The sequence below is a fragment of the Brachyistius frenatus genome, unplaced genomic scaffold, assembly GCF_029030835.1.
Source record: "Brachyistius frenatus isolate BFR_SWC_R1_liver_20210118 unplaced genomic scaffold, ASM2903083v1 Contig_283, whole genome shotgun sequence".
Taxonomy (NCBI): Eukaryota; Metazoa; Chordata; class Actinopteri; family Embiotocidae; genus Brachyistius; species Brachyistius frenatus.
The window spans coordinates 1-62,500 of record NW_027210882.1 but is presented as its reverse complement, the minus strand read 5'-3'; the positions used below and the strand labels follow the sequence as shown (position 1 = coordinate 62,500).

Here is a 62,500-nt window from a genome sequence, read left to right as displayed (position 1 = left end):
ACTTCAGTCTTGGTTCTTCTTCCGGGTATTTTGTTTTCACCACGACAGACGATTGTGCGCTGACCAACATCTACAGGTGACAAACACGTCTCTGTGTGTGAACGAACGGAGAGTGAAGGTCAAAGGTTGTTCAGAGAGTTATCCGCCGTCGTGGTCAAATAATTGATCAGCTTGACCCATTAAATTCTGTTTGTTACAGATGCAATTTTCATTAAAGTATGTTTAACACAGCAGGTTGATGCACACTGGCTCCAAGTGAAACATCTTGTTTTGGAACATTTTCATGGTATGATGTGTGAAGCAGATGCAGATTCCCATGTGAAGACTTTGGGGAATCAAAGGAAACCACTTTTTTTTTCTGTAAGGGCGTGATCGAGACTCTTCCTATATTTCACTAACCGTCAATATATTAATTAGGAATTGACATTACTCATGCAAATTAAATACATTAAAGTAACCTTTTGCTTTTAAAGCAGTCCTGCCTTTGTTGTTAAAGCTCATGTGGCGTAACAAATTTCCACTCGTCATACTGAGCAACTTAAGTTTCTGAAATATGGTTCCAGTCGGCGTTTTAATAATAATTTTTAAGTGCTCAGTCAGAAGAGGAGACGAGTCAATGCACCAGACCAGACATGTGAGGAGTATAGTACACTATATTTAGGATTTTATAGTGCGCTATATAGTGAATACGATTCACACCAAACACCAAAATGGCTGATTCACTGTAAAGTGGACAATCTGATCTCTTTATTAATAGTTATATAAACATCTTATTCATGTCAAAAGATCACTAGGACTAAATACTATTTATTGTATCTGAAACTAACTAACTAACTAACCAGTGTTGAAAAAAACAAACAAAAAAAAACTGATCAATGTTCTCATAATAACATGAGTACATCAGAGCCTCCTGACAGATGGGTCTCTGCGGTCCGACAGGGTGCTGAGGTTTGGCTCGGCTGATTATAATGTCAGCTCCTTCGGCACAAACACATGACCGCACACTTCAAACAGGAAGCTGATTGATCACAAACATCGGGCCATCGATCGTTGTTTATAGACCGTAATGTCATTGCAACTACAGCATGACAGCGGCCCTGTGGACTAATGTATTCCTGCTGGACCGGGGACGAGTGAGACCGCTGCGAGAGACACTCTTACATGTTGTTACAGCCGGGATTCAACATAGAGGAAGAAAACAAGACGATATTTCTATGAATCCTGATGAACAACCCTGTTGGAGGTGATTTTTCTTGCCGTCGGAAAATGTTCAAATATATAACCACAGACAGTCTGATGGTTGCACATGGATGTCTGCTCATGATAAATTGAAAATGTAATGTGAAATATGGGCTCACATCATTACTGAGTGAAACTACATTTCCAGTTTCAGTATTCTCATGGACAAAGCCTTTCCTCACGCAAGGAGCTTTTTAATGAGTACCAATTACACATGTTAATTTAGGCAATGATATATCTGCATTTATGAGGTCACGGCCCACACTGCGGTGTGTGTGTGTGTGTGTGTGTGTGTGTGTGTGTGTGTGTGTGTGTGTGTGTGTGTGTGTGTGTGTGTGTGTGTGTGTGTGTGTGTGTGTGTGTGTGTGTGTGCTCTCATTTGTTCAGGTGGACCTCATTGTAGAATGAAGAGTTTCTACTCCAGGGAGCTGGAAAAGGTAATTACAAATTAAAATCACCTAGTTAGGGCAGTGTGTGTGTGTGTGTGTGTGTGTGTGTGTGTGTGTGTGTGTGTGTGTGTGTGTGTGTGTGTGTGTGTGTGTGTGTGTGTGTGTGTGTGTGTGTGTGTTCGTGTCTTGTTATTTTCATTTGTATGCCAGCAGTCATGTGCAAACACATACAGACACAATCTCAGCTGGAAATGAAATACTATGACTCGCTCTGCTCAGAAGCTGCTTCACACACTGCAGTGGTGTGTGTTTGTGTGTGTGTGTTTGTGTGTTTGTGAGTCAAGCACATGTGCAATTTGTTCTCTCATCTCTCTGAGTTTGGCAGAAAAACTTGATTTTGAGGCGTCAGCTGTCAATCCTCCTTGTTGTATCTGCTTATACAGTCTGCGTTTGCATAAGAGTGTGTGTGTGTGTGTGTGTGTGTGTGTGTGTGTGTGTGTGTGTGTGTGTGTGTGTGTGTGTGTGTGTGTGTGTGTGTGTGTGTGTGTGTGTGTGTGTGTGTGTGTGTGTGTGTGTGAATCCTGGCCGCCCTCGCCGTGTGTTCGCAGCACAAAGTTAATGAGTGAGTGTGATGTTTCCGATGTTGTTCATCCACATAACAACAACAACAACAACAACACGACAGAAAATCTGACACAATGTTTGGAGTCAGAGCCGTTTAGCGCCGCACATGTTTTGACCGGACTAAATGCTGCTGACTTCCCGGCTCTCCTTGGGGTGATGGGCTCTGATTTGTTTATATGAGATGTGACATGAGGAAATGTTTGCTTGGACTCCATTTTGTTTGCCTGGAGAATAATTTAAATCTCTCCCTCGGTTGCTGTCTGCTTCCTCATGCATTAACGCCACACAGAACATGTAAGGTCACACGTCGTCTGCTGCTTTGATGGGAGAACCTGAGGTGACACGCTGCGGCATGTCTGTGCACACCTCTGTGAAAGGTGCTCACTGTTGAGTCCCTGCTCTTAAATTTATTGTGCATCTTTTACTTTTTGTAGTGAGTTTCACCTCCAGAGTTCACTTTTTGGGTTTGCTGTACCTCATACTTCATTCTTGTTAACTTCGACCAGTCGCCCTCACCAGTGGACACTTTTTTTTTTTTTTTGGTTTCTAGTGGCAGCGAAAACCACAATTTACTCATCGGGATAAAGACAGGAGGGCGACAATCTGTAAAAAAAAAAAAAATACGCTCTTTGGCCGAGACTGAGATAGAAGTGTTAAAACCCTGACCAAACTTTATGGTTGAAACATTGTAAATTAATAACGTTTGTAGCTTAATATACAATACAATTAATTTGACAACTTTAGAAATAGTAACTATTAGGAAGTTTGAGGACATTGGGACTTTCTGCCCAATAGTAAAGTAACGTAGCTTCTGTTAAGATTTAGGAAGAAACCAAAGGTTTGCAAGAGTACCAACAGTTCTTTCGTGTATTACACGTTAATCTACATCATTTTCAGGGCACGGAAAAAAAGAACGATTTATAGAGTTACAAAACACTGAAGGAATCACAAGGCTTTTAGATGTGTTGCATAGTTTTCACTTTTGTTTTTGCACAGCCACATTTAGGCTTTGAAAAAAAAACAGTTTTAGACTTTGTTACACACTTGTGACTGGATTGTTTTATATAGTAAAATAAACCCATTATCCCATATGAGGACATTATTTATTTCAAAAAACGACTTCATGTTCAGATAATGCTTAGTTATTATGTGGTCCAATTGTTCCCAAATAACTCGAAGACATTACAAATGCATACAAAATTAAAGCTCGGGTCTTAGGAGGCTAAGGTGCAGTCACATTCATTTTGAGACAGAGACATGGAAAGAAACGTCTCATTCATAGTTGAGAATATATTGTTTTTGAGTACACGTGTAACTTTAATCCCTCACCTCTCTCACCACTGCAGATTATATTACACTTTATTCAGGTGTTTACAAAAGTACAAAAACAGTAAGGTCTTTGCACAGGAAAAGCAATATTTTTTCCTTTTTATATTTTGGGTTTTTCTTTGGAATGAAACATCACAGACCTGCAAACACACACACACACACACACACACACACACACACACACACACACACACACACACACACACACACACACACACACACACACACACACACACACACACACACACACACACACACACACTCACACTCCTGATGTTTTGCTTTATGATTTCTGCCAACTGAATCAGGATTAAAAGTTGAGCCATAAATAACAAGAGAGAGAAGTTCCTGTAAAATGTCCAGAACACAAACAAGCCTCTCAGCACTTGTAAAAATGTCCAAAAAGTTTTGTTTTTGGCTGCCACGGTGCAAAGTTGGTGCGGCTTTAACAAAGTAAACTGCAGACAAATTATGAAAGATATCCTTAAAAGTGGTAATAGTGTGTTAGACGTTTATCAAACAAAAATCGTTCAATTACCTTGTTAATAATTCTTTAAATTACATTTACTCCATCTGGTAGTTGAAAGATGGTTATTAGTAGAAATAGTAGTTTTAAACTATACTGGACACAAGAGTCCTCCTTCGCTGTCTATTCTCAGTGTTTGGAGGCTTTCCGAGTTTTCCACATCACACTTGTGTGCGTTGGGATCAGAACAGATGAATGTGAACTGTGCACATACGTCAATCTGTGATGTAACATTAAGTGAAAGACACATTTTTGAGTGGATCAGCAGCTTGTCATTTTGAATTGATTATGGAGCCAAAGTGCAGCAGTAATTCAGTCTGTGTTTATTACGTCATTATCAGATTTTTAGACATCAATCGGTTCAGAATAACCTTTAAACTTGGGCTCTGTATCGATCACCGACCGGTTTGTATGTCTGTGACTTAATCAGCTGAACCCCCATTGGTTAATAAGTCAATCAGCAGAATGGCTGCACACAATCCATAAAACAGCAGTGACGTTGATTATTTTTGCTGAATACATTTACCCTGGTATTGAAGGTGGTGCATGTAGACTGTATCCTGTTCAGACTGCCATGACCTCGTATTGTATGTTCAGAAACCTCATAAAGAGACCAGTCTTACCAGCTACTGGTGTTTTTCCTCTGATGAATAAAACCAAAGTGAACTATAGGAAAGCATCTAAAATACACAGCATGTGTGCAAAGATGTTTCACTAAACGAGGGATTTTTTTCCGAATAACATGTAACAGTTACAAATGGAGCTCAGTGTAAATTCAATCAGGAGGACTATACTTATACCTCATTCCCTTTTAACTCTCTCTTCCTGATTTTCTATCAGCTGACTACAGTCAGAAACCAATCATATTTTGCCATGATCTTAATCAGCCAATCATGGCATACATGTCTAACTTTAAATCTGCTCTCCTTTCTCTGAGTCTAATGTAATCTCAGCCATAACCTCACTGCATCACAGACCTGTCAATCAAACAGACACCCCCCCCCCAAAATACAGACCTGTGGTGCCTGTCAATCAAACATACACATCCCAAATATTACTGCATATTTGAAGTACTTGTAATTAAGTAAAGTATTAAAATGTAAATGTACTTTATGCCACCACTGTTGATTAGGTAGAGCACATCATAGATGAAAATCCACTAATGCTTGTGATTCTGTAAGTCAATACTGGTTTATTTTGAAATTTCTACACGGAGAAAGGAGTTGAGCTCACCTCACACGGTCACATCTGTTCTTTGCCAAGTGAAGCCCACTATTCAGTAAGAAACAGATATGGATATTATGGGAGGTTGTTACAATCCGATCACAATACAAACTACTTTCATACGCCATCAAAAGCCAGCCTGAAGCGATTTGAAAGAAAAGCCATTGATTTTCCACAAGTCTTTTTCAACAAAACTGCCTCCAGAAATCTTCTCCAACGTGGAAAACACGGCGCTCCCAAGGCTCCCCGAAAGACAGGAGAAGGTGTCGAATGAAGGACGATGACAAGGAGGGTCAGACGAGTTATTAGAGTCACTTAGGTGAATGATTAGTGACGTTCCTCTGACTGTTTGGCTGCACTCAGTCGGCCAATTAGAAAAGCAAAGACAAAGAGGGCAGCAGAGCCCAGAGGGCCTGAATCAGAGCGCTGGACGACTACCTCCCACAACATCCCCTGACAAACACACAAACACACACACGAATGTCATTAATTCCAGTCAGGCATTGTAAACCTACTTTGTGGTTTCCCCTCCCAAAACAGAGTAACAACATGCTGTAAAGACAACCAGCAGCGCAAGTCTTTGTTTTTACCAGAATTAGGTGAAGAGTTAAATTAAGAGAATTTTATTGTTATATGCAAAGTATAAAAAAGGCGATTACACCGTACAATGAAATTCTTAATTTGCTGGTCCTCCCTAACCTAAACAAGAAAATATATCAAAAAATGTACAAAATATTTAAAAAAAAATAACAGAAATATCAGAGAATAAAAATATAAATAGTTAAATAGAATATAAATGTAAGAAATGCTTTTTTTTTTTACAGTATTGATCAAGAAGCAGCAGAGAGCAGCAATCTGGTGTGTTTGACTGTTGGTCATAAAGTGCACTATGCATTATTGCACGTAACAGTGTATTATTATTTCATTTTGATTTATTTTGTTTCATGATCGGCAAACTTGAAAAAGTTAAAACAAAGATTTGGCCAGATTCTCGTGATTTTAGGAATAGTTTAGAGAACAAAGTAGGAAATAAATGCCAAGTGAACAATGGAGCAGCAAATTCACAGAAGGAAGGACAGAAGACTTGGTGGTAAATAAAGCCTAAATAAGGAGTAATATATGGGTGAGCGCAGCCAGTTAAAGACACTGTATGCTATTTGAAGAGAAAAAGAAAGAAATGCCGAGTCTCGGTTTGGATGATTTCAACACGAGGCAGCGCCAGCAAAGAGTGGAAGAGTATTGTTTCCAATCAGGCTCGGTCCCCTTCGGACCTCCCTGTCAGCGGTGACCTTTACCAAATCAAAGGAGATGCAAATACCCGGCTTCATTTGGGGCCATTACAACTCACACCGAGACTTCCAGAGGTGAATGGGCTCCGTGCAGACGCCCGGTGAGAATAGCTGTCAGTCTTCACTTTGATTAGCAATTTGAAGGGCCTCGGCCCCCCGGCTCCCCTCAACAGATACAAATCAGCCCTGACGCTGCCTCGTCCATTACTGGCATCATTTCTGGACAGAATTGTAATGAATCTCATTTCCCCACAGTCTTTGTGCCTCCCTGTCCCGCTCCTTTCTCCTCTCATACAGCTTCAACACACAAATATTGAAAAATTTTGACTTAAAAATAACAAACACTTAAAAACAGACCTGATTACTGTGCACACTGTAATAGATGAATCTGTGTAATTTAAAGTCATTTTAATGTTAGTCATTTTAAATAATTATCCTGTCTACTGTAAACAGGGTAATAGTCTCCTTTTTTAAAGGTAAAATAATATTCTACGTAACTGGGATGTTTTATGAATTGTACTGCCCCCCAGCCTCGTGTATCCTTGAAAAGGAGGAAGTGAATAATGAGTGTACCAATTGACTTAACAGCTGTCCTAATGATGAGCCCATGAAAACAAAAGCATTTTTCAAACATAAAAGGTGAAATGTGAAGAAAAAAAAAAAATCAAGGTTTATGATAATAATATTGATATTAGTAATTAATAATACCAGTGACGAGCAGTAACAAAGAAAACAAGTCCAGAAAAAAAAAATCAAGGTTTATGCTGTTAAATTACATAAATAACTACTACTGACACCTTGAATGGTGGCTCTGCTCCTCCTCTCGATATAAAAAGCCTCAGTGATGTATTATTTATTGGACAAAAAAGCTGGAAAAAGAAGCGTGAGCTGGGAACCGGATTTGAACTCCAGCTGGGACTGTATGTGTTTGTAGTTTTATCTCTGCTCTATATCACAAAGTGAAGAAAAGAGTGTAAAACTGTAACATATAGAAAACAAGTAAAGCAAGAGATGGCCTGGTCATGTACAATAAAATGAGTGTAGTGTTGGCCGTGATGATGTCAGCTGGTGAAATTGTTCATAGTGCTGTTTATGTCACGGCAGGACGCCTGCCAAACACCGCGGGGGTAGAGTGTGCTTTCTGAGGGTTAAGACGTGATTCTAGTTTTGCAGTTAATTAGGTTCAGGTTTGGAGAATTGACTCCTGAGGTTTAGATTCCTCGTCTGCTTCTTCGCACAGCCGACAGGGAAGAGCAGGCCTCCTCATTTCCCTTTGCTGCAATAAATACATATGATCCACACACTATTTATCAAAGATTATACTCGCAGAAGGATGCATCAGTCCAAGTCAAATTTGTTTAAACCCACCAGGTGGCATTTCTGTAGGAACCCGACTCAATCTGGTCAGCAGCACCCTTTAAGTCTGAAGGTCCTGGAGGGGAAACCATACCGCTGACCTAACTAAGGAAAAGTTCTGATTCATTCTGAGAAGTTTTACACTCCAGCGAAAAGAAGGGGTGTGAGGTGGTGAGGTTAATCATCATAAGTGCTGTCATGCAGGCAAAATCAAGATTAAATAAATACAGATATTAATGTTAGGCATTTAGTTGGTTTACATTAGGGTAAGAGGCTAAGGAATACAATCTCTAAAAAAATCTTCAGGAGGGTAGTAAAAAAAAAAAAAAAGTGTGTGTGTGTGCGTGTGTGTGTGTGTGTGTGTGTGTGTGTGTGTGTGTGCGTGCGTGTGTGTGTGTGTGTGCGAGACAGAGAGATAGGTGTAAGGCTGAGATGAGCTAAGACCAAATAGAGCAGGACACCTACTGTGAAAGCTGAATGTGTAGATCGGTGAGGAGAGGAAGACATAATATGTCTGTTTGTTTTCTCAGCTTACACCAGATCCATAACTAATTTGCTGATGTCCTAAAACACCAGTTTGCACCCCAGCTCATTTATTCTCTTTATATTTTACTTTTCATAAGTATTTATTGGACTTTCTTGTTATTTCTTATGAAATAGGCACTACCTAAACAGTTTCCCCACAAAGATCTAAATTTTGAAGGTCGGGGAGGAAGAAGTTGAACAACTCAGTGTTACAACATGAGACATCAAATCCGTTGATGAAGTCAAGCCATCGATTTTTCTGATCTGTTGCTGTAAAAGGTCAAGGTGTCAATGCTTCCCATTACATCGGCCAATCACAGAGCTGCTTTTTGTCAATGTTCTTTTTTTGTTTTTGTTGGTCCCGACAGCACTGACGTGTTAGTCTGTTGGAGGTTGACACAGTTTTCCGTTGTTTGAGCTGATTTGAACTCGAACAGGTTTTTTACGTACTGCTACTTCAGCGGGGGAAACTTCATGGGGATATCAGGGGTTAATCTTCACTGCACGCCTCATCCAAACCACGCCACACTCCTCCTTTGGGAGATCTTAAATTAAATCGGGTTCTCACAAGAATAGAAGTGGAAGCAGCGTAAACACACAGGACTGACTGAATGTGGCTCGTGGGAGGAAGATGAGGAAATCAGTGTATGACAGGAAAATATAGCAGAAGAATGAGGGGTGGCTTAGTGGATGAGTGCAAAGCTTTGATATCTGTGACAGAGCACATTGTGACGAGCAGCGAAATAGTGAAGAAGCAGGAACCTTAAAACCTGCAGAAACTCCAGCAGAGATATGCAGCTTCTGTCTAAAACTCCCAAACAAAACCTGGGCAGAAATATTCTCGCGCTGTGTGTGTTGTGTGTGAGACGGTCGCAGAGCCTCACGGTGTTAATTATGTTTGAATGTTCAGGGGATATCGGGCACCAAAAAACCTCTGGCTCCGTAGACTGCCACTCAAAAAGGGTCAACTTCTCATGAAATACACACTCAATAAATTATAGTGTCATGAGTAAAGTCACTCCTTCGGATCAGTGTTCGGTGGTCAATCTGAAAATACTTCCATAATTAAGTAGATATTGTACCTAAAAGAACGGCATATTTGGGGGCGTGTCTGTTTGATTGACAGGCCTGTGGTGCAGTCAGGTTTCTGATATAGGCGGGCGGTCCTGGTGTCCTCGGGTTCTCCGTCAGATCGAGTCAGATCCATCGCTGTAGCTCCTCCCAAGCTTAACCCAATATGGTGACTTCTGGCTCTAAGAAAGCAAAATGACGACGGCCAAAATGACAACATCAAAACAGCAGTAGCTTCACAAACCAACGGATGATGTCGGGGTTTCGTTGCTCGTTGAAATTTACCCATAAAACCAAAGCTGCAGTAACTCGCTGCACTTAGAAGCAATAAAATTGCTGTAAAATGACACCAATCAACGGTACACTTTAAGTACGCAGATAGTGCACTCAGCGTGAAACCCAACGCTACTCTGTCGACATGAAAGTACGACAGAAGTAAGTGTACCAACATGTAAGAGTGCAGTATGTTTTTGAGCTGGCTGTCCTTCCGTCTGTCCGTCATGTGCAGGAACTCAGACACCCCTTAATTAGGGAATTTCTTCTGATTACGTACAAATGTTCACGTGCACTCAAGGATGAACTCATTCGATTTTGGGGGTCAGAGGTCACGGTGACCTCACAAATCATGTTTGTGGCCATAACGCAAGAATTCAGGCACCAACCAACCTTTTATATCCAACGGGTCAACAGTCAACTTCACTTTGACATCTTTCTTCATTCCTCGACTTTTACTGTGAGTGTCTCTGAATGACTTGTGCTGATCTCTATGAGACCAGAGTTTAAAGTTAAAGTTGGTGCTTGTGTTTTTTAATAATAAAGAGGATATTCCAATAAACAATGTTACTTCACAGATTGTTCTTTACCCAACGTGGTTGTTCTGTTGAATTCCTCTATTAAACCTGTGATCTAGCTGCTGTCACCTCTGCTTCAGGAGAACAGGACCGGCTTTCTGTTTTGTGCCGTAAAGCAACCCAGCAGATTTTCCTCCAAATCAAACCTGAAGTTTGGTGACGTGAAATGCAGCTTAAACGGCAATAAAAGTTGAACTGAAATGTTCTCCTTTTCTCACTGAGGACCCAAATGACTCCTGATTAACTTAGCGACAGATCAGTGTTAATATTCTAAAGATTTCATTCGCCGTCTCACTGGTTCAGGCTCAAACTCTTCCTGACTGAGAATCAGGCTTCCTATAGACGCTGTACTGTGCCATCTTATCGTGTGCATTTGCAATGCTAAACAGCAGCCAGGTGAGTGGCAGTCACAGTAGTTGATTTTAATAGGGAGCAGCTATTTCGGTAAGTCCTCCAGCAGGCTCCTTCCTCTGGAGTTAATCACACCGAACAACAGCGCTGCAGCTCCTCTTTCCTCTCTGGGGTCTCCACTGGCTCTCCTCTTATTTTATTTTTTCTGGCTTTGTCTGATTTTCATTCTCTCTGCTGCTCCTTGTTTTTATTTATATCTATACCTGTATCCCCCTCCCCTCCCCTCCCCTCCCCTCCCTCTCGACTCGTTTACATCTCTCACTACTGTCTGCTTTTTCCACTTTTCTCAGGTAATCACTCAGAGTCTATCTGGGCTAGAGGTTGAGTGCCATTATATTGTCTGCATGTTCATCATAATAATAATAATAATAATATTAAGAACCATTATAATCTGTTATCATTGCTTGTGATCTAAACTTTTCCTGAGAGACAAAATGCTCTCCAGGTCTGAATGAAGATTTTAGTCAAAAGAATCAAACATTTATTGCTGTAAGAGATTTTCACTCCTGAAAATGTTAATGAATGCGGCAAAATAATTCAAATTAGAGGATAATTTCATTTTGCCAAACACTTCTATCGGTTATATTGTTTTGCAATGTTGCTTCAGTAAAGCCACACAGGAAACAAATATGACAGTCGAACTGTAAACAAGCTGACAAGATCATCTAGATCTGGCTCCGTCCAATCCATCTATTTAGAGATAACACCAGAAGTGAGTGCACCGATTATGTTTGTAATAGAACCTCATTACACAAGAATACTACAGCAAGTCGGGTATGATACAAGTTGACACTGTTTTGGATGTTTGTGTAAACATTTGTCACTTCACTTTTGACTTCATTTTAGCAACGATGCTGCAAATATTAGAGGCCTTACAGAAAAAACAAAACTATCCTGATGATCAAAAAAATAAATAAATAAATAAACTTTCCCCAAAAAACTAAACATTTTACTTTTAGATGATGCAGAATCTGAGTAGAGAAAGTACATGATAAATGAGCACAAATATTAAAGATATCTTTTTAGAATTTTCTTTTGCAAGTACAGTGTTATTAAAAAAAAAGTATTTAAATCTTTGACACTACAATGAGAAACACAGACAGTACGGAGGGTTAAACATCAACAGAAACTCCAGTTGTCTGAGCTCAGACGTCACAGACTCCTCAGTTTGACTGACAGGAGATTTTATAAATCATCTTACCCTCCCCGTGCTCTCACAGCTGTACGAGACATATAAACATCCCTAGAAGATATAATCTCTACTGTACCCTACATCCCACTAATGTCAGCGTATGCATTAATGTGACTGACTCGCGGTACAATCGGTCTGACTAGCTCTCTGTACTCTCGCTCTGATCAGGCGTCTAAACCAACGCTTCCTTCCAATCAGACCGAGAGCTCCGGGCTGTTTGGGCTGAACCGGTCAATTCATTGATGCTTTCGTTGTGATGAACCTACTTTCATATTCTGTCCTCATCATGTCCATTCTGCATTACGCACTCTTCCCATGATCAGACGCAGCTTTGAGATATAAAATATCGACTTCCACAGCTGTTTATTATATTAAACTGAAAAATGGATGAGTAAGAAATACGCCACACTAAGTTGTGAAGTTTTTGTTGTGTGTGTGTGAAGCTTCTTTGTTTCTCACAATCTGATCAAACCTCTGAGATCTCTCGTATGCAAATGAAGATCCATTGACGTAGAATAGATCTGACACAGCGGGCGATTGTGTCGAACTTGACATTCATGCTTCAGTGTTTATAGTAAAACGTTTTTGTTTTTTTTTCCTCACGAACTTCCTCTGCAGCTGCACGACTCACCTGAACTACAATACTGCACTGTTTTTTTTTTTTTTTCTTAAACCAGTAAATTAACATCTGTGGAGTTCAAAACAAAATCCTCCAAACCAGGCCAACACGGGAGCATTACATAACTCTCCCGTCAGTTTAGCTGTCCCAAGGTTATGTTAAAAGACACAGGCCTCGATCACATAATGACTAGTCAACCGTGAGCGCAGGCGTCCCTCCCAGAGCCCGCTCAGATCCCACCCAATTTGTCATGTCGGATGAATCCAGTTGTCTTTTTTGCTTTTCCGTTTCATTTCCAATAAATAAAACCAATTTGAATTTAAAAGGTTTGTTTGGAAAAACATCAAACAGGCAGTTGTTTTTCCTTCGTCAGAGCTGTTCTTACACCCAATTTCATTGCAATCTTTTGGCCCCGGGGCAACAAGCCAGCACACGGACACACAACATGGAGACAATGTTGGTGCTCTGACCTTTTTATGTCAATCAAGCAGCATGTAGGATGTTTTTGAAAACTTTTTTCTTGTGCTTGACATCGTCAATTGTTCCAGTTTGACGTTAGTGAAGGAATTCATTTTACAGCCAAAGTCCTCACAAAGATTGTGTCTGTAGCCGTGTTTCAATGTTTCTTTTGTTAAAACAAATGAGTTTAGTGCAGTTCAATTTGGTGAGTTTCAGTTTAAATAAGATAAGATAGATTTAGTTAAGTTACTTTTGTAAAGTTAAGATACGTTAACTTTAGTTCAAATAAGTTAAATTTGAAGTTGAGTTACAAGTTAATTTGGATCACTTTTTAGCAAACTTTTTTTTACATATCCAACAGATATTAGCTTTCACTTAAGTTGTGTTTCTGATCACTTGGTAAGTCTAGATCAAAAATTGTCCTTGATTTTTTTCTGTGTTTTTGTGTTCACCAAGTCTTGTCAGTTTTTTCTCTGAACATTAAATGCTCCACTATGTTTGCCAGCCAAGTTACTAAATCTGCGTAACTTAGTTTTCACAATGGTAACTGTCTTTGGTTTGGTAGTGAGAACCGTCCAGTAGGTTTATCGAGGCTTCTTTGGTGGAAGCAGCTTCCTCCTGTGGCTGAAAAAGGTGCTGATGAGAGCGAGTGAGACTGAACCAAGACAGTAAAGAACATAACACCAAAACAGTGAGCTTTAAGATGCAAAAATACTCCAAAGAGTTAAAGTGGACTGCAGAGCTGGGTGATAATCACCCGTGGGTTTGTCACAGTGAGCGACCCCTTGAAGACGACGGTCATTTATTCCAATTAAAAGGTGTAAAAAATATTGCTGAGTGCAGGAAAAACGGCATTATCTCAAATATTGAACGATCTATCAATCATTCTGCTTTATGTTCCATCTTTATCGAGCTCCATTTTCAATATTTGTCGAGACTTTCTCAAAGACTTGATTTAACTGCAGATTTGAAGCTGTAATTTGTTTGGTTCTATCGTATTGAAGCTGTTAATGTGGACTGCGGTTAGCTAACGAAGGACGAGTCAGCGGGTTTCTGCTTTAAGGTTGCGGCTTCAAAGAAACTGTGTTGTCTGCACTGTTTGCACTCTCTGCTGCTTTGTCGCTCTTTTGTCTTTTTCTCCTGTACTCCCGGTTTCTTTCAAACAAACAGGTGTTGAACAAATCCTCCCTGCTATTCCCTCAACACCCTCCCACCGCCCACTTCCTTCCCCTGATCCCCTCTCCCCATGCAAATGTCAGCCTTCACCTCCTCTGCTATCAAAGGCTCCGTCGCCGCAGCAGGATCCACCCGAACCTGACTGCTCCTCTCACATCTTACAGCTTCACATGAAAAAGGAGACGGAGGCTCGATGAGAAACATTTGCTCTTCCTGGAACCCAGAACAGTTCGGTTGAACAAACACGCACACACACACACACACACACACACACACACACACACACACACACACACACACACACACACACACACACACACACACACACACACACCGACTTACCGATAGGCCGTCTACAGGATCTGACAAACAGAGAAGGAGAAATTGTATTTTGGGAAATGTAGGATCAAGTGGCAACCTACAGTGACATCACTCATCGGTTTCTGAACTGCCGCTGCGAGGCATCGACTTCGAGTTTTGTCCGTCGCCATCTTGCTAGTTCGGAGCAGTTTGGAGCCGGAAGTGACCATATTTGGGCGAGCGGTGGATCCGACTCGATCTGATTAGAAACCCGGCGATGCCAACGTCCCGACCGCCGATAGCAGAAACCTGACTGCACCTCAGGCACGCCCACAAAAACACATCTTTCTGAGGCCTATTTTCTAATTAATAACGGGATTATTTTCAGATGGACGGCCGGAAAAATGAATATGAAGGAGTGGCTTCAGCTAACAGCACCCTAAGAGCTTGTGGAAAAAAATGTATTGACTTTGTATTTCACGAGAAAAGTTGAATGGGAGTCTGTGGAGCGGTTTGAGTGGGATTGCAGTTCACGGCACTTCTGCATCAGCCTCACTTTTCAGACCCGGAAATTACGTCCACTTTAAATCCACTTGAAAGTCTGAGCGATTTTAAAGGTTAAACTCTACCAGTGGAGGAAAAAAAAAAATCCAGTTTCCTTTGACACCAACTACATGACGAAGAGGATGGATTTATTTCTTCAGAAAAATGCCATTTCTCTTTCATTTCTCCAACATTTACATTTGGATGATAAAAGCTTTTCTGAGCATGTGTGATTAAAAGTGCTGCATGGCTGCAGGCTCCTGTCAGAGGGATGTGGACATCTTTAGCCCTCGCGGTGCCGCAGCCCTTTGGAGCTCTCTGTGGTTAATTACTGGCATGGCCTCGGGACTTTTATCTGCTCTGTGTAGGGCCGAGAGAAAGACACTACTGACGCTGCACTGTGTGGAGGGAATTTGAAAGAGCACACTGAGCTGGTCGCGTGGTTGTGTGCCGTGCATTGAATATTTGCATGTGTTGCGGTGTGTGTGTGTGTGTGTGTGTGTGTGTGTGTGTGTGTGTGTGTGTGTGTGTGTGTGTGTGTGTGTGTGTGTGTGTTGTTGGAGAGCTACTGAGGGCTCACCATGGTCTTAGAGAGACGACGAGGGCCCTCAAAGGAAGACGTGAGCGAGTCAAACTTGAACTTGATTCAGTCCGTGTTGGAGACGAGGAGGAGATGATGAAGAGGTCACTTTACTCTCACTGTTCGAGACAAGAGCTCCCTAATTACCGGTCATTTAAATGACTTCTCCCGTTAATAATGGTCTGTTGAGACTTCTGCGGGTAAAGAAATTGGCCTCTTTTTAATGAGGAATTTCTCTCTGTAGTCCTACGCCTGTTGTTTGATTCCAACTTTGCAATTTATCTGTGAAACCTTTTGTTCTGCTATCAAAGTATGAAGCTTTATGATGTGGAAACACACACAAAAAAAAAAAAAAAAAAAATCTGGACAGCATTATGGACAGATATTTTGAAATGCTAAAAAAAAAAAAAAAAAAGAGAATAAAAACATACCAAAAAAAACCTACTAATAGACTATTTGTAGTGTTTCACAAGAGCAGAAGTGCCCAAATGTTTTCCGATGAAGGTCAAAATATTAATCTGGATGGACGGCCATGGGCTCATCATTACAGAGTATAAATGAGGTCATTAGCAGTGAACAACCACTGAGCAGTAAACACACAAAGAGAAGGTTTATGTTAAAGACTAAACTGACCTGACTTTACAGTTCTTACATAAAAATGTGCACCAAAAAAAACAAAACATGTAAAATGTTGTGTGGGAGTCTTTGAGCCTGGACTGTTGTTGTGATGAACTGCATTATAATGAAAGATGTGATCAATAAGTTGTGCCAATGTGTCTTGAAAACTCACCAACTCCACACAAATGAGCTTTCTCCATCTGTTTTCTCCAACAGGTCCAGCTGGGAGGATAGAAACAGAAGTTGAACAGATAATCAGGATTCACACTAATAGTTTCAAAATGTTTCAAATATAAAAAAAAAACTTTTTTTTTTTTTTTTTAGAGGAAATACAGTTTTCCTGGACAGCTGGACAAAAATTTTATTGCAAGCGACCTATGTCATCTGTCTACAATAAAGGTTTGTGCACAATAATCAAAGTAGCTGATTCCTTTACAATGGCGCCCTCTTGTGGCGTTTTACTTTGTCACTGGGATCACGTAAAACCAGGGGTGGGCAATTCATTTTCCCAAAGGGCCTCATGAGAAACTGGGAGTGTTGTGGAGGGCCAACTCAATTCTGCTCAATATTAATTTGATCTCTTTATAAAAAGCAGTAAATTGTATGTTTTTTTATTAGCTGCTACAGGTAGTAGTAGATGTTACAATTAGGCTATTAAAATGTGGTGCAAGCACTGTAAAAAGGTCAACATTATATCACTATTCAATCAACATTCACGAAAAAGATTTTGAAAATTAGCCTATTTTTGCAGTATTTCAAAGACCAGCATTAAATTAACTTTTTACAAAAATGTAATAAGTGCTATTGATATTTTGTTTGTCGTGTAATGACCTCATTTGCTGTTTTTCAGTTATTTGTGTTTGTTCAGTGAGGGAAGGCTTACCGGTAGGTATTTTCGGTTGTTTGCTTGAATCCCAAAAAACTCAGATCTCAGAAAACAAAGGACAAATAAAATTGGATCCTTTAAGGTCCTCTGATTTTGTTCCTACCGCCCATTGACAGGTCTATTTCAAACAATACACTTTTACAACATTTACAGTAACTTAAAAAAAATTCAACACACACACACACACACACACACACACACACACACACACACACACACACACACACACACACACACACACACACACACAGTCATGTGCTTCCCTCACATGAGATAAGAGCTCTGCTACGGGCAACCGCCAGGACGTTCAGACCACGAGCTCCAGTGGTGAGATGTTTAGGGAACATCTGTAAATTGGGGTACTGAACATTACCTGGGTTACACATGCATGATGTACTTATTTACGTCTGATTCCTAATTTACCATTGACCTCACGCCGGGCCGGTCAGGGACAGCCAAAGGGCCGGATGTGGCCCGGGGGCCGTACAATGCCCTGGTCTGAAGTAAACCATAAAGTATGAGTGACTAGAGATGTTGTAAAAATAATTATAAATCAATAAAATAGATTGTGATGTTTTGTCTTACTTTTATTATGAAAACTGTTAAGTTTTAATTAGGAAACTACTTAAATAATAATTTAATTGTTAATTATTATTATTATTTGACATACAGAACATGGAACATTTTACGCGTTGTAAAATTGCAAAAGAAAACAGACAAATCTTTTGAGTTCTTTATAGTATGTTTATTTTTTTAACTTTTTTTCTTTAAAAAATGTCAAGGTCCAAATATTTTTGGAGGCCCCGCCCTCACCCTATGATCCCCAGCCGGCTCGCTCGACTCTAAAGCAACCAGCAAAGAAAAATAGTCATATGGACAATTGATAATATACACCCCATATACAGCAATACATAGTGGTCTACCATAATGTTACCAATAATACGCAACCTTCAATGAGGCTTCAATTCAAACCGTTGCCACTGATGTGGTTCGTTTCAATAGCAACTGTCAACCAATGACGGTTGTTTCTTTTTGACTAGTGTGGGCGGGGTTCAGGTCGCCGTGTTGAGGCCACCAACAGCTGCCTTTTGTTTACACGCCATCAACGGCTAAGATCGATCGGGCTGTTGACCTGAACGCCCCCTTTAAACCAATCAGATTCAGCATAAGTGCAAAGTTTAGGAGGCACTGACACACGCTGCTGACTCGAGGAGCCGACAAAGTGTTTATCGAAGGTTGAAACGGGTTGAAGTGACCTCCGGATTCAGACTGGTTTCACTTCAACCCGGTTAAAATGCAGGTCAGGAAACTGTGTTTTTGAACCTGCTGTATGGATCCCCGTAGAACTCTAATTGAAAAAGTCCAGTTCAGTTCAAGTTCAAGTCCAAGTCCTGTCTATGGATTTATCTTCTATGTTTCTTGCTGGTTTCACCCTGCGTGCAGTAAACAGCCAGTGAAAGACAGGGCGAACCGTGTGTGTGTGTGTGTGTGTGTGTGTGTGTGTGTGTGTGTGTGTGTGTGTGTGTGTGTGTGTGTGTGTGTGTGTGTGTGTGTGTGTGTGTGTGTGTGTGTGTGTGTGTGTGCGTGTTAGCATGTGCCAGTGACCCCCGCAGTGGTAGACAGCATAGAGAAAGTATCTGTATGTGCATGAAATAAAGACGGAGCCTGTACACAGTGTGAGCGACCGCATGTCCATCCGTGTGCGTACGAGGCGGCTACAGACACGACTCCCAGTGCAGCTGCAGGTCCGTGCTGTCCAGAAAATCGGCCGAGAAGACGCTCGGCGGAGTGTGCGGCGCCAGCGGGGCTAAACTCGTCCCCCCCTCGCCTTCGCCAGCCTCTCCCCCTCCTCCTCTTCCTCGCCCCTCGCTCCCTCCGCTCGCGCTCCCCACCATGGAGATATCCAGCCAGTCCATGCTGTCCAGAGTGGGGTCACCGAAGTCCAGCCCCGCGGAGTGAGGCGAGAAGCCCAGGTCGGACGTGTCCATGGGCGAGGGGGGGTGGTCCAGGATGCTGGGCGCGCTCAGGATCTGGCTGTGCAGGTCGTCCATCAGCGCCAGGCCGCCGCCGGGCTCCATGCCCAGCAGCGGGGCCCCCGTGGTGCTCTCCAGGAAGTCCTCCAGGTGCCCGCTGCCCGTGCAGGGCTCTCCCACAGACGGCTGAGGGGAGATGAGGGGCTCCGTCGGGGTGGGAGGGGACAGGTGGAGCGGGGACGGGGCCGTGGAGGGGGAGGGGGGGTCGGAGTGGAGGGGGGCGAGGGACGGGTCCGGATTGGTCTTGAAGCCCGGGATTTCTGAAGGAGGACAGAGAGGTGAATGTTGTCAATACGGCCCGACAGACTCGTGATGCAGCGCTCAGTCTGGCTCTGCTTTAAATATAGATTCAAAGTTTCCTTTTGATGCAGCTCATAGTTGGAGCTGGCTCAGGTGACTCCGAACCATTCTGTAAAGTTCCCCAGGATGACTTCCCGTTGCGATTTGGTACTATATAAATATACAAATGAAAATAAATTGAATTGAATTCTGCAGCAGAGTAAATTACCGCCACTCTTGAGCAGGATGTCAAACAGGTCGTCCATCTGCTGGCTGTTCACACCGTTCTCCTGCTGACAGAGAGCAACATGTTCATCAGCCACCATCATTACACGTGCAGACGCAGCACTGCTGGAAACACCGAAACACACTCCAGCTGAAAACTCAATAGTTAGAAGGCTTCTGGTGTCTGAAGTAGAAAAGTCTGGATGATGTGATTTCACTGTAAAATGTAAAACAACTGGGGAGTAATAGAACTAAACTGAAAGATTGAATACAGAACATGCATTTGGTTTCTGTTGTTTGACTTTTGTGCTCTTTAATAACATTTAGGTTAGGTAGTTACTTTATGAATCCCCGAGGCGAAAACATTTTTTAGACAACAACAGGTTTCAGTATGAGTCCTAAAACGAGAACTTCTCACTTTCTAAAGACTGGAAACACTTGACTGACCACCGAGTTGCTATTTTCAATCCGGTACATTTTTAACATCGAAAAAACAACACGTTTGCAACAATTACCAAAAGCATTGTGGGAAAGTAGACAGTAGCTAAATGAAATAGAAGAACAGCTGGCAAAGATACAAGCGGAATAGCTGAGACTACAGGCAGCAGCAGAGGACGTGAGGCGTCAAACACACATCAAAAAAGATCAGTTCAGTCTCAAAGGAGATCAGAGTGAGTCGATGGAAAATGGAGGAACAGACAAGACAAACGATCAATACTGTGGGAGGGATGGAGAGCAAAACATGCTGGAGGACATACTTTGGAGCGCTGAGAAGGGAGGGAGGAGTTGGGTTTGGGAGAGGGAGGGGTGAACAATGTGTGCCGGTCGTAAGGCGGACACACCTCCTCTCTCTGCCCGGGTGGTGTGACCGAGCGATGGAGTGAGAGAAGAGAAGAGAAGAGAAGAAACAGGGAGAGAAAAAAGTCAAATGAAGAGAGGCTGAGCAGTACAGATGACATGCTGATGGGAAGTCCGGTGGCCGGAGGAGGGGCTCGTGTTACCTTGAGAGACGACAGTAAGCTGCTTTGGCTCTCGCTGTCGGACATGTCGTCGAAGAAAGGCTGCAGGTTGGGCGGAGCGGTGACGGACAGGCCGGCCTGCGGGGCGCCATTAGTGTCCAAGTGCAGCGCGGCCTTCTGTCCCTGAGGGGACACAGCGGTGAAGACTCATTAAACACTGGATAACGGCTCTCGTCAATGTACTGAATACTCAGCTGTGATTGGCCGGTGGAGTCCTGAATAACAGGCTGTTTTTTTTTTTTTAACATGTCGTCAGTTCAGAGTCTGTTTGAGTTCAACCGTTTTAAACTGTGTCGGCGGCGACACCTTGTGGCACGATCATGTTACTGCATGGATGTTGCGGACGGTTCTGCCGCATTAGTGACAGTGATGCATTAAATCCTTTTGCTTTTGTCCAAGACAGCTTTTCATGTTTATAAAGGCTCTACAAAATATATTTCCAGAACTGGACTCCTCGATACAAGTTTAGAATCTACAACAGCTCCAATCTGAAATGAGGAACTGGGTGAAAAGTCAAGAAAAAAGTTAATTAACATGAAAAAAAAAACCGAACTTTATCTACATTACATTAGATTGTGTTACATTATAATTAATCTCTATATTTTCACTATAATTTGTATTATTATTACATACACTGTATTATTGCATGACTATACTTCTAGTCTATTACATTGATTATGACCCATTGCAATTGCACACCGTTATATAATATGACATATTGCATTACCTTGCATTATTATAACTGTTACTATAACACTAATACTCTCCAGATTGTACACCGACTGCCACTGCACTATGCCCCTTTTGTTTTACTGCATGTCACTGGTTCCTATCCAGTATTTAGTACCACCTTATAAATATAACCGTACCAGCTCACTATATGAGGGGTGATCAAAATGTTTGGAGATTGTTCCTGTTGTCTGCAAATGTCTTGCTATGCTTAAAGCAATGAACGGTGACGTTCATGGTTCGAGAGACCCCCCCGCCCCGCCCCACCTTCACCTTGTGGATTTGGCTCCCTGCGACTTCTTTCGGTTCCCCAAAAATGTAACAGGCTTTATTGTGCGTTCTCTGCTCGAGTTTCAGATCCATGCATTTTGTTGTGCTATATATCTCAGTATCAATATCATGAAAAAAACAAACTTAATGGAATTACATGCATGTACAATTTAAACTAGTAATTAAGAAGCATTTGTCATGAAGAAACTATTCAGAGTCCTTGTTGTACCTTTTTGCTTGGTTGGCTCACAGGTTCGGTCTCTGGCGCCTCTTTTGATTGGCTGTCAGTGCTGGGCAGTTTACTTGGGGACGACTGCAATCTCTAAAAAAAAAAAAGTAAAAAAAAAAAGACAACAAGTAGAGAAACGTTACCGATAAATATTTGGTCATATATTATTATTATTATTATTATTATTATTAACCTCGTTCAGTCCGCCACAGAACACCAGATTCTCTTTACCTGCAGTGTGATTCGTCCGTTAGCTTTGGCCAATGAGGACACTCCGTTCTGTCCGTCTGTGGCGTGACTGCTGAGGGCGATCAGGTAGTGGTTGCCGTTGCTGTCGGTGACCAGCGTGGGTGTGCCGTTGGCCTTGAGGAGGTCTAATGAAATGGCCTGAGTCTGGAGCGGAGTACCGTTCTGTTGGTTGATGACAACTGGAGTCACCTGCACACAGAAAACAAATGTTTCTTTATGTCACTGATGTTCAAGGGCTTATTTTCTTAATTCATTTAAACATAAGTTTATTAGATGCTTGTGTGGTTTCTTAAATACACTAAATTCCAGTTATGTTGCAGGATTTGAAGCACATTACCTGTTGTGTGGTGACAGCTGCCGTCTGCTGTTTCTGCTGCTGCCTCTGATGAGCCTTCAGCTGCTTCCTCTGCTGGGTTTGGTTCATCGCTGGCTTCTGGCCGGTTGCCGTCTGGTTTTGGATCTGAACCTGAACCTGCTTCAGATGAAGCTGGTTCTTCTGCTGAGCTTCGACCGGCCCTTGGCTTAGCTTGAGCTGGTTTTGTTGCACCAGCTTGTGTTGGCTAAGTTTTTTCTGGGCCAGTTTCTGCTGTGCTAACTTCTGCTGGGCCTGTAGCTGCTTCTGTTGGGTTTGCTGTATGATGAGCTGCTGCAGCTGCTGCTGCTGCTGGAGCAGGATTTGAGCTTCTTTCTTTTGCTGTTGCTGTATTTGAGGGTTCAATTTAGCCTCTGCTGCTTTCTGCAGCTGCATCAGACTCTGCTGCAGCTTCGGCTGCTGTTTCTGTTGTTCGGCTTGTTGGACCTGCAGCCGATTAATCTGCTGCAGCCTGAGCAGCGTCTCCTGAGAGCACGGCTGGGTCGACTTCTTCGCCTGAGCCTCCTCTGTTACTCCCTCCATCCCTTCCTCCGGCTCCACCTCCCTCTTCACCTTCACCACGACGCCGTTAGGGAGCGTTGGGGGCTGGATGGCTGAGGCTTTTATCAGAGTTTGGAGTTTAACCTCTGGGGATGTTCTGCTCTTCTCACTTCCTTCCTTCTTCACCACGATTCCGCCTGTCATCTTGCCGTGCTCCAGCTGGGACCGGAGGGTCTCCACCAGCCGCTGCTTCTGCCTCAGCATCCTGGTGAGCTCCTCGATCTGTTTGTCCTTCTCCTGGAGCATCTGGTCTTTGTCCACACACGACGTCTCCATGGCTACTCCAGGTAGGGGCTCTGGAGGCTGGACAGAAGCAGGTGAAGACTTGGATCGGCTGCAGGAGCTCTGGATCTCCTCTTTGACAACGGAGAGAGGCTGTGAGAGCGGGGAGATGTTTGATGGGTGCTGAGGAGAGGGGTGGAGGGTGAGCTGGGTCAGTGGAGAGCTCACCATCTCTCCGAACATGTCTCCGTTACAGCTCGTCTCATCCGGACTCATTCCAGCCAACGACCTCTCAGAGGGCGTGGGCGACACCGGAGGGCTGGAGCTGGTGCTGCCAAATCGCATGACCCGCCCTGGAACCGCCTGAGCCAGTGAGGACAAAGAAAACTTGAAGCCACCCTCTGCTGCCTGGTCGAGGGTGGAGGTTGTGGTTGGAGAAGACATGGTGGTGGTGCTGGCAGCGAAGGGGACGCCCTGCTGGCTGCACTGCGATATGCCATTTTTCAAAACCGATGCAGCGCCGCCATTTTGCTCCTGGTAGTTACGCAGCCTCTCGAGGAGGTCATTCTTGGTGCCGGACACGGTCAGACCACGCAACTTCAGTTCTTGTTTCAACTCAGCAACCTGGAGGATAAGAAAGCAGACTGGCACTCATATAACAAGTATTGAGTCAAACTGAAAACACACAACAACAACAAAACGTTCAGTTCAGAGAAACTTTCTTGGCTGGACTTTTAAAGGGAAGTTGGGTGCTGAAAATACTGGTTAAAAACATGCTTTATGACCAAATCAGTAATAATGAGTTGACAATACGAAAAAAATGGCCTCAGTTAGGAGATGGTGTTTGTTGATTTTCTGCTGCACTTTATTAGTCAACAAGACCGTTGTAAATTCCTGGACATGATCAGCTGAATAAACCTGTTTTCTGACTCTGGGTAAAGTTGTCTGTTTAAATTACTTTGAACTCGTCCAGGTTGGCAGGCAGATTGGCTGGTTTGGCTCCTCCCACTGCAGTTTGGCTCTGACGGGCAGTCCCAGTCTGAGTTGAGGGGGCCGTGGTGGTCGTCGAGTGAATGCTGCGGGAGGGCGAAGGGCCAGAGTTGGTTGTGGGCGGCTGCTCGGTTTGTGGCCTGACGGGCGACAGAAAACAGGAAATTTATTTAAAAGATATATTCGTAGATATTTCTCCTTCTTCTCTGATGGAGCAGAGAACGCTGTGATATAGGCAGGATCTCTGAGAAATACAAATATAATACTGGTAAATGCACAAATTAATATCATTGACTGCCTGTTGTGTTGAATTTCAGACAATAAAGCTCCCACATTTAAATATTTTTCAGTGTTTTATCCAGAGTCTTGATATCCAGAAGATATATTTGTGGTTTTAAATACCAAATCCATCTCGAATATAGTTTTGCATGTCTTCTCTTTAGCTTCTCTCTGGAGCGATACCAAGAGTCATGAGTTCAGTCACGTATCTGACTGTCTGCACGACAGAATGACTTCTAAGCATAAAAAGTTGGACAGTGTGGGCAGTGACAGATGCATGAGCTTGTGACATCACAAACGCAGACGTCCGAACGGCTCGTCCAAATGACACAGTTGCAGAGGACAAGGCTTTGCGTATTTATTTTGACGTTTTTACAGCATTTATAGCACAAAGGCCTGCTATATATTAAAGAATAAATGGAAATCTGAACTTGTACTATATGGACCTTGACATATCTAAACTTTAAATATCTCAGGTACTTTTGATATTTTAAGTAATTAATGACAAAATTCTAAAATTGCACCAGTTGCACCGAAATTCACAAATGACTGTTTTAGACTTGACTCCTGCTTCAGGCACCAGATTCTAGAGACTCACCCTAAAAAAAAAATAAACTGATGTTGAATGAAGAAGCCACAGCAAGAAAAGTCTGGAGAAGACAGGAAGTCAGAACAATAACCGTCTGCAGGCCGTGCTGCAGAAATGTTCTTCTTATACTGTAACCACTGGTTTAATATGAGGAAGAAAGATTAGGTGCGTCGAACCTGAACACCCCCCCCTCCCCACACCCACACACGCTGCCATGCTCGACACTCACTTGGGAGGGGCGGGCAGGATGGTGTGGTAGTTGTAGTGCTGCTGTTGCTGACTGAGAATCTGCAGCTGCAGGAAGAGCTGCTGCTGATGGAGGAGCTTCGCGTAGGACGAATCCATCTGAGGCGGACGCTCCTTGTCTGCCTTCTGGTCTGGAGGGATGTACTGATGGTACTTCAGCTTCTTCACCTGCACGCACAGGGAAAAAAAAAAAAGAGGTTATGAGACAACTAAGGATAACAATGTGTGGAGTTCATCCTGTCTTGGTTTAGAGAAGTTCATTTTTAGTTCAAAAGTTCTTGTGGGTGTTTTTTGAAACCTTTAAACAAAACTTTAGAGTGTGAAGTGTGTGTGCGCATTTAGTACATGTATGTGGGAAGATTGATACTAATAACATAACTACAGAAAAAGATCAAGAACTTCCACAAAATGAGCCCATATTGTGACGTACTGAGGATACTTTGGTTGCAGAAAATAGCTCTACGTGTTCCTCTTCTACTGTAAAGCTCTCCTTGTATGATTGTTAAATGTCAGTACATAACCTCGAGGTTCAAGAGAAGTCCCTGTTCCTCCACTTTTAAAGGAACAGACACCGAAATCACAAAGAGCCCTTTAACTCGCTTTTCCACATCTGAGGAGGCAATATTTCTCACTCTGTTTTGAGAGCAACTTGATGGACCAGATGAATCCGATAAACACAATCAAAGTTCTTAAAAGTCAAGTTGCGTTATAAAGTAGCCTAAAAATGAAAAATGAAACAGACCTTGCTGACCTTAGGCTTGTTGTCCTTTGGTTTTTTAGGTCTGTGCGGAGGACGGTCTGAACTCATCTTAGCCTGAGATTGCAAGACAGGAGACCGTGAGAAATAGGGTTGGGGGAGGAGGAAGTGAGGAAATGAAGAGATGAGGAAGGGTTAGCCAGTTATAGCAGCTCCACAAATAAAGAGATTAAGGACACAATTATTCATAACTCATGAAATCCACAGGATGTTCAACAACAAAAAAAAACAAGCCGGTGTTCAAAGTTTGCTTCCCTGAAAGAAAGACCAGCTCACCTTGACCTGTCCAGTAGAGGGGCGGCAAGACGCTGCAGTCACCGATGTTCCGTTTGTCATTTTTGGGAAAGGGGAGGAGTCTGACCCGTTCACCTGGGGAGGAGGTGGCGGAGGAGGAGGCGGAGGAGTAGGGGGCTGTGTGAGAAACTGATTTAAAGACATGAGGTTAGTTAACTGTGTCATCATGATTTTAAGTTCATGTGATCTTTATGATTCGATTCATACCTGTGTGGGGGAAATGTCCCCGTTCTGGGGGAGCATTTCGGAAGGGGACAGCTGAGGGACGGCGCTCAGGGGAGAGTCGTGATTGGTCAGCTGGTCTGGTGACAACGCATCACTGCTGTCTTCATCCAAAGACGAGCTCTCTCCTCCGGCTCCTTTTGGAGAGTCTGAGACAGAGCAGACATTTTTCCAGATTTAGTTCTCTGTGACATCTCAGTGGTCGGTTTTAATACTTCTGTGGCCATTAACACTGAACGTTTGGGGATTTTGCCAACAGCAGTAACCAGAGGAGCTCCATTCCTGGCTTCCCCACAATGTGTAACAACCAAACAAAGTCACAGCTGTTTAGCAATCTGCAATGACTAGTTTTAGAGAAGTTGAACAACACTGGATGTTTCAAAACAGGACTGTGTCCCAACAAAGTTGCTCCGTCATTTCTCTGACAAGAGTTGTGTGGAACTCCATCCTGCAGGATGATGGATCCTGTAGCCACGACTGAACGTTGTGTTCGTTTACACACTCATCTGTGTAGATACCTGGATGTTGTAACTGCTGAGGTGACGACGTGTGTTCAGACTGAACGGAAATCCAACGTGTTCGAACTTGTGTGCCTGAACACACCCCAACCTGTCCACTGGTTTGTTTTTACAAACTATGTGTGCTTGTGAGTGTTGCCAAATGTTGTGTGTGTGTGTGTGTGTGTGTGTGTGTGTGTGTGTGTGTGTGTGTGTGTGTGTGTGTGTGTGTGTGTGTGTACTTCCCTGCACCACAATGCTTGTTTGAAAGTGGCAAACCTACGACAGTGTGTTGACCTGCATCTGATGAATTGTACTATATGTCAGTTCAGATGGAGAATCCCTATTGTGCTTCTTTGTACGTGTGACTGGACGGTGTGTAATTGATCACAGATGTGTGACTGCATGTGTTTGTGTTTTCCTGTGTCTGACAGTGAGAAGCTTGATGCTAACTCTCCCTGTATCGAGACATGTGTGTCTGAGTGTTGCTGGATGTGCGTCGTTACCCGGCAGTGAGTGCTGCAGAGAGCAGGTGACCGACAGGATGTTCTTGTGGACCAGCTCGATGGGACCCGGTCTGTGAGAGATCTTGTCGTTGAGGTCGTCGGCCAGTCGCGCTCGCTTCAGCTGCAGCTGCTTGGCCTGCAGAGACGGCTCTGCTGACGTCTCTGTGGGAGGTGTGGGGAGGAGTGCAGATTTATTTATCAAGTGATTTATTATGTTCTACAGCAAAGGTAAGGTACCACCAAGTACTGATAAAAAAATAAAATAAAAATAAAAATAAAAAAAATCCTCTAGCTATCAGAGGACCTGCTATAAATAATGTGATGACGCGACGTCGGCTTTCTGAGAATCACATTCAGAATTTTGGGTTTATTTTTTCACTTCCTCAAGCTCAAGTTTAAAACTCAAACTAAAAACAAGCTGCTTGTTACTGATAAGACATGAGACACTTTATGACCAGTATAACATCGCACCATGACATGGCAAAAAAAAAAAAAAAAAAAACATCTCCTCATCAAGATAATACTGTAAATTAGTTCAAATGTTTTCAAAAAGCTGCAGATACAATGGAGGCGCGTTGGAACGACCTTTTGTGAAACTCCATCGACAGGAATTCAATTTGATCCCTATGAACAATTTAGGCTGATGAATTTGTTTTTGTGGTCTGTCAAACTGTTCAGCTCAGTTCACCGAGGTGAAGGAGGAACTCTGCATTAACCTTTCCACAAGGAACTGGTTCTGTTTTGTTGACACGTCGATTATTTTACTTTCGTATGGTTTCGTATGTTCGACTCGACTAAAAACATTCGTTTTATAATAACACTTCGAAAATGTGTCTCGAGTGTTGACGTCCATTTTGACCTGTTGGCTGAAACTCACCCTCCAGAATGTGCATCCTGACCAGCTCCGAGCGCTCAGGACGACTCCGGATCTTCCTCTTCAGGTAGTCCTCGGTCTGGGGTGGGAACGAGGGAGAGACATGTGATGAAGGGAAGGAGGACAAAATAAAAGAAACAAACGAACAAACAAGAAAAGACCACTAAAATAATGAAAATGCAGAGCAGGAAGGGAGAACAAAGAAAAGAAACAGCCTACAATACCATAAAATATGACCGCTACCATAAATCTTGCCCAGGGTCCAGAACTGGGAAAATTTCTGGGGGTAAAGCTTCTGACGGCTGCCACTTTTGAAGCTCATGACAAGTTTGCATGAGCTTCTACAAACCAGGAATTGGTTGTAATATTATTATTTGAACATAAAAACAGAGAAACTAGAATGTAATAGACCAGATACAGATTATTATTTTAATTTCTCATACCGGCAGGTCAGTTAAATCTAAATTTTTGCATTTAACAAAACATGCTTATAATGCTGAGCAACCCTGTTGTTATGCGCGGCTTCAAATCCACTGAGAAAGTTTCTGCTTGCGGTATTTCTGTCACCCACCCTTGCTCGCTCCAGACTCCTCCGCTGTTCGTGAAAAGCTGCCGGGCTCTTCAGTGCTGCAAGGAGAAGAGAAAAACAAATAAATAAGAGACGGATGCAGCTCAGACAGACTGAGATAGGAACTGTGATGCCCCTTTCAGAGAGATGTGAGAACAAATGCATCTCTAGTGGAAGACTGAGTCAAAGCAGAAGTGGCTGCAGGGGGAGAATGTCAGGGCTGCTATTGCAAACCACACTCTGACAACAGCTTGTTGGTGTGATGGGCCTCTGCTGCATGTGCAGGAATTAAAGCATGTTTTCTAGAGGAAGCCACTTCAGTGAGTTATTGCAAATCTCTTTTATGCTGTTTCACATCACAGTCATGTTATGATTAGACTCACCGTGGCTTTCACACTGAAGCAGCTGCAGGAAATGTCGAGGTGTAGTCAATAACAGTGAGTTAGCCGCGATAAGCTTGGCTTTTAAAGGACCATGGCACTACATGACTGTAACCATCAGCTTCACTCGGCAGTTTCATTAACCCAAATGTAACCATACTCTTCTCTAACCAGTCGTGTTCGACACAGTTTTTCCATGTACTCTTTCTCTTAGCTTGAACTGAAGTCAAAAGTTGGTGTCGATCTACATTTGCAGCAATTTTTGTTGGTGAAATATAATAATAATTGAAATTGAGGTGAATTTTAAACCTCCTCCACAGATCGATGTAGTCAAACATTTTCACATGAACCTCTAACACCGTTTCTAAATCTGCACACTTAATTTGGTTCATGACCGTTTCGTGGTTATTTTAGGCTGAATATACCAGAGCCGCATGCATTTTGAGATCTGCACTCAGCCATGACTGTCTGGGAGGTACATGGTGTTTGGGTGGAGGTGGGAATGAGTATGTTGTCTGAGTGTGAGAGAGCAGGGACATGTATGTGCACAATTTAAGCACGCCGAAAGCTTGTATCTGGCTGAACTTGCCTCAAGAGAGAAAGAGAGTTTTACTACTGTGGAGAAAGAGCTAACACAAATTACATCTCGTCAATATGGCTGGGTATTAAAAAAACATTTTTTATTCCGGTACTGATACCATGTCTTCTATAGTGATTCCTTAATTTTACTTCTTTTTTTTTTATATACCAATTTTATCGAATCGATTTGATCAAAAATAAATGATATCCCACATAAGGGCATAAATCGTGAGTTTTCATGCAGTTTAGAGGGGGAGAGTGGAACTCAAGTTGTTTTTTGCAGCTATAGTTTACAGATGACCCCTAAACGCCTCCCATGCTATCAGTAGATGGTTGCCGCCAGTTACTGCAGCGTAGGTAAATTTGAGGTTTTTGAAAATTTGTTTAAAAATAGTGAAATAAGTTGTTCTCATGTAAGATTTAGATAAGCTGAAACTGATTTAGTCTGCACAGACGGGCTGCCCAAGTAAAGAGGCTACATATAAGGAATGTAGTGTCTCACTGATGTCGATGAGATTTACCACTGTTTAAACGAAGAAAAAGTTATGTGCTTTAAAACAAAAACGTGATGGTGTGGATGAAGCCTGGGTATAAAAATGTATTACCGAATGATAAGGCATTTTTCGATAGCAGACAATTTCGTCAGTGCCATAAAATTCCTGTATTTCGGCACCCAGCCCCATCGGTCAACATGAAAAATTGGTCCAGCATTTTATCTTAAAATGAAAAAAAAAAATGAAAAAAAAAGACAGTCCAGAAACAAGAATGTGTAAAAAAATAAAAAAATAAAAAAAAAATAAAAGTTCCATCACAGTATTGGGCCTGAAGCAGAGCTTCTGTCCAAAGATAGAGAATCTCTTTGAGCAACAAACCAAACTCTGAGCCTTCAACATCAGCGACTTCATTACAAATGTGAAGACGATAAACAAAGAGGTCCGCTATATATTTGGGGAAGGCTGTTTCGGAGGACAGTGGCAGTTGCGTTGCTGTAATAGAGCGATCGTTTGATTGGTCAAGGGGCTGGTGAAATCCCTACAGAGAGCGTGCGGGAGCGTGAACATTGCGGCTACAGCAGGGCGTCGGCTGAATGTGTGCCACAGATGGCTGGGTGAGGGTCGGAGGAATTCCTCATGTCACAACTGCTGACGTTGAAAAACAACCACATACCAGTTGTGATATAACCAACGGTCAAGATCACAATAAAATAGCATGAAGATAAAGCAGATCCCGTCGCTACGAACTACTGAAACACTCGTGAAATATTTCAACTTGGTGCGGAGTGAAGACGATACTTGTTTCTTGCATATGAAGAAAAACAATCATAGTCAAGTCAGAGATTAATGCTGAAGAAGCAGCAGCAACTATAAATCAACTCTGCTCCGAGTGAACAACTGCACAGTTTGACAACTTCAAACAAACTAAGCAATGAGGGGAGAGAAAAAAACGTGAAAATTATGTGAACCCGCAAAGACAAAATGAAAACTTCTGGGCACCTAAACAGTATTTTATATTCTGTTTTCATCAGTGGACACATGATCTCATACCACTCAAGACTTTCACCTTTCATATAGCTGCCTACCATCTCCACACACTATCTCACAGGATGATTCAGATATTGTTGTTTATTATTTAAAGTTTCAAGTGGTCAACTTTATCAGACAAACTGTGAGTTGTTTGTTGAATTACTCAACCATCTGACTGTAAAAACATGTCAACCGTCAAGACACAGGAGCGTTGTTATAGTGTGTTTAATCATATATTATGCGTTTAAAGTCTCCCTATTCAGCAAAATTACTCTGAATCATATTTACATCGATGATATAGAGACAACCACAACAATATAGGAGCGTCACTGCAGCAGGTTGCAGGTTAAGTGCCTTGCTCGAGAACACCTAGACAGTGTTCAGGGAGGGAGGGTGGAAAATTACTCACTCACACCACCCACCGCTCTAAAGTCACCTCAGTGCGAGGATTTGATACCACAGCAGGAACCAACCATGCAGCAGTTCACAGCACCAACTGTGTCCTCTTCAGCTGAACGACGCGTTTAAAAAAAGCATCATGATTTTATGAAGAACATAAGAGTTGCAATGATAAGTCACCAAAATAAACGGATTCATTATTTAGGTCATTTTAAAAGCCATAAAGTCAAACATTTGATGGTTCTTACTGCTTAAATTTGATAAACTGCTGCTTTTCTGAACACTAGTAAACTAAATATCTTTGGATTTTGGGTCTATTGTGTTTTTTTTTTTTTTTAACTCCAAATGATTAATGATTTAATAACCATCTCACCATTGGATTTAAAATATATGTAGTTATAGCGTTGAATAATGACCAGACAAGGGCAGATTAATATATCACAGGGAAATTGACCTTTGAACTTTTGAACCCTGAATATAATATCTAGATAGAAAATTTCTTCCAACTGGTTTAAGGCAACAGTCAAAATAAAGGCTTTTCTGTAAAACCCTGGAGGCAACAAAGTCATCACGTTGGGATCAATCTCATTTAAACACATGCTTTGTCTTTCTCGCTCTATATTCTATGTATTTCTTTTGATATACACACACACATATATATATATATGTATTTTTTATATGTATTTTATATGTATTTTATATGTATTTTTTTTTATTTTTTCAAATCACCACAGAAGTAGCTTGAGAGTGAAATATTCGACCACTACATGCTGATCCCAATCCAGCTGCGGCCTGGTATGAGACCTGTTGCCAAAGCAACAGACAGAAAGATTAATTGGAGCGACTAGATGGTTGAATGTGAGACTCCCTGTTTAGACTGGGGGCTCCCTGTTCAGGGTATTTGCACCCACATGCTATAAAATCGACCCATTTGTCTGAGGAGTCGTCCCCTCGTTTAAAAGGCGTGAGGACAAGTAGCGTGTTGTTCTGCTTTTCAGGAAAAACAGCGTTCGCACCTATTTCTGTCTCCGTCGCCTCTTTTTGAGAAGCAGCCAGCATCGTCTGTGCATCTGTTTCTCCGTGTGAACAGTCCTACCAGGCAGCTTGTGTCTCAGGTATTCTGCCTCCATGTGGAGACATTTTTCTACTCTCTTTATGAAGTCTAACTACCATGAATACTATATGAGGATGTGGTCTGCCTGCTACCTTTTTTATTTATTCGTTTTTAAAGAAAAAGTCATGCACTTACTGCCAAAGTTACATTCTACACTTAAAATGAACAAATACAACCCCACCCACTAAAAAAAAAAAAAGTATGTCTCTGCTTCTTGTGGTATGCACAACTTTGAAACAGGAAGTGGATTTAGAAGAAGAGGAAGCTGCCATATTTGATAACAGTGGTGGCGAAGACACAGCTAAATATGACACACGCAGAACGCATACACTCAAACCAGTAACACAGATAACGGCCGACCTTCACAACACTGTATCCCATCACAATAAATTATCAAAATAAGACCGAATAATACTATTTACCAACACAGCCCATAATGCATCGGTAGATAAATATACATGTGGCAGCACGGGGCCCATTTAGCATGTGAATCGAACGACCATGCACATAGAGCTTCGGTATTATGTTAAAACACGATCTATGACAGGGTCTGATGTGCTGTGTAATGCTGGATCTTAAGGGGTTAATACTTTGACCTCGGCCTAAAGGCACAGACAGACTGCCCATATTGTCAGCATGGGTTTTTATAGTGTTATAATACTAAGATCTTCCACACATGAAATACAAAAAATACTTTAGATGAGAGTGAGTCAGATGGAGCTTTTTTTAATATATATATAATGTGTATTAGAATATCTGGATCACTGGCAGTAGATGCAACAATATGGCACATGTACATGCATTGTAAAATGAAACTACTGTGACTATATTGACAATTGAATATGCATCTCCGCAGAAATCTTTAAAGCAGAGACTTACGTGGCATGATCCCTTGGCTGACCAGCTCCTCTCGTGTGCGTCTCTGCTGAAGCTTGAGCTGGAGGACTGCATGGAGACAGAGGAGGTGATGGGGAGGAAGAAGAGAAGAGAGTCAGTGAGAAAACGAAACTGCAGCGAAGGAGCTCCGAGCTCAAAAAGCCTCGCGATCAGCCACATTTAAGAAAATAAGCACGCAAAGGAGCATAGATGTGTTCAGACACAAAGAGGACCTGCAGTCTCTGACACCCAGTTCATCCTCACATTTCCCTCTTCTTTCAGACTTCTTTTTTTTTTGTTGAAAATTGAAACGGAGGCGGGTACGAGAAGGGTGTGCTCATACAACACACTTCCTGTTTCTGGGATTTTTTTCATTCTGTACGCCGAGTGTGTTCAGATGAGGGTGAGAAAACATTCATCAAAGTGTCTGCGAGAAAGTCAAAGGTCAAAAAGATGGGAGAAAAGAAAAATGCGGACAACGTTGAGCAAAACAAGACCGGCTTTGACTTGAGTGTAGCTGAGGAAAAAACATAAATGTATATATGGTCCGATTGCGACGTCATTTCAAAACAGGAAGTGCTTGTTACATAACGCCGAGGCCGGGGGAAGAGAGGTTTAAGCAACACAAAGCATGACAAAAAGAGCTAGACTATGTTGGACCTTTCTGCAGGCACAGTACTTAGTCCAGTTGTTCTCATCTTGTACCTTTAAAAGTCAAACTAAACTTACAAATCAACCCTGAAAGCTTATTAGCCTTCATTTTAGCCTCACAACTGTTCCTAAATGTTATATGAGAAATCAATTCGCCATGAAAAGCAGTTAAACCAAAGCTTGAATTTGACAGAACAACAGCTTTAATGTAGACAGCTGCAGCACCACGCCAGTCTGCTGTATTTCGTCCTGAGCTGCTGTGCCAGCTGTGTTGCAACACAAGGGCAACTTAGGGAAGTGATCTGGACTCGTGGACAACAAACACATCAGCGCCTGGGACAGAGATGTACAGAGGCCACACGGCTGTCACTGCAGACACTCGTTTGTGGTGTGACGGTTTGTTTGAGGCTGTTAACGGATGCTGCTCTATGCTTCAACCGAGCTTCTTGGTAACAGTCGCTTTCCATTTTAAAACCAAAGATGTGACACAAACTTATCTGTTGATGGTTTCTAAAAACCAGAATTGAATAAAATCAGACGAATGAGTGAGTATGTTGTCACGCTGTTCTCACATTAAACGGCCCCCTTCAGGATTTTGTAACTTCTTTTGTGATCGTTGCGTTTTAAAATGTTTGATTTTGTGGTGGATTTTTATCAAAAAATTGTGATGTAATTTAGTGAGTTTCTTCGGTCAATGTATTTATTAAACATATTGAACCATTGGGCTCAAAGTTCAGCTCAGACAATCTGTGACTGTAATATCGAATACAAAGGCTCCATCTGCTTTCAAAATAAGAGCTTTAGATGCTGTTTACTTAATATTAATTCAAGACATGGGCCTCGTGTATGCACAAAGATAAAGTGCAGTCTCTTAAAACTGTATAAAACTTATATAACATTTAGTATTCTTCATTTTAAGGAGGAGACCACATTTCCCACAATCCCTGTCACTTCCGGATTTTCTGATTGTCCATGTTTTATCCGGTGCACTGAGTTTGTTTTGCTGATGAGAGTCAGCAGAGCCCAGCTGATTTGTAAAAGAGGATTTCTTTGGTTTGAAAAGATTACTTTAGGGCCGTAATTCTTTCAGCACAGCTTCTGTTGACGAACTTTTGCAGAAAAATCACAAAAAAATTGCTAATTTGCAAGCTTGAGGATATTTTGGGGAAATTGTGTTATTTATTCACAACTTTACGATTTCCTGGAGGGACTGCTTGAATCCTGTTTTCACCGACATAAACATTCAGTTCAGCTCCACTCTGATGTGGCTCTTGTTTTACATGTAGCAGCTGTCCCTGCTGAAAGGTTACGTGTGTGTGTGTGTGTGTGTGTGTGTGTGTGTGTGTGTGTGTGTGTGTGTGTGTGTGTGTGTGTGTGTGTGTGTGTGTGTGTGTGTGTGTGTGTGTGTGTGTGTGTGTGTGTGTGTGTGTGTGTGTGTGTGTGTGTGTGTGTGTGTGTGTGTGTGAGTGAAGTGGAATACACCACTGAACATTCCCAAACATTTCTGGCCAGGGTTGTGTCTGCTACTTTGAGAACAAGCAGCACCTGTTCCTTCCCACTGACAAAGTGACATCATTGGGGCTGGCAGGCTAACCAACCCGCTAGCCAACCGGCTAGCCAACCGGCTATCTGCTGCTGCCGCTCCTGCTCTGTTATGACAAACAGTCCCGGACTGGACAGCAACGCTGCTAATCCCATGAATTAATGTCAGTGCCTGTGCTACTAAATGTCATTCTTTGGCTCTGCGTCGTCGCTGGCGTTCCCAGCACCGCTGTTATTTTTACAAGTGTGTACGCTCTGCATCTTAAGGTATCACTCAAACACTAGAGACTCCTCACTGGAAGCAATAACATGTCGGTTCAGGTTCGGCGGCGTAAACACAGAGACCCAAACACAGCCAGGAAAGTTTCATGTATATGTTCCACCCGTGCAGCAGCGAAGAGATGAATTATTCCCCAGTGGTGAATCCACTGGCAAACACTCACGTGTTGCCTGGACTCACACATATACACACAAACACACATACATACAATAACCCCACACACATAGAAACACACTAACCGTGCCATGCAGGATAAGATGCCGAACCACTTGGCACCTCCAGGAAAGAGGTTTATTCTGGGAAAGAGAATCTTATACGCTCCCTCTATCCCAGCCTCACATCGCCATGCCTCCTCCTCATCGTCTTCCACACAGCCAAGACACTCCAGTTCACTTATTTATTCTCTGCCTCTATCTTAGTCCTCTCTTTATTCCTCATGTCTGACAGTGAAGGAACTAGAAGCACTGGCTGTTTAGTCCAGTGGAAATATCGGCTTGTGTTGTTGAACTGTCAGCTGTCAATAAATCCAGTTTTCCACCAGTTTGTAAAAAAAAAAAAAAAAAAAAAAAAAAAAGAAAGACATTGCAAAAGTCACACAGTGACGCCTCCCGCATGCTGGTGATGGAGCAAAGTGTGAAAAGCTGCAGAAGTGGAGAAACTGTAGGTTCATATGGGGAAAGCAAATCCCATGACAGCACAGATCTAACAACCAAATTATCAATAAATAGCATGAACAGCACGGGAATGAAACCGAAAGACAAAACGTGCGTGGCGGCTGTGAATTGTTCGGCCTGGAGTCATAACCGTCAGATGTGACACCTTTTGTACTGAGAGAGAGCGTGTTCTTTTTTTAAATTTTTTTTTTTATTTCACTTTATTAATCCCCGAGGGGAAATTTCTTCGCTACAGCAGGGGGGCTCTCAGGGGGGAGCTGCTGCAACAGGCTGCCACTAGCGCGGCGCCAGGTAACCTGACCTGAGGTGCATGTTTTTGGATGATGGGAGGAAGCCGGAGAACCCGGAGAGAACCCACGCAAGCACAGGGAGAACATGCAAACTCCGCACAGAAAGGCAGAAAGGTTCACATGCACTTTAATTACTTGAGTATCTTTCTGTAGTAATCTGATTTCTTAAACAGTGACATCGCTATTATTTTTTTTCTTAATCACAGTCTCATTGAGTTTGAGGTCTTTTTTTTTTCCCAATAAAAAACCTGACGACATGAAACATTCCTCCTCGGCATAGAGACACAACACGACTAAGGCCACATAAATACAAGAAGGAACAGAAACAGCTGCAGGAATCATGGTTTCATTGGTGGACTTGAACATAGTCAGCAGTGATGCTCATGATTTGTTAATTGTTGCTGGATGAGAGTTTGAAAAAAACACATCTTCGTCTTTGGGAGACCGGGACACACTCTGGGACTTAAATCAGGTTTGAAGGCCATTTTGGTTAATTTAAGACGAGGATGAAAAGACAGGGCAATTTTACTGGGATACTAGGCCACAGCCGAAGCTCGCCTGTGCAGTCATAAAAAGTTAGAGCAAAGAGAGCGGCAGGAAGACAGCAGAGATGGCTTCATTTACACATTTTAGATAAAGCAGAGGAAACGACACAGAACCGCAGTCTGCTGACTTCACAAAGAAACAGTCAATCGAACCTGTGATCTTGCGGCTACACGTCGGCACCGTTATCAACCTGATGACAAAAGTGCCAGTGAAAGTCCCAGAGAATATAAAGTTACAAAGAGGAAGACAGCAAAACTAACTTCTTCTTTTCAGACTCTAACCGGTATGAATATTTTGAGTGTAGGTCTACGCATTAAATGTCCCATATTGTGTAAATTCAGATTTCCATGTCCTTTGCGATTACAAATCAGGTGCTAAATTAAATACTGTGAATGTGTCAAAACTCACAGTCAGTATTCAGCAACTGTGCAGTTTAGACGAGCTGCTTCGACATCTGTAAATTTGTGATGTCACTGTGATTTTCTGTTGTCGGACACGCTTATGTTCGCCCTCAGGATGAAATGTTCAACCAAGCTGTCAAGATAAGCTGTAGTTGACCTGGATGTGCGTCACTCAGAAAAGAATCAGCCAATCAGAGGAGAGACTCACTGATATCAATGCACCTTAAAAGACACAAACACAAAACAGCCTGTTGTTGGTAAAGCTCCAAAGAGAAGCTTAACAGAGATGTAAAACTATATTGAGATGTTTTGGGAAATAATTTGCTATAATATTTACTAAAAATAAAACTGGCAAATGTAAAATATGGGACCTTTAAATGTACTTTAATTGTCAGGTAATCTCATCATCAAATAGTGAAACAAGACCTTTTGTTAACCTTTGAGATATGTTTAACTAAATAAACCTACTAAATAAAACAAATAACTACTGATTAAGTCTTCAACTGCAACAATGAGGTCATAATTTCAGACGAGCTTGGTAGTTAAACACCAAACAGCCATATCGCAGCTGCAAACTACAAAACTGTCAAAGTCCAGGAAAAACCTTTGGAAAAGTCAAATGAGCGAGGAAAGAAGGATCTAAGGACTACGTTGTACAGATAGAGAACCGTTAGAGGGGGAGGAAGAGGAGACCTGTGAGTTAGAGCCAAGATGTTGGTGGCCAACTGGGCTAATCCTGCTGCGCTCGTGTGTCAGTAGATCTGATTAAACATGTCTGAGTTCGTCACTGTCCCCGAAGACCCCTCGCTTGGAACAACTAGGCCTGCGCACACCCACCACAGCAACACACACATAGAGGCAAAATGCTCCATGCCCACCGCAGAGGCAGATGAAGACATACGAGATCACACTGCCGCCTCACAGACGCTTCGAAAGGACGCCACGCTTGGCATCGGTGCTGGAAACGTTGTGCCGGGGAAGATGTCCTCCCGCATGAGCTCATGGTTTTGCATTGTGGCCCAGTTTGATTGCATCTGTTGAACAGAGAGATGAACGCAGCGCCTGACCACACCACATGTTTCACACATCAGCGAGAATGGAAAGAAGCTCGAGGGCACGAACAATACAAGGTTAAGGCCATTCACACCTTGGACTCACTCCCGCTGCCTTCGCACTGCCGCACTGTGCCGAGGAGCCAGATGACAGCGAGAGGAGCTGCGGTGAATACTAATTCTCTTAAAGTTCAAGCAACACAAGTCAAATTCCCACAGCTAATGGCTTTATGCAGTTCGTGTCACTCACACTTTCTCTCGATGAGATGTGTTCCTGCTTTGAATAGTTTAACAAAAGGTTGGCGGTAATCTTTCCCTGACAGCTGGAGTTCCTGTAGACTTACTGTCTACTGTCTACCATTAAAGTCAGCTGCTTTAATGGTAAAGGAAACACTCCTTTTTCTTTTTTATGAATTTCTTTCCCTTGCTTTTCTCCTCCATCTTCAATCATCCTAGCCTCACAGGAATGCTTTGTTTTATCTGTAGCCAGTCATCTGTGATTCCGGCCCCTGCTTGTACTGTCGGTCATAAACAAACTCAAAACTGTTGCACTAACCGTGGACCATACCAAATTAGGCTGCAGACCCTCATTTTTTCATAGTATGTCACTGTTGGCTGCCTTGATTTTTTTCTTGTTCCATTTTTAGGGAACACAATGTTTTTCAAAGCAAATCACATCTAAATCCAAAAATGTTACAGTGGCAGTCACAATACACCCTAAAATACTCAACACCACTATAAAAAGTTAAAATCAGAAGCCTCCGATTTGACTGTAAATAAAATATGATTAGCATTAAATATTTGGTGGTCGCTGACATTGGATTATTACTTAAAGGTACCCTGTGGACATTTTGTCCACTAGTAGCACTGTGGAGCAATGTTTTTATGAGTGGGACGCTGTTTTCTTTGTTGTGATGCACACATGAACACACGGGTGACGTGGTGAACCCCCCCCCCCCCCCTCCATGGTTATCACTCTATTCCTCTGATTTACAGCTGGTGATTATTTCCCCGAGAAATGCAACGACGTACTAAGAAAAACACAGAAGAAGACAACAGCTTTAAAAAAAAAAAAAAAAAAGCTGTGAAGAATGAAGCTCATTCAACACATTTGTTAGACTTCAAAGTATTCACAATGCGTTTAGGAGAGTAGCACTACATGTAAACATAGCTTTGATTGCTTACATGAAAACTTTTCAGGGCAGCTTTAATATGGAAGCGGTATGTGATGTGAAAGTCACATCACAGGCTGAGCCAGTCACACCTGCAGCTGCCCACACGTCCTTAATTCAACACATCAGTCAAGTCTGCTCTACTCAAATTAGAGGGGAACCACTTCGACTTCCTTCCATCTTACACAAGCAACTAAACCCAGCCACTTATCTTCAGCAAAGCTTTATTAACTATTTATAAGTAGCTGTAAAGTACTGATATGAAAATACAGACTGAGGCTCATAAACACAAGTCATATCAGATATCGTGCGTGTCTACGGTCTATGTGCGACTCTCCAGATCGCCCACCTTCTTTCAGGCTGTGATAGACGAGTCTGTCATGATCCGTCTTCAGTCCTGCCTTCTCCATGTCGTCTGCCATGAGAGGGGAGCCCGGCGGGGAGGGTTCGAAGGACAGGCAGTGGTTGGTGTCCAGCATTATCATTCACAATGGAGATCGATCACTTGGTAAACATTGAACTTCTTCTTTAAAAGCGGCCCTCCTTCAATGTCCTGAATGTTGGATGTACTGATGAAAAGAAGGAAGGGAGGAAAGAAAGAGTCCTTGATGTGTCAAAAGCCGTCCCAACAATTAGCTGTCCTCTCTTTCCAAAAGATGTGAATAAAATGCTTCGAAAGACTCCAATACAAGTCAAAGAATATCTCCTTTTAAACTAAACCGGCAAGGAAAAAGCACTGCTGCTCGGCTGTGCTCTCCTCGTGCCTCTCCTCTGTATCGGAGTAATCGATTGGTCTGTCTCAGCGTCTCTCTTTCTCTACTGCCTCCTGCTCTCTCCTTTTCCTTGCAGTGGCAGCCAGCGAGTCACGACAGCGGTGTTCTGCAGTTGTTGGGTTTTTTTTTTTACAGAGAGCCGCGGTTAAAGAAATCCACAGGAAGAGTCGCGGACGAAAATTAACAAGAGAGACGAAAGGGTGAGGAAGCGGAAAAAAGAGGCCAGCGGCTGAGGAAGAGAGGACATCAGTGAGCTCAGCACAGAGAGAGTCCCCAGTGAGACTGCTCTGGTTGCAGCTCCTCCTGAATCTCACACATGTACAAGCACGCGCGTGCACGCACACGCACACGCACACGCACACACACACACACACACACACACACACACACACACACACACACACACACACAGAGTGTTGCCGATAAAGTTCTCCTGCTCAGCTGTTGCCATTCATTCAGTTACAAGCTCAGAGGGGCTGCCACATGCAAACCTCCTCCCTATTAAAAACACACACACACACACACACACACACACACACACACACACACACACACACACACACACACACACACACACACACACACACACACACACACACACACACACAGTTTACAGATCAAAATCACAACAACGCTGAGATAATCTGTTATCAAACACTTTGTCTGGCTGAACAGGCTCGCTCTCAAAATTATCTTAACCAACCTATGAACAGTTTTCATTGGACGAAGGACAATAACTGTTTTCAGTGATGACCTCATCACACATAATCAACCTTCGTCAAAGATGCTGTGATAAATCTGATCCTGGGATGAATCACACACACCGACGTCTCCAGTGATTGATTGACACCCGATCACCACTGGAAGTCTGAAAGGTTTATGAACGGCCTGTCCTTGAGGAGGCAGCTCGCTCCTATATGAACTCCTCCATGAACTCACGCTGGTAGTTTAGGAGAGGGACGAGGCCCTTATTGGACTGATGCCGCGTCACAATAAAATCCAACGCATCCCGAGCCTGTCTGCAAATGTTCTGATTCTTTTGTAGTTTACCCGACTGTGTTTGTGGCTCCTGCAGAATGCTGATGGGAAACACCGTCATTGGCCGCACCCCCTCCCTCCCCCATTTTAAATAGCAGGGCCAGCTGGCCATAAGGGGTCTATATTCAGCTTGGTATCACCTGTGCGCTAGCAGGGTAAGGTTACTTTGAGGCACACACTTCCTGGTCTGCAAACACACACGCACACAAGAAAATGTTAAGCCTCGTTCCCTTGGACAAAATCAATGTTTTATGAGACATGACATAAGACACGTGGCTTTCATATCTTTCATTTGGCCATATATCCAGCACAGGGAGGAGTCGAGCTATAAATAAAACAAGGGCCTTAGTATAAATATCAAATATGAAAACTGCGCAGTACTTCCGAGCTGACGAGTCGTGAGTCTATCAGCTCACCTGAAAACACGCCTTGAACAAACGGTGTCTGGTAACTACAATTACTGACTGTTGTGAGCGTGAGATTAAAGTCCACCTGCCGTTATGATTCACAGTCTGGGCAGGAAACGCAGAGATGACAACACACGCTGGGATTAGAATGTAGTTGTGTGGGTTGAGCCGATGTCAGCGACGCACAACATAGACTGACACACGGCATGTCGGACGTTATTTTCATCCTCAGGGCACAGAATCACAAACCCTTCACCATTTACACAGTTTTCCTGAAATCGCAGCCTATTAAACATCTCAACGGCAACTCTCACCCTGCAAGTTCATCTGTGTAGTCCACATAATGAAACATGGTGCTCTGATTTCCATGGCAATAACAGTAACGTATAAACTCTGTGTGGTTTGATAACATTCATCGTTACCTTGAGGGTGAGTACTGCTGCCGTTTAGAGGGGAGTTTTTATGGTTTTAGGGTTTAATGGCAGTAGTGTGTGGGAAGTACAGTTTACGGTTTCCCATGACTCAACTCCCCCTGAATTAGTAGTTGTGGATTATAATTAGGTTTAACCACTAAGGGCTGAATTATGGTCTCTCAGAACTACTTAAGACGTGATGTCCGACCAAGTCAGAGATCAAATGGAGGAAAACAGTCCATCACGGAGAAGATGGACGCAAAATAGGATTTACAAATAATGGGCCGCATTTTCAGTGTAGCATAGAGATGTATGGAAAAATCACAAATAGAAAAAAAAACAGCTGGCCAATCGCAGCATGGAGTGATAAATTGTGGCAACAGGCGTAATACTGACATGCAGGTAAAACGATTAATAAGCTAATATTTGCTCATTTGCTCTGAGCACAGTAAATCTGAAGCTGATGGGACTCGCACTAGTTTTGCAGATATTTAGTTATTCAATTGGCCTGATGGGGACTTGAAATGCTAAATGATTATTACAGTGATTACATTTCATCTTCAGCAGGGACCAAGAATATCTGCACAAAATATTGTGCCTTTCTATCCAGTAGATGTTGAGATATGTCTCCAGATGAATAAAAACCTTGATCTACTCCTGGCGCTGTCATTAGGTTTGACCTGAACTGATTAGGTTTCGTCCTCTCAGCATCGTGGCTATCTGTATCAAATTCTATGGTAATCCATCCAGTGGTTGTTCGGGTATTTCCACAGTGGTCCTGTTAACCTACTAATATCCCTTCAACTACACCAATAGCGTGGTAAAACAAAAGCAGTATGAAGACTTTAAACTACGATAGGTCTGATGCCCTGTATAAAATGTACATTTTTGCATGCTGTTGTAGTCCCAACATGCTTTTAACCTTCAGCAGGACAAATTAGGTGTCTTAGCTCTGGCTTTAGGACATTTAAGTAGAGTAATTTGGCATTGGACACCCTCATGTGGGTCTTCGCTTTATCTTTCACTGAAAAACATTTACGGGAATTTTTAAAAAACAACTAAAAAAAAGACCTTTTTGTGCAAGCAGAGAGAATATAATTAGTGCGTGGAGATCTTGCAGAAATAATGACTCAACATTAAAATTCAGAACTACTTCATGATGCTTCAAAATGTCTGAAATTGAGGGTGAAAACTTACAGAAGTTTTAACTCGTGTTTGTAATTTACTATCCTGATTGTGGGACAGCCTGCCTTCTCTGCACGGAGCAGATGTCCTTCAGACATGAGCCTTTCCACAACAAGCAGTACAAACTTCCCTCGATCATTTCGAACAAACAATAACAGACACACATGGAGCGCGCGAGGAAAATTCTCTGACATTACACTGAATGTCCATCATTGAAACTGGAAGTCAGCAGCACAGTCAACAACAACATCACCTACATCTGTCTTGGACTCCACTTGGCAGAAGTCTTCCCACCCTGAAATGTCCTCATCTATCGACTTCTGTAAATGACCGATTATGTCTCACTACTTCAACGGCATTTATCATACATCTGCCTCGTTTTAGATCACGTAAACTGCTCAGTCAATATGCCGATATTCAGTTAGAGGAAAGAGTTCCATTCATTTCTCTGCTTTACTCTCTGTATTTATGCAGGGAAAGAATTAATGTCCTTTTTATGTTATTATACTGGACAAAAAATTTGAGTCTCGTGGTCGCAACCTGATCTGAGTTAATACATTTACCTCACAGCATATATCTGATTGAATACAAGGGATGGGTTGTGATTTTTGAATGGTCATTAAATTATCGAAAATCAAATAGCACGTGACTATTTGTTTGTTTTAAGTGGCAGTAATGCCGGTTCAAACAGTATATTATCAAATTGAATTTTTGCCTAACTTGTCCATCCACAGTGAAGACATGAGAAACCAGCACCTCTGCCACATTATACAAGTGGCCCATTGCAAGTCCAAACCGTGTCCAAGTTAGCATCAATTAATCAATCGGTTGGATTCGTCGGCATGTTTACTTTCTCCTTGACCACATTTCTTCTGATCTAAATGAGGTTACTCTAAAACTGTTTCTCATCCCTCCGCTGAGGTATTTTCTTATCTGTACTGAAACTTAGATAACACACTGGCCCTTATACTCCTCACTTGTATTATCCCGGGCTTTGAAATTGTGCCACGAGCAGGTTTACCAGCAAGACAGATGGACGAACAATGAACCAAACCAAACCTGGGCCGCCAAGAAACCAACCGCACCGAGTGTCCGTCTACCGCAGGTCAGACCGGCCATTAACATTCCAGCAGGGGAAAACAGAAGGTGTTTGTTTTTTCCTTTACTTCCTGTTCCCCACCCTCCCACCCGCTCTGCCGTGGAACTTACCAGCGCTGTTTGCATTTGACTGTGACTCAACACTGACATCAGGCCCAGGATTTCTGAGCCTATATCCACTGACATTTTTGAAGCTGTGAAGAGACCCAGTCGGAGGAATGTAAGTTGATGACATGTGAACTCGCTGAGGAAAGACTTGGAGCTGCGCGGCAGCCGTGTGCGTAATCGTGAGCAAAGACTGTGGAATCTGGCACAAAACCCAAATATAAACGATGGTGTTGCGAGGCTGCACTCGATCACTCGGAGGACTCACTGTTTGTCTCAAAAGAGGTAAACTCCCGGCCAAGCCAACTCTTCAAAGCTTTGCAGATGAAGTAATTGTACAGGACCTCCTGGATGCGTAGTCCTGAGTTTTCCTGAGCTTAAGTTTACGTCCCAAAAGGAACGTAGTTTTAGTACGAACGCAAGCTCCTACCAAGACAACGTTCTAGTTTGTAACATACAGGTCGTAGAGCAAACAAGCTTCTCTTCCAATAACATCAATAGCCTGGAGGTTTGTTTACATCCTATATAGTCATCTCACAGCCCGTAACTCCTGCGTAGTCATGTTGGGTCTGTTGCTAAGCTCTCAACAATTATCATTTCACAAGTATTCGCGACTGCTCTCTGACAGTCTCTTGTTAAACACAAAGGTGCTTTGTAGACCATCCAGCCGCAGCACACCTCACTACGTCACATCATGTCCATAAAAAGTTGTCAGACTGAGGTCTAATTGTATACTGTTGAAGAAGAGAGAAGCATCTATAAGAGCACAAGTGTTGAGTGAAAAGCAGAGCTGCGAGACAGCCGGCAGCTGTTAACATCTGGTAGCACGAGTCTTCCCTGTAAAACACAAAGGACTGCAGGAGGAGGGGAAGCGGAGGTTGAGCACGACAAAGCCGAGACTTTCAGAGAAGTCTAGAGGCTGCGAGGGAGGAAAAAACAGAGTAGCAGAGCTGGCGGTGCATCGATGACTGCTGTGTAAGGCTGTTACATAACGCCAACATCTGAAAACCATTTTTATTGTGACGAACGCCCTAATCTCCTGCCCGACTTACAGACGAGGTTCTTTTCTCTGTAACGGCTGGCTTCCCCTCCGGACCTACAACAGACAGACTGCGGGGCAGACTGGCCGCAAAGAAGAGGCAGTCGCAGCCGGCAAGAAATACAGAAAACAATTTCAGTGAGGATGAGCGCGTGTTACAGCGAATGAGCATCTAACAGAGGAGGGTCCTCTGGCCATTATATGTAACATCTAATAAAAGCCTGGCTGTTAATTTGCTTCAGCGTCGTCAGGGCTTTTATTAGACGCAGGCCTTTAATGGGATCGTTGGTTTCCATTTTTCTGCAAGAGTTTAAATGACACACAGGTGGAGAATTAAGCGTGTAAAAAGTGAGGACAACTTCCTGACACGTCCTCTCGGTCGTTCTCTCTATGCACAAAAATCGAATCAAAAACCTTTAAGCTTGCTTCATGTTCTCAAGGTGCAGTACGCACCTTTGTTGACTCTATGGTTAGGTTAGGTAGTTACTTTATTAATCCCCAAGGGGAATTTTTTTTTCACTACAGCAGCATACAGGAAAGCAATAAAAAGCAATAAAATAACAGTAAAAAAATATTAAATATAAAATGCACAGTAATATACAGTACAGTATGTATATATATATATGCATATATATATATATATATATATATATATATATATATATATATATATATATATATATATATATATATATATATAAACAACCAAGAAACACAGGACCTCCAGTGTTGTGCTTTCAAGAGGGTCATTCCTCATGCGGGGTGTTTGAAGATCTGGTTTGTTGCTGATAAAGGATCCTTCTTTCACTTTCCGATGCATCTGACTGATAACTTATCATGCGTTATTAACAGTTTATACTAAACATGAAAGTGGGCTTGTTGCGCTACCACAGGGACACGACACACAACCGTTGGAAGCCTCAGGGAACGAGCACAAACAGCGGTGTTCTTGAGTCTAGTGTGACATGTTCGGTAGATAAGACCCAACATTTGTCCCGCGTGTCCTCGCATCTATTTCACAGTCCAAACAACGGAGCTTCATCCTGACCGCTGCCGTCATTAACAGACTCTCCCGGCTCACGTCTGAGTCATCCCAACCAAACAAGAGATCCCGTCAGTTCGCCGTGACCTCCGCCGCGTTCATCAGCTCACGATGAGCACGTAACATTCGCTGCTCGAACGCGAGTCAGGGGCTAATGGCTGTTCTATTATTCAGGAACACCGGAGCGAGTCGAGTTGGAGACGAGAGAAATAAAAGCAAGCGCAGGATACGTGGTCCGTTTGTGATGCTGCTTGTTTGAGCGTTCGCTCGGCAGCAGGTTTGCACCTGTGACAGCGGGAACTTATAAGTACACCACTGAAACCCTCATTCACAGGGTTTAAAAGTAGGTTTGAAGTGGATAATGTTGGGTTTGGTAGTGGAATATTTATTTGAAATTTTAGTCCAGTACTTTCCCATTAACCCTTTCCAAAGCATGCCGTGCTACAATACAAGATTACTGCTGCAAACTGAGAACGGTGCACCGTTCTCATTAACACCCAGCACACTTCCATTGCAGCATGTTGCCTACACAAGATGCTGCATTTATTTTCAGTTCTGTAACCCACAACACTTATTATAAATGGGAATAACTGAATATGTCCGAACCACGCAGCACGACATATTGGTGCAATACGACTGATCTAATTCTGTATGTTGATCTAATATCTGTTAATGCAAGTGGTGGGATACTCGCTCTGTCTGCTCCGACACTGTCCTCAGACTTCGATAGAGCATATGTGTGTGCTTGTGTGTCTTTAAAGAGCACCGAGCTACATGAGTGGGCTTGTATCTGTGGGTGTGCGGGCATCGTGTTCCCGTTGCTACGAGCAGACCTGCGAAACTGATGAAGCAGCTTTTTTTTTTTTTTTTTTGCTTTAGGCTACGAGATCTGAGTGCGGCTGCTTGACTGCGCTCGCTTGCTTCTCATTATCTAACAGGAATTTATTGGATCGCAAATCAAACATGCGATTGTGTTGGTGCTTGTTTGAAATTCCGTGCTGTCAGAGCACACTGTGAGAATGGAGGGCTACCAGATCCTGTAAGTGCATGTCCAGGTCCCGACAGTGACACGAGTTGTGAACTCTGTGTGTGTGTGTGTGTGTGTGTGTGTGTGTGTGTGTGTGTGTGTGTGTGTGTGTGTGTGTGTGTGTGTGTGTGTGTGTGTGTGTGTGTGTGTGTGTGTACTGGTGAGTCATGCGTACCCCGTGGGTGTGTGCGTGGGGTGCTGGACACACTGAAGATTTAAGCTTCTTGCAGAATTTGCCTCGGTTGCATAAATATGTTTTTGGCTGTATGTTTATTAGACTGAAAGCTGTTTACAGTCACCAAAAAACTACAACATTAGCTCTCCAGTTGTTTAGATTCAACCTGCTATGTGATCCTGCAGGGAAGATGAAATGAGGTGTTGCAATTTTCTATGCTCTGGCCTGCAGACATCCATTTATTATCAAATACACTTTGACAGATTTACAATAAATGCGCTCAAACTACAGTCAAAATCATGCTGTTGTTATTTTATTACAGCATTTATTTTTCGTGTTTTCTTGCAAACATGGAGATTAACTAATGCAACCACAGAGTCACTGGCATAAAGCAAAAGAGACATGCAGCCAGACTGTGTCTGGTGCAGCTGTTTGCTTGGCTATAAAAACATAACTCCTTCCTTCCTTTTTTCCTATTTGTGTCAATTTCTACATTTGTTTTTCTCTCTTTACATTTCCTCATGCTCTCTTCATGCGTACTCCTCTCCTTTCTTGCCATCCACCAGCCTCGATCTTCTTCTTCCCTGTCCTCTCCCCTCCTACTCTCAGCCTGACAGAGAGCTCTGGGGCCTCTGCTGCTGGCAGCCTCCCAGTGTGTTACATAACAGTACCATCAGCCTCCCTGAATCAGCGCTGGGCTAAAGCGAAGCCTCCACCCAGCTGCATATCGAGCCATCGCATCTTAAACGCTGCCCGACAGCACGAGCGTCCTGTCGTGTGGGTTCAGAGGACATTTTTTTTAACTAATCACGTCTGCCTGCTGCCAACCAGACCCCAGCTTTAATGACTCACAGCATCACAGTGGAAGCTGTAGCCCATCGTTTGACATCATGCAAGGGTGAGGACGAAGAGCCATGCGATCTTCATGGGTGTTTGTCTGAATGATGAAGTGAGCCAAAACAAAACAATCTTACTGACAGAATTTCAACATCAGTCTACCAAAATTGTGCCTTTTGTTGCCCCCTTTCAAAGAGTCAAATACTCGGAGCCTTAGTGGCATCTCCAACCTGGCTGTAGTTTCTAGGAGGTAACCAGTTTTTCAAGTCAGGCGCTGGGAACTTTCAGTTCAACACTGCTGTAGCTATTGATTGTACACTGAACATTGACTGCTGGTGACACTTTCTGCAGTTACACCATCTCATCGCATTCATCATGCAAACACCATTTCCTCCTCTTCTCAGCGGTGGCAGACAGATGTCGTCCGTGTGCTGATCTGGAACAAGCTGTTCTGACTGAAATGAGTGGGTCATTTCTACTTAAATCTGGAGCAGAGTCGGTGATGCTTCTAACCTACTTCCCACCCGCCACCCCACCACCACCACCATCCCAGCTCCAGTCTCCACTCAGTGAGCCCGGGTTATGTCGCTCCCTCACCTAACCTCCCGACTCTCCAGCTCTGCCTGCATCCTGGCCCACTGGCTTTTTTCTTGGCTGGACAGATGACAGCTGACGGATGGCCTTCTGGGACAAAAGAAAAAAAAAAAAAAAGACCAATTCCTCTTCTTCTTAGCTACACCTCTGAACCTGTCCACCGGCCTCATCCGCACAGAAAGACCCTGCAAACCCGGCCTCACAACCCGGTCTGCTTCCTTTGTCTGGTTTACACACTATATAATGTATGCTGCATTTCTCCACTACCTCATTAAAGAACTAGAAATTGATGCTTTACATAATCAATTCGGTAACATCTGTAAGTTTGCAGTTTTCGCCTTTTAATGGAATATTTGTATTTGTAGCTTCAGTTCAAATTTAGTGACACAATTACTACGCAAGATTTCAATAAACAGTGAAAAGAACAATCAGCGTCTTCAACTCTAAATACCAACAGGTTTAGTTGATAATAATGGCAGGTGGCTGAGGAAAATAAAGTCAAGCAGAGTCAAGATTCTAAACAAACAAGTCTAGCAGCGTCAAAAAGCGCTCACAGACCAGACAGAGACAAGGAGGCGGCGGAAGGAGCACTGAAGTGGACTTTACCTGACTGGATAGTCATGTCCTTCTGCACCATGCTGAAGGGAAGCGTCACCTTCCCGGCAATGTTAGAGGTTCATACTCCGGACGCAAGCGGAGCAAACAGTGTGACAGAAGACAGCAGAGCGGCAGAAGGCTGAAGAAAAGTCCCGCCACAGAAAAGCCACATTGAAAAAGAGGTTTTCCTCTCACCGGCAGCTGGTACTCCACAGGTAGCAGCGCACCTCACATTCCCTTTCTGTGGACTGTCTTGTCTACAAGTGTGCGCACGCCCCGACACAGAGGGCGTGTAATGTGGGTCGGTGTGTCTGCGCCTTATTGCTCCTCGGATCACAACAAGGTCCACCCACAGGTCCACCTTTGTTCTCTCCTGATGCCATGTACTTGTTTGTTAAGCTCCTCTTCATAAAAAAGTTTGAGAAAACTTTCTGGTCACTCCTCTGCACTCTCAGGCGGTTTAGAAAAAAAGAAGAAGAGAAGAACAAAAACAAGTTGGTGCCAAGCCTCACCTCCTCACATACAAGTTACACACCCCCTCTCTCTTCTTGCTTTCCATTTTTCCCTCGCTTTCCTTCTGTTCCCTCCCCGACAAGTTATGCAATAGTGCCATTTCAGACATGACCTCCCCCTCTTCCTCCTCCTCATCTGCCCCCTTCCTCCTCCTCCTCCTCCTCCTTTTGCTGCTGCTGCCACAGCCCACTTCCCCACACTGAAACTAGCTTGTCCGCCTCGTAGTTTTGAATGATCTCAATCCAATCACGTTATCGTAGTCTAAACCACTTCAGGTTTCTACGGAAAACTGCAGAGGCAAGTTTGTGTGACCGGGATGACGGGAAATGTAAATTGCTTTTAAGGCCGGTCTCTGTTTTTTTTCAGCCTTCACGTCTCTAATCAGAGCTGACTTTCTTTTCCTCTCTAATGCATACGCGCACACACACACACACTAATGCACTAAAACACACCAACACACACTAATGCACACTGACCTAAACATCTGTCCCTGATTGTTGTCCTGAAAAACATGTCACCTCTCTCTATGTGTACCCACATGTGAGGTGAACAATAAACATCCCAGCACTCCTCCGTCACAGAGGAAGGACCCTCTGCAATAAACATGTTGCATAACGTGGTGCCAGAGATAAAGCTTCGATAAGCTTTTCCTGTGGGTTCTGTTTTCCTGCCGCAAATGTATGCATAGAGAGAGACGCAGAGAGAGACAGACGCAGTCACATGCAATGCATTTCTCCCGTGCTCTGAATGCATGGCCATGCCAGATTAGCTGCAGGAGTGCCTGCTGCGACATGTCTGCTTCTGGCTAGCAGAGTGAAATGTAAGGAAGCAGAGGGGGTTTAAATTTGGGAGTGGAGGCCTGAGGCTGAGAGAGAGAGAGAGAGTGTGTCTTTGTGTCTTCCTGCGAGGTAAACATTGTCTTGTGACGTGTAGTCACAGGACCGTTCTTAAACATTTCTTAAATGATGTAAACATCCCTCTGAATACTGTTACCATAACATTAACAAAGTGTCTTCTCTTTTTATGACTTCCACTGCAGTCCTAGCTTCACTTTGCCCCGACGTCTTATGCTGACATTGATTGTTTACGTGCTTAGTGCGTTATTTTCTGCCGCTGTTGATTTACCACCCACAGACGGTAAATCGTTTACTGGTCTGACCTCGCCTCCACTTCTCCTGACAGATCAACACCAATTGTGCCTCCAAAAAAAACCTAGCCGGCCAATGGTCAATATGGCCCGGCTGTGTGTGTGTGTGTGTGTGTGTGTGTGTGTGTGTGTGTGTGTGTGTGTGTGTGTGTGTGTGTGTGTGTGTGTGTGTGTGTGTGTGTAACAGTTACACTATCCCAGATCTGACTAATCCTCTGATTACCTCTGCTTGTTGAACTGACTGTTTCTGATTGTGTTTTGGTGGCAGAGACATTCAGAAGCTCCGAGTTGCAAATACCAGAGTGCACCTATAATTTGATGTGTTTTAAACTTGATAAAAACTGAGAGTTGCATTCCCACCACAGATGGACCTGTTAAATAATAAATGGTCTATCACATTAGCTTATCTCCAAACACTTTAAAGCTTGCCTCCCGTTCACACACGCATTCACACACCAGTGTCTTGCTCGAGGACACTTCGGCATGTGGACGGGAGGACCAGGGGATCGAACTGGCAACCTTATGATGAGTGTGGCTCTACCATTTGAGCCACAGCAGTTGTGCAGTAATTCACCTGGTCAGGTGATAAAGGTACCATTTGATCTGTGGCTCTGAATAGCTGCAACACGACAGAGACCAGCAGCAAATGCACACATTTAAGAAGCTTGAATTTGGAAGTAATCGACACTTTTTGTTGACACAGGGCTTAAACAGTTCATTATTTTCCAAAAATATTAGCAAATTTATTTTCTATTAATCGATTAAGTCAATTAACGGGTATCGCTCTGGTGTTTATATCAAGTGGCAACAAACAGTGACGTATCCCACTGGTTTGTGAACGGCCGTTATGAAGCCTCGAGTTCGGATTTTTCGAGTTCAGCGCCATCTTGCTTGTTCGGAGAGGTTTGCAGCCGGTAGTGACCGTATTTGGATGAGCTGGGGGGGATCGAGGGGTAGACAGGTCTGACTTCATCTGTTAGGAAACCCAGCGATACCACATCCCGCACGCCGATGGCCGCAACCTGACTCACCACAGACCTGACCTGTCAATGGTCCATATTCACCGATGCCTTCTTTACAGTAAACAGATATCATGCTTTACTTCCAAAAGCAGACATATAAACCCATCAACCACCAGTTAACATTAGACACATTAATAAACCTCCAGCTCTTTCTGAGTTCCTGCGACTTTCATTTACAAGCTGTGATTCACTTGTAATCTGGCAGTGTGAACCCGAACCAAACCAGAAAACTTTTCCACCGTGATTTAAAGCAAAGGAAGCTGCCGTGTGTGTCTCTCTGCACCGAGAGCCCAGCGGTCCAAGCTGGAAGCCAACAGCAGACACAAAGGAGGCCTACAGAGCGTTAAGTCCACCGAGCAAACATGCAGCACACTCTAATCTACTGCAGCAGCAGGTCAGCGCAGAGGAGCGAGCCAATTAGGTACAGAAGCTTCTTCACTCCCTTCTTTCTGGAGACACATAGTGCACACGCACACGCACACACACTGGTTCACCTCAGCACTTCAATCTCTATGTCTGTCTTGTCTTCAGACGCCCTCTGTGCTGAGGTAATGTCTCTTCTGACAAATGAACAAGACATACAGCCTCATCTGACCTTAAACTTCGGCCTCTCAGATAAGTTGTTTTTTTCCCACTTTCTATTTAGCCTCAACTTATGTAACATATTCTCCAAGCAGACGTTTTAGTTTTTTGCTCGGAGGAATTTATGGTCCCTTCAGCGAAGAGGCCAAAATAGTCACTGTATTGTGTTTCCTGTACATTCGCTCAGCGGCGCCGACAAAAAAACACCATCCCTACAGCCAGGAACGAAATTTGTAAATACAACATTGAATCATCCTCGGTCCACATGCTGAGGACATAGCATCTGTTATAGTCGGTTGGTTGAGATGTAAACATCTAATGGACAATAGGTCAGTCCTCGCTTGCCTTTCCGGCCTCTCTGCAGAGACCTGAGTGAAGCTGAGAGGACAATAATGCAAAATGGATTTTGTCTAAGACTCCTTTACAAATTCAGCTGTGGTGAGCACTAAGAGTCAGGCAGCGCGCCAACGTATGCACAATGGCCCACATATCTACAAAAGTGCATTATACCACCTGATTACAAATCCTTTCAGTGGAACATAAACTCATGAAAGGCCGCACTGCAGGCGAGCAACGCTGTGTGTGACATTGTGCCGGGACAGACAACCACAGAGTCTAAGCGTGTTTTTCCAAAACAAAGGTTTGACATGCTGATAAGCAGAGTGAGCAGCCGGTGTCCCGTCTCTTCCTTAGCAGCAGAGGGCTGTAGTGCATTATATCACTGTCAGAAGCTTTTCGACCTCAAAACACTACTGTGGACTCGCTGTTTTTATTCGTTCACATTCATCTGCCAGAAGCTGTGCAGGTTAAAACGTGCACAAGTTGTATTTTGAAAACGCAGTTTTATACGAGTCAGGGATGTTACCAGGCCAGAAATGAGTCCCTTCATGACCACGCTCATCAGGTCAACAGTAGCATTAACATGTTACTTAGGATGTGTGCTTGCACGTATGTCATTGGAAATGACAGTTTGTGTCACATGAGAATAGAGTGCCGACAAAAACTTCCGTGACATGACATGACATCTGCGGCGTCTTCTTTGACACCAAAATGTGTTGCTGCAGTGCTGTAAAGTTTGCATGCATCGTTGTCTCACCGTTCTTGCGCTCCTGCAGAGGCAGCGGACCGGGAGCGGGATGAAGGGACAGCTCCTGAAGCTCGTTGGTCACCGCCTCGCTCTGGGGGCTCAGGGCCGAGCCTGGCGCCCCGGCAACTTCCATACCTTGACTTGGCTCCTCCCCTTTGTGTGAGACTATTGTCGCCAGGGTGACAGAGACCTGGAGTTAAAAACAGGACACGAAAAGTTTCATGTCTCATGAAACGATCAGGGTTACGGAGAAAGAAGTAAAACAATCCTGCCAAAATAAAATGGATTTTCTACTTAGAGGTGCAGTCAGATGTACTTCTGGTTCTCCCGTCAAAATAAAAGATTGGTTTTAAAACATCGGTGCAGCAAAGACAAATAGTACAACTTGGGCATTCTTATTTGCTTATTGAGCACATAACCTTTCTGGCTCATGTTTATTTTTTAACAACGGCCAAGATCAGGTCATCACATTCACATCCACATTCAAAACCATTTAACATCAGATATCTAGTTTGTCTTTGTAGCCATTTAGCAGTTCACAGGAATTAAATAAATACAGCAGATGGGACCATGAAAGCGAGCAGTGAGGTGCTACGACACCCGAGTCAGTTTGTACTTTGTTGAGATGTATACTGCACACAGTAGTAACTTATGGATAATATAACTTTGGGTCTAATCGCTGAAGCCCCAGCACTTCCATTCTTCCACTTGAAACACGGTATTTTCAGTCATCAGCTTGTCTTTAAAAGGCCAATCAGAGCTGAGTGTAACAAACCCAAGCTATAAAAAATAAAGAGAAGGTACCCGGGGAATTTTTACAGGCTTTAACAAGTCAAAAACAGTGAGTGCCAGGAGACTGAGTTAGTAGCTTTCTTGCTCTCTCTGTCTCCCTCAAACACAAACAGTACAGGGAAGAGGAAGAATGCAGGGCTGTAGGCTCGGGATTAAATCAGACATCAGCGAAGAATTTGCATGTTTGAGCCTTTGCAACTGTTGCTGTGACCACTGTTTTAGAAAGGCTGTTTATAGATGTGGGTGCGATTTTCATACATTTAACCCTCCAACAATTCAGAGCTGAAGGTATCTCATAAAGGACGCTATAAAACAGTGTGCATGTTTGTGTGTAGTCTATGTTGTATCTGGCTGCAAGACGATTCCCCCCGGGGGGACGATTAAAGTGAAGTCGAAAGCTGAAATGGGGCTGACTGTTGAAAGTTTGACTTAAATGCTTCCATGTAGTCAGTTCAGTCAACACACAGAGAATATAAGAGAACGTGTGGCACATTTTGTAACTCTGAACTCCTGTTCGTTGCAGGACTCTCCTTGGAAAAATATCAGGGACTCAAGTCCATACTGGCCATTGTCCTCTGGACCCTGAATTAATGTGGAAGATTCAACAGGAATAAAAACAACTTACATTTAATGAATGAATACGGCAACTTGGATTGTGCAAGTGACAGTCCAGTACCGTGTCTAAATGGTGTGCCATCGTTAACGACAATAGATCATTTCTAATATTCATATCGTGATAATGGAAATATTCTGACTTGTTGATGTAATGGCATCATCACTACAGAGAAACAACCATGGCTGAAAGCAGCTATCTTATACAGAGTCTGAGTTTCTGTTATTGTTTCCGAACTGAAGAACTAAGTGATCCTTTTCGTTGAATTTTTACTGAACGTTTAAAGGTAAACTGTTACATTTATGCTGACATATAAGAGTGGATCACTTATTTTGTTGCAATTTTATTAAAATGAATAATAAAGTGGCTATTTGATCATGTGGTCAACAATGTTGTTATTGTAGAAATACCCCAAAATACTGTGTGTATTATTTCAGGGACACATTATTTATATGGATATCTTCTGATATCGCTGTACGACCATTGTATATAAAACACAAACCATTGAAAGCAATTAGGGCCACTGTTATGGACTTCCAGATCAAACTCTAACATAAGTCAAACTGAAATTATTATTTTGTCAGTTTTACATTGTGGCTATTTACACAGCAGACATATCTGTGTGACAAAAAGGGTGCCAGTAATTCATGACAGTGTCACAGTGAGGCAGCAAACACGAAATAAAATCAGACTTGGTGTGACTCACACAGTAGAGTGAAGAACTCATTGTGTATCAGGCCGGCCGGTCCATTTGTATCCGAACAGGAGATGAAGCCTGAAAACTAACCTGTCTGAGATGAGAGTGATGTCATTTAAACCCGCTCTACACGACAGATTTTCCTGATTGACTGGAGTAGGCCCGGTGTAACTGGTTATCTTCCTTTATGAAACACTCCTCTGCACTGAGCGGGCCCGGCTACTCTCTGATGGCTGTTTACAAAGGCACAACATGCTGCTGCGCTGCGTGTTGATCTCTCCCTTTCTCTCGCTCGCACTGCAAATATGTGTTTTGCAGCCGTGGGGTTCTGATGGGGATCCTGTCATTACTGCACAGCGGGCCCGAAAACAAAGAGGCAGTGTTGTCTGAGATGTCCCTCCGCTCGCTCACAATCAAATGCCGACGCGCACGTCTGAATAGCGGCTCGCTAACCACACAAATACTCAATTTTCCCGTTGGTGTCGCTGGCGTTAGGGATGTCTGCACGTTTTATCATGTCAGATTTGAAACGTTCGGACCTTTGGAGATATTTTACAACATATAACACCAGTTTTTATCAATAAAATAATAAATACCTGCAGATCTGTGAGAACACAGGTGAATGGGCTGATGTGTTTTTAAAAGTGGATTTAAAAATCAGAACAAATTCGCAAGACTTATCAATTATTTCTGTCCTGTCCCACTTCACCAGAACTATCTGATATCTGATACCGGCTTTTGCTACTTGACAGTTTTTGGTACATGATGGTCCATACCGGACATTTCCATCACTGTTGAACAACTACTGAGGTTCAAACCCACGCTATAAAACCCTGAACTGGTCGAAGTCACAATTATTTTCTCAAACAAGTAACAACAGCGTTTGAGCACTGTGTGATTTTGTATGGGATGAAGGGTATCTTAAAAGACAACAGACGTGACGGCGTCAATAAAACTCAATCAATATATTTTAAAAGTCACATCAAAACAAATGTTTCTCTGTCACATGTCAAGCCGCCTGATGTCCTGCGAGTCAAAGACTTTGTACATGCCGTGTCCTGATGGCATCAGCCGGTCCGTCCCTCCTCTAGAATATCTGCTAATCTCACTCACCAGCTGCCAAGCACAGCTCGAACTCCACAGAGATACACAAGTGAGGTTTGCATGCTGATTTTGACCTGATCACCTGAGAGACTTGAAATCTCGTGCTACGGGTGGAATCTAGCTCGGTTTCCCCTAAAAACAAACCCGGTTAATGGTTTAGAAAGGTAAGGAAATACAGCAGTGCTAAATTGAAATGCAGTCAAGATGAGACAAAATATTTCTATAAAGAAAAAATGCAGTACTTTTGGCACACACTAGTATCATCTACAAGTCAGTGTAGAGACTGTAGAGCTTTCTTTTTCTGTTCATTTTAGACCGCTGTTACAGTTTAATGAAACATATTCACCTCATGAAGAAGAAGTGCCATTGAATGTATAAATAAATGTTTATATTTCTGTTTGCCTTTTAGACTTTTTAAACACAGATGTCACAGATGTGACATAAACAACCACTTATTATATAGAAAGCCTGAAGTAAACAAAGACACTTCGGACAGTGACAATTCGCAGTGATCAAAACAAACAATGTACTATGGTGGTGCTAATTCTCCACGCATGCGCCGTTTATAATAGCGTGTTGGTGGTGTGTGTGTGTGTGTGTGTGTGTGTGTGTGTGTGTTCAGGGGGGAGCAACAATAAGACATCGTTAAAAGTGCTCCCGTCAAACCTCAAATCTCTGTTACTTTCATGCAGCTGTTTTTAAACAGATGAATGGAAACTATTAAGCACCATAATTACAGTCATCTCAAATCATCACAGTCAGGCGATTTCTCAACAACAGTGACAGGCCTAAGTGTATACTCAAAAACTGTGTAGGCCACCATGATGAGACAGTGAGATAATGTGTGCAATGGCTTCTTCTAGTACAACATGTAATCTCTCTCTCTCTCTCTCTCTCTGGGTCACAACAACACATCTGTTTGAGATGCATATCTCCCGTCAGCAGGATGTGAGAAAGTGCGTGGGAGGCTTTATATCTCTGCACAGCGACCTGGATATATCAGGTGTTACACATTTATATAAACCCTTTATATAAACCCGGTCGTTTCAAGTGGAAGGACAGAAACAGCAGTTGCCTCATATGCAAACTTTCCCAACAAGAGGGCTGCTGTTCAAACATGCAGGTTGTACTGTTCTGCTGCAACGCACTGAGGGAAGATACTCAACACACCGAAATTCCACTCTACACGCCCACACTGGCCTTTCACACCTATATCACAAGTGCAATCAATCACACACACACACACACACACACAGCTGTGGTTGTTTCACAATCAGACACAGGGGAGAAAAACCCCACCACAAAGACTTCAACAACAACAGATCCTCAAGTCCCAGCAGCCTGGCTCCCACCTGTCCCGACACCAGCTGGGCCAGATGGAAACTCGACTTGTTGCTCACCTGTTTTACAAAACCTCCGAGGGGCGTTTTCTCATCTCAGCAGGCCGGAGCTTCGGTGTGTTGTTCTGCAGAGGACGACAAGCGGAGGAGGACACGTGTTATTACCGCGGCTCTGCTCGTCTGCGCAGTCATCAGTACAGAAAGTAAAATAAATCCTGATAAATGACAACAGGAGCCAGAGGCCTCCTCCAGGTTTCAGGAGGCCTCTCCGGACGTGTGACGGGGGCCGCGAGCTGTCCCTGTCCACGACGAGACAACGCATGCTAAGCTATTGTTAGCTCGTCTGGGTGGCAGTTAACACAACTCAGCGCAAACACGAGTCGGCCTGCGGACATGACAACAAACGTGAAGGGCGACCACCTGTAACAATAACCGAGAGCCGGCACAGACTACAGATGAAACCTGCTCGGCAGCCGGTCAAGACATCCCAAGTTAGCGAGCTGCCGTTAGCATAGCGGAGGAGCCAGGCGTTCCCCGAGGACCGTCCGGCCGTCTCCTCCTCCCCCCTCCTCCCCCCTCCTCCTCTCTCTCTCCACGAAGCACAAACTACTCCCACACTATCTCATTAATTGGTGTATTTCAGCTTACTTATCATGTTCGCCACTTGTGTGTTGTGTCTGTGAGGGTGAGCGGGGTTTTTGCATCGCACCGCCACTTCCGAATCACAAAGGAAACTTTAACCGGAAAACCCTCCTCCTGCGTGGGAATGCGTGGGACGCGGAGACCCACTTCCTCCAGCGACGCCGTCCCGCAGGTTTTCGCGACAGCACCTCCAGAAGGAGGCGGTGCCCTGTTTGTTCGTGTCAGACGCGGCGCTGTGCTGAAAATAATGCGTATAATATTTAACTGGAGGAAACAAGAGAAAGCAGCGGAGGAGCGTGGTTCTCTCAACCGGAGCTGCAGCTCCCTGCACAGCCTCTGTCTCCCTCTAGCGTCAAACTGCGGGTACTGCAGGAGGTTGAGGGTGGGCATTAAAACCCGAGGGTGAAAAGTTTGTTTTTGTTTGCAAGTTTTTTTTTAAATTTCTAAGTGGTTAGCCTTATGACTGGATTACAATTAGATGAATAAATCAGTTCAGAGACTGATTATATTACATATTATATTACAAACTATTATCCATATTGGATAACTCACCTCTGGCAAAATCCATCACACAACAATAACACTGTTGTCTGTGCTCTTGGTTGTTTGTATATAATATATATAGATATATACTGTACTGTATATACTGTGCATTTTATATTTTATATTTAATATTTGTACTGCTATTTTACTGCTATTTTATTGCTTTCTATTATTATCTATTGCTTCCTGTATGCTGCTGTAGTGAAAAAATGTCCCCTCGGGGATTAATAAAATAACTAACTAACCTAACCTAACCTATATAGAAATGTATATATGTCTATGGTTACCAAAGCAACCCATGCAGATAGGTTGGTGATGTCTGGACATAGCAAATCTGATTTGTTTACTTGCAAATAACAGTGCGGACAGTCTGTCCTGAAGATCTGATATGAGAAAAAAAAAAAAAATCTTTGCCTTCACTCTGAAATAAGCAAGGATCTCTGTTTTCTAAACTAAAAATGAAAATGTTTAACACGTCGATCTAGCAGTCAGTTCATAGGTGAAAACATCGCTCATGATAGCGGGACAGTTGTTAGGCCTTGTTCTTGAACCAAGTAGCTACATTTCAGTTCAGTTTCACATATTTTAAGGCCGGTCTCAACTGGATTACATTCTGAATAAATTATAATCAGTTGCATCAGTGGAAACATGTTTGTGGTTTGTAACATGTCAAGTATCAGAAAGATAAAGACAGACAGTCCCACTTTCTTTGCTGGAAAGAGCTTCAGATGAAATAAAACAGGGCAAATCGGTCAGGAAAGTGGCCAAATCTTTGCCATTTGCTTCTCATGAAGGTAGTAGTTTTAGATATTTTTACTTAGAAACTTGATTTTTGGTTGCAGTGCGAGAAATGTGCTCTTAAAACAGTTTTATTTGATTCCATAATAAAGACACAAAAATACTTTTATATTAAAGGATATGGCATAAATGTCTTAATTAAAGGCTGCATTAAAAAGTTATGTCATTTACTAAAATTTCCAAATAGTTCTAGCTATTCTGTTTTGCCTTTACCCACTTTGTCATTTCATCCCCATTATTAAGGATTATTTACCAAAGATCTCATTGTGTCAATATATTTTCATCACTACATCATCGTTGCAAGATCGATATCACAGCATTTGGTCAATAATAGTGTTACTTGTTTTCTTCCAGTGGTCACTTTAATGTGAACGATAGATAATGTGTTTCATCTTGAGTATTTGATTGATTAATTATGTATATTTAAGTCTTGTTACAATAATGCCGGGACGGTTATAACAGTGGAGTAACTGCACTTAAATCAATTTGGCAACCTGTACACGTTTCAGTAGTTTATACATTGGAAGCTATTACAGAGTGAATGTTTTTAGATTTAATGCATAAATCAGCTGAGTGTGTTCTGTAAACATAATTTGCATATGTCATGTTAGAAT

At 43.0% G+C, this 62,500-nt stretch overlaps 1 protein-coding gene across 17 annotated transcripts; it reads right to left on the bottom strand.

The window, feature by feature from the left end:
• Positions 1 to 17,936: 17,936 nt before the first annotated feature.
• mrtfab (myocardin related transcription factor Ab) lies at positions 17,937 to 60,819 on the bottom strand. 17 transcript variants are annotated; one of them, XM_069722215.1, is made up of 19 exons: positions 60,552 to 60,819; positions 59,964 to 60,028; positions 55,367 to 55,547; positions 34,072 to 34,137; positions 29,201 to 29,256; positions 28,633 to 28,708; positions 27,756 to 27,917; positions 26,738 to 26,901; positions 26,513 to 26,659; positions 26,222 to 26,293; positions 25,463 to 25,647; positions 24,334 to 24,505; positions 22,578 to 23,999; positions 22,223 to 22,429; positions 21,992 to 22,084; positions 20,746 to 20,886; positions 20,503 to 20,595; positions 19,749 to 19,812; positions 17,937 to 19,500 (listed from the first exon to the last, which is right to left on the bottom strand). In XM_069722215.1, exons 3-19 carry the CDS (start codon positions 55,488 to 55,490, stop codon positions 18,923 to 18,925), a joined length of 3,822 nt encoding a protein of 1,273 aa, XP_069578316.1. In that variant the 5' UTR covers positions 55,491 to 55,547; positions 59,964 to 60,028; positions 60,552 to 60,819; the 3' UTR covers positions 17,937 to 18,922. The 17 variants fall into 17 exon arrangements, with proteins under 17 accessions (XP_069578316.1, XP_069578317.1, XP_069578312.1 ...); XM_069722216.1 differs by lacking the exon at positions 60,552 to 60,819 and adding an exon at positions 60,324 to 60,450; XM_069722211.1 differs by lacking the exons at positions 59,964 to 60,028; positions 60,552 to 60,819 and adding an exon at positions 41,026 to 41,245 and having other exon boundaries at positions 55,367 to 55,437.
• Positions 60,820 to 62,500: the final 1,681 nt, after the last annotated feature.

Bases quoted from the DNA above. Each gene is read 5' to 3' on its own strand.
- mrtfab (XM_069722211.1), bottom strand. From the start codon at position 41,161: ATGATAATGCTGGACACCAACCACTGCCTGTCCTTCGAACCCTCCCCG. The intron at 22,430-22,577 runs GTAATGTGCTTC...TTCTGTGTGCAG, and splicing joins CAGCTGTCACCACACAACAG to GTGACTCCAGTTGTCATCAA. The intron at 20,887-21,991 runs GTACAACAAGGA...GTGTCCCCTCAG, and splicing joins TGAGCCAACCAAGCAAAAAG to GGACAGAAGGCCGCGCTGCA.